This window comes from Haemaphysalis longicornis, unplaced genomic scaffold, assembly GCF_048455015.1.
Source record: "Haemaphysalis longicornis isolate Haplotype H1 unplaced genomic scaffold, Haemaphysalis longicornis Haplotype H1 scaffold_7, whole genome shotgun sequence".
In the NCBI taxonomy this organism is placed as follows: domain Eukaryota; kingdom Metazoa; phylum Arthropoda; class Arachnida; order Ixodida; family Ixodidae; genus Haemaphysalis; species Haemaphysalis longicornis.
Genome location: NW_027526422.1, coordinates 183610390 through 183682478, shown reverse-complemented (window position 1 = coordinate 183682478; position 72089 = coordinate 183610390). Strand labels below are relative to the sequence as shown.

The window sequence follows — 72089 nt, the reverse complement described above, 5'->3', positions numbered from 1 at the left end:
AAAGGAATGAAGAAAAAACTGCGGCAGTCCACCTTTCTAGAAGGGGGTGAGCGAATTCTATGCAACAGCCAAGAGGTGAGGGAGGGCAGCATAATCTCATCTTCGCGAATGAAAAAAAGTGCCACGGAACGGCGCTCTGGTCTTGCTTGCTCGGTGCTCCCGCGATAACCTTCAAATTGAGCCTGACTGTACAGGCGGTGAAACTGCCGTCAACAAAGTGACCTGTCCAGAAGAGTGTCGGCTACTCGAATGCCGCGGCGTCTGTTCTGCAGCATTTACCTTTTGGCGCGGGTATTGCTGGAACCGTGGAATTGCATACAGAACATTGTAGATCAAAGAAAGCAATTCTAGGCTAGTGACGTTAGGGTGAAACATTCTCCCTATCAATATTTATTTATTCAGCTTAGTACATTCGCCCAAAGGGCATTGTTGTAGGAGATACCTAAGGAGTGTCCAGTGCAGAAACGGAATCAGGAATCTCGTAATATACAAAAATAATATTCAACGAAGTCATTTTTTAAAAGCTTGCAGGAAAGATCATTGTACAACACCAAACGACAACAGAGCCGAAGACAAAAATAAAATAAAAGAGAAAAAAGGAAAACAAGACAAAAGGAGAACTAATAAAAAAGACATTCTATAAAACGAGTAACAGCTGTCTTCAAACATTGCAGTGGGCAGCAAAGCGCAGCACCAATAATGAATAAAAAACAAATAATTGCAGGAACAAGATGACGGCCGTTCAAGAAACACCGTTGTCAATGTCGCCATGGAGACAACACCTTAGAGCGGTGTCAAATCTAACGCCAGATGCGCAAACGACGTTTTCCGGAAGCTTATTCCAATCGCAAATTGTGCGTGACAAAAATTGTTTTAAAAAGGAAGGTGCGGCAATAAAATTTTCTGATGAAATAAGATCACCCGCGAAGCATAAGAGTGGAACACGCGCTTCTCTTGGGACGCAGATAACACAACTCGGTGCAGCCAGGCGTTAAAAATAAAATACAAATAAACATATCCAATTCATGGCTCGCCGCGGCATCGTTTGTCTACAACGCGTCGCAGAAACAATATTCAAACGTGACCGGTCATTGCATTGGCTCTGGTTAACGCACCTCATCGCTGGTTACTCTCTAGGACTCTCTGTGCACATGGCACCGCATTCAGCCATCGCGCATGAGATTTGTTGTTTTTGGTGTGGCATGGAAGAAAGAAAAGGTTAGGAGCCCTATTCTTGACTGTACAAGTTGCCGGCAATTCGCCATTTTTTCACGACGTAACAATCAGTGACGTCATACAACCATAGCTATCACGACATGCAGTGTAATTGGGCGATTCACTCATAAAGATCCAATCATGGTATTTGGGTCCCCACAGTGTCTGGTTCCGCACAGCACGGCGGTGTGCGCTACGTCTCAGCTGCGAACAATTTTGATTCTCTTGAAACGCACCGCAAGCAAAGCACCGACTGTGACTGTCGCCAGCCATAGAGATAATATACTGCCCCCAAAGCTGAGCGGGGAGACTTGCCGGCAGCAACCTCCGGCGGCGGCAGCTCGCTCCGCTGATCTTGAGGTGACGTCAGCGCCGCTGCAGCCGTGATACGAGTTGGGGCGCCTCAAACGCAAAGTTTTCAAACTGACCTAATCTAAAAGCCTTTGCTGCAGCGACTGCGCTGTGTGGCATGTGTAGCGAGACAGCTAGAGTCAAAGCGCCATAAAGAATTCTCCGTGGCGATTTGGCCAGATTTCCCCGCCGCAGCCGTAAAAAAACTAGGCAATGTTGTCTATGGGCCCAACACAGTATACGTCACTTGCACCACACTTTTAGCAATGCGTGGAGATGCTAGGGGCCTCTCATGAGTATTCTTTCCTCCATGGCTGTGGCATGAGGTCTGGGCGGGAGAAGTCTTTGTTCGCGCCGCGTTTGCGGTGTTTTCGTGGTATCTTTTGACCGTTCCCAGTTATCGGTCAATCGACAGATGGCGTGACAGCGGGTAAGCGTCATTTTCATTGCCTGCTTTGAAGTACTGCGTCGCGGGACGCATTGGTTGAACCTGGCTTTGATATCTCCTACTTCAGAGCCGTGTTTTGCCGCGCGGTGACTGACGCCTCGCCGCGAGAGACCCGTCGTGCTTTCCCAGAAGGTGAGCTCGCTTTTTTTTTTCTTGAAATGACTTTCCCCTTGAGGTGGTCATGGTGCAAGCGCGACATTTAAGAGCTTTGCACGCTAAGACGAGTTATCGGTGGCGTGGCCTGGCAGGACGAATGAAATATGAAATGACTTCCCAAGCTGTACTGTAAAACACGCTTATGGGGCTAAGTGCATATGGCACGGGAGAGCTAATCAAGTTGGTTGGCGGTTCTAAACAGCCGCAGGTTGTAATTGGTGTCCTTTCCAAACGTATGCTGGCCGTAACTGTCGCGTAGTTTCCTGTTGTATGTCCGCAGTCCAGTAAAACTGTCCGAGCACCGAATACATGTTCAGTTCTCATTACAGCGTAAATTTCGGTGCATCTCGCATGGGAGAGCCTATCATATTGGTTGGCGGTTCTAAACAGCCGTAGGTTTTAATTGGCGTCCGTTTCAAACCTGCACTGTCCATAACTGTCGCGTAGTTTTCTGGGGTATTTCCGTCGTATTTCCGTCGTCTAGTAAATCTGTCCGAGCGTCGCATTCATGTTCAGTTGTCATTACAGTGTAAAGTCTTTTGAGAAGCATGCTTACGGGCATGCGGCCAGTATTTCCTGTAACTTCTTCAATAAGTTTTACTCGCATATCTTTTGCGCCAGTCAACCTGCCAGTTCTGACTTTACCAATCTCATTCAATCGTCGAAGGCGTAGTTCGCTATCGGAATCAGAGCAAGGCATTTCTCTGTTGACAAAGGTACACATCATACGAGTACAGGCGCGCCAAATGTGTAACTATATACCCAGCTAAATGTCTCGCAGGTGTAGAAAAGGGCTGATGTAATGAACATTTACAGAATAATTATGGCTGCGGTGATTTTTAAATTTTAATGATAATGTCATTTGCAGACAGCAATGCAGAATGAAAAGCTGCAGCTGGTGTCGAGAAACCTGTCATGCGTGTCTCGCATGCTTTCAACATTTTGAGTTTCGCAGCAGTGTACTTAGCGTTATGCTTTGTCCCATTAGTCTACGCAGTGTGGTTTTCAGGAAATACAAATCCTTCACGAGCCATATTTACAGACACAAAAAAACAGGATGGGCCAACAAACAATGTTAACTTTTGTGTTTTCTGCCGTAACGTGGGAGCCAGTAGTCAAGACGTATGAAGCCCATTCCTTACATTGTGGACCACTTCAAGAATAGGACAGTCTGTTGTGCATCTTTTCACAGCCTGTGTCAGCGTGCTGAGGTCTGCTGGCTCATTTATGACCCACGGGTCTAGGTGCCACAAAGAAGCAAAGGATACATCAGTGCACTCTTACGACCTAAACAATAATAATGAAATGCAGCCAGTGACTGCCCCAGAGCAATAACAGGGCCCCTGACAATTTACGTTGGTTCACGAGGAGAGCCCATTGTTAGCCAGTGCAAAGATGTCCACCTTATTACAGCGAATTCTGCACTGTTTCACTCCAGCTGCCGAGCCAGCAACAAGTGCAGTAATGGCTGTCCATAGGTATTTTATTATTTTCACACAAGAAAAATACTGAGAACAAGAACAATAAAAATCGCAACCCATAGGTATATTTTGCTTGCACGGGATGGTGTTTACCTTGTTCTTTTCCTTCTTGGCAACCCTTGGCTCCCGTACTGCCGTTTCAGCTTAGGCTCTCCGTGACGGTAGATTATCAGATCTAATTTTTAAAGGAACTGTGTCATCAACGAATGTCAAAACCGAACCGTGTGAAGGGTCTCTGGGTGTTCAAATTTAATTCGAACCCCTGCGCAAAAGCACACCGCATAGCACAGGTGTAGCTTTATAATTTTTTACATTTCTAAGTTTTGTTTTGGAGACTTGCCTAAATAGTGAATTGCGTGCGTGTTTACCTTCAAGCCACGCAGAATACCTTGTTGACCTCCCAGTAGCTAAGAGACAAAGACATGCTGCTGCTGTGCACAAGGTCACAGGTTTGATATTTGGCTGTAACCTGTTTCTGATGGTGAAGTATTAAAAGGATTGCGTACGTGCTATGTGCACGTTAAAAAAACCTCCAGGTGGGCCATTCGAAGTCCAACTGCACTCAAACTTCGCATCGGGGAAATTTTTTTTGGATGCACAGTGCGTATCACAAAACCAACTAAGTCATTTCTGGTAGCCCTGTGAAAGGCCTTGATAATCACTTGGAATTGTCTAAAAAATAAAAAAGACTCCATCGCAGACAACGGGAGACCTGCCAGCGGATCTTGCAAAAAGCGATGAAGCGGAAGTGACATTGTAGCCAACCAAACCAGGTGATTGGCCCTCCAGCCAACCAGGGGAACCAGTCAAGCTCTTCTGGCTGCGCTTCCCCTGGACGTGCTGCTAATGTGACGCTGTTGTGCAGAGGTTGGCTCTGGCTTGATGGCTGCGACGTCACTTCAGCCTGGTTATATTGACCGCACGCTTCTCTATTTCGCTTTCAGCGTCGCCAATTTGTGATAGTCGTTTGTGTCATGCATACGCGTATGTCAGCTGTCATGTTTTGTATCTTGCTGTCTTTTTAGGCTTATAAATGGAAATCAGGTTTTTAAGAGGTCCCATTTCTAAGTGCAGTTGGCCATTAATCCGGAGTGTTGCACTAAAGCACATCTCATAGCAAGTTGTCGAGCATTGAGCCCGGAATTTATTCTTAATCAAATGCCACTACCCAGAAAACACTTGCAAGGCAAGGCTTGTCACAAGTTTTTTTTCAATTGCTTGTAGGCAGCATCTGTCAGTTGCGCTGCTGTTTTTTGCGAGCAACAGGCACTATACTCGGTATTCAATAGCCGGCCAGACCAGCCAGCGGATGATCTCCCGCAATGGGTGATGGGAACGACCACTTCCGGTCCGCCATTGCTTATGAGCAAAGCCTGACTGGGCTGCGTTGGCCTGCGTTGCGGCAGTTGTTGCTGCACGACTTGCACGCGCAAATATCTGTTTTGGTGACCACGGTTTATTGTGCAGTGTATGGCTGCAACAACACCACAAGCGAAAAGCAGGGAGCACGGGAAAACATACATCCTGTGAGTTTTTTCTCGGTCCCAAACGTTGTTCACGGGTAATGCGCTCGGACGAAGGATATCACGACGAAGCGCCGAGCGGAGTGGTTTCGTCGCCTCAACCGTGCTGACGTGAATAAAGAAGTGACACACTACAAAGTTCGTAGCGAGCACTTCGTCTCAGGTAAGTTCCTTTAGAGTTCGCGCGCATCGCACGTAGCCTGAGCGCAAACACGGCAGTGTAGAGCGAGTGTCGCAAGTGGTCTGAGCTTGACAGGCAATTTTGAAAGCTAATGATTGTTACATTAGGGCAGCGATTGTGGTACTACCATGCCGCGTGAATGAACGCCATTTCTGTCGTTTTACAATCGAAGAGGAGGCGATACTGTGGGCTTCGTTCGCACAGAAAAAGATTCGGGCTTCATCAATCGCTAACATTGTTATGATGACCGCTATGAAGATTTCACGGGTATCGAAGAATGTTGCTAGAAATTAATCGGCGCTAAAACAGGGACGAGAGGAACAGGGACGAGAGGAACAGGGACGAGAGGAAGAATGTTATTTAAATACAGAGGTGAATGCGAAGGCTTACTGTGATCCCACGACAAATTGGTGTGCATGTTGTTTCTTAAACAGAGTTTGTGTTGTGCAGGAAAACCATCGTATCTTATAGACGATACTAACCTAGACTGGGCCCCAAGCGTCCGCCTAGGCTACACTACCAATCAAACAAGTATTTCCGAGGAAAGGTACGTATTTTCTTGTGCTGAGCGCAGCTCATCACTGCCACAGTGTGTTCTGTTTGCAAAAGTACTGAGGTTACGACGCCAGTAGGCAACGGCTACGGGCACCTTAAAGTAGCTTCTGTAAATCTTTATGCATCGCATTAAACGGCGACTGATGTAACGCCTTGTAGGTTAGCTTGTTCAGGTTGCGTTCAGTGTATGCTCTTGTGATTGTTTCATAACTCATGCGCCTGTTCGATCTGCTCATTGCTAGTTTTGTACCTTGCAATGTGTGAGCATTTAGAAATGTTTTTTTTCTACTGGCACCACAATTTTTTCAGACATCATCGGCTGTCTAAAAGGGCAGAGAAAAAGATTCTGAGCAATGCTGCTTCAGGTCACCAAGTTCTGAGCCTTGCCAAAAACTTGGGTGCACAAAATAGGATGTGCACATCAACAGATTGCAGCGAAGCACGTACGTTTGCTGAAAGTAAACAGCACTGAGTAATCTTACGCCTGCTTTTTTTAATGTACATTTGCAGGCATGTCAACATCAGAAACTCAGCTCCAAGCAGAGTCCACTGTGGAAACTTGCTGCTCAGGTGTGTGTGTGTGTGCGTGTGCGTGTGCGTGTGTGTGTGTGTGTGTGTGTGTGTGTGTGTGTGTGTGTGTGTGTGTGTGTGTGTGTGTGTGTGTGTGTGTGTGTGTGTGTGTGTGTGTGTGTGTGTGTGTGTGTGTGTGTGTGTGTGTGTGTGTGTGTGTGTGTGTGTGTGTGTGTGTGTGTGTGTGTGTGTGTGTGTGTGTGTGTGTGTGTGTGTGTGTGTGTGTGTGTGTGTGTGTGTGTGTGTGTGTGTGTGTGTGTGTGTGTGTGTGTGTGTGTGTGTGTGTGTGTGTGTGTGTGTGTGTGTGTGTGTGTGTGTGTGTGTGTGTGTGTGTGTGTGTGTGTGTGTGTGTGTGTGTGTGTGTGTGTGTGTGTGTGTGTGTGTGTGTGTGTGTGTGTGTGTGTGTGTGTGTGTGTGTGTGTGTGTGTGTGTGTGTGTGTGTGTGTGTGTGTGTGTGTGTGTGTGTGTGTGTGTGTGTGTGTGTGTGTGTGTGTGTGTGTGTGTGTGTGTGTGTGTGTGTGTGTGTGTGTGTGTGTGTGTGTGTGTGTGTGTGTGTGTGTGTGTGTGTGTGTGTGTGTGTGTGTGTGTGTGTGTGTGTGTGTGTGTGTGTGTGTGTGTGTGTGTGTGTGTGTGTGTGTGTGTGTGTGTGTGTGTGTGTGTGTGTGTGTGTGTGTGTGTGTGTGTGTGTGTGTGTGTGTGTGTGTGTGTGTGTGTGTGTGTGTGTGTGTGTGTGTGTGTGTGTGTGTGTGTGTGTGTGTGTGTGTGTGTGTGTGTGTGTGTGTGTGTGTGTGTGTGTGTGTGTGTGTGTGTGTGTGTGTGTGTGTGTGTGTGTGTGTGTGTGTGTGTGTGTGTGTGTGTGTGTGTGTGTGTGTGTGTGTGTGTGTGTGTGTGTGTGTGTGTGTGTGTGTGTGTGTGTGTGTGTGTGTGTGTGTGTGTGTGTGTGTGTGTGTGTGTGTGTGTGTGTGTGTGTGTGTGTGTGTGTGTGTGTGTGTGTGTGTGTGTGTGTGTGTGTGTGTGTGTGTGTGTGTGTGTGTGTGTGTGTGTGTGTGTGTGTGTGTGTGTGTGTGTGTGTGTGTGTGTGTGTGTGTGTGTGTGTGTGTGTGTGTGTGTGTGTGTGTGTGTGTGTGTGTGTGTGTGTGTGTGTGTGTGTGTGTGTCTTTTTTGGGGGGTAGCGTGGGGGAGGTACCTTGAAATGAAACCTTTGTTTACAGGTCTGTCAACATCAGGGAGAATCCAAGTAGAGGCCGCCCCAGAAATTTGCCACTTAGGTGCGTGTCTGTTTTTTTTTGTGCACTTTGAAAGAATTATTTATTTGCAGGTGTGCCAATATCAGCAACCAGACTCCAGGCAGAGGCTTCTGCAGACACTTGCAGTTCAGGTGTGTCACATTATAGTGCTATGTAGTCCATGAATGGAATTAAAGTTGTCGTATTATTGGAAGGCCGCATGTACACAACCCTCTTTATTTATGTGCCATACAAAGAATTGACATGAACAAATTCAGGTGCTTTGAGAAGTGTAGCAAAACGGCAGAATGACGCAGAAGTCGCAGACTCTGGGCTGGCTGGACAGTTGCTAATGAGAGATGCCGCTGTTAACACGGTTCTGTGTAAGTATAACTATATACACTGCAATACTTATAGAACATAATTCTTGCCACATTGCACTGGGTAGGGGGGGGAAGAGAATTCCAAGTATTGCTTTTCATTGAACCTCAGCATGTAGTATTCCGTGTGGTGGATGCTGGAGTAAACACTATTTCATGTAAGTATTAAGGTTATTACACTGACATACAACCTTGTAGAAAATGAGCAGCAACAACATGGTTTTATTTTGGTTTCAGGTCAGCAGCACGCTGAAGCACAAACAGAGAGAACCAGCCATTATTTTTACTGCCTAGAAAACGACAACAAAGCCCTGCGCTCGCAACTGCGGGAAGCGAAACCGCGAGTGAAAGAGCTTGAAATCACCAGAGCAGCATTTGAGCATGACGACAAACGTGTGAAATTTTACACAGGTCTCCCCAGCTTCGCGATGCTGCTTGCAGTTTTTCAACTACTCGAGGGCAGTGTTCAGCACACTTCTAGGAATGTCCAAACCAAGTTTCAAGAACTACTGCTCACGCTTATAAGGCTCAGGCTTGGTGTGCCTTTGCAAGACCTGGCATACAGATTTAATGTAAGTATCGTATCCTGCAACATGGAAAAAATACAGCTTTTTGCAGGCACAAGGAAAGTAATTACATGGTTTTTATGTATCCTCTTCCTATACTTCTAGGTAAGCCAAGCTACAGCTACACGAGTTGTGGAGCGCTGGCTGGATGTGATGCACGTGCGGCTAAGCCGACTTGTCCAGTGGCCGGATCGTCAAGAGCTCAGAGAGTCGATGCCCATGGCCTTCAGACGAGCATTTGGGACCAGTGTTGCTGTGAACATTGATTTTTTTGAAGTTTTCGTTGAAAGGCCGTCATCTGCATTGGCAAGGGCGCAGACGTGGTCTCGATATAAACACCACAACACTGTGAAGTACTTGGTTGGCATTGCTCCCCAGGGAGCAATAACGTTTATGTCGACGGGCTGGGGTGGCAGGACAAGTGACAAGAACCTTACGGAATCTTGTGGAATATTGGAAAACCTTCTGCCTGGTGATACCGTTCTGGCAGACAGAGGATTTACAATTAGTGATGCCGTAGGAGTTCACTGTGCACGGCTCGTGTTGCCAGCTTTTACCAGGGGCAAGCGGCAGTTGTCAGCATGGGAAGTTGAAAAAACAAGAATTGCAAATGTACGCATTCATGTGGAGAGAGTTATTGGCCTTTTGAGGCGTAAATATCGAATTCTGTCATCGACTGTGCCCGTGGAATTGCTCATGATACAACATGGAGTGACAGCTCCACAGCTAGATAAGATTGTGGCAGTATGCGCAGCTCTCTGCAACTCGAGCAAATCAGTTGTTCCGTTCAAGTAACATTAAGATTTGAACCCTTCAAATAGAAAGCACATGCTCTTAAACACATTGCATCTTGTTTAAAAGAACTGCTTCACTATCAACAACAGCGTATTTAGGTCCACTGCAGGGCAAAGGCCTCTCCCATTGATTTCCAACCGCTTCTGTTCTGTGTCACCCAAGTTCATTCTTTGCCTCCGAATTCGTTTATTTCGTCTCTCCATCAAGTAACGGCTTTCCCCTTCTAGTCCCAGTTCTCGGTGTCCGTTCTGTTGCTCGTAATCCACCTGCTTTCAGTTCATCGTACTCCATAACCAGCCCAGGTCTATGAAACTTTAGGCTATGGTATCTTCTACTCTGCTCCCTAATCTAGGTTGCTTATTTCGTGTCCCCTAAGCATCACTCCTATCGTCATTTGCTCCATGGCACATTGGGCGTATTCAAGTTTGCTTTTCTAGTTGTTTAGTAAAGCACCAAGTTTCCACTGTGTATGTGACCACCGGCAAGATGCATTGGTTGAAAACCTCTCTTTTGAGGAAGAGAGGTAGCTTACTTTTTATTAGTTGCAAGTGTTTGCTGAATGCACCCCATCCCATTCCTACTGTGCACCGTGTTTATTTATCTTGGTTGGCAACAGCACTGACCGCCTGTCTAAGGAAGTTATAGTATTCAATTCTTTCGACTGTTTCATTGGTTTCTTTATCTTGGCAACAGCACTGAATGCCTGCCTAAGAAAGTTATAGTCTTCAATTTGTACCAGTGTTTCATTGTCTATGGTGAAAGAGACACAGTAAGCTTGTTTATTACTTTAAATTTACTCAGTTATCTTTAGCACCGCTGCAAAGCTATCTGATTGTTCACATTCATGTGAATCTGTACATGTGTTTGGCCTTTTCTGTAATGCGTAATATAGTTGTGTGCAAAACTATTACACATTGCTGCTATTACACTATTACACTATTTCTGCTGCTCTGTTATAACCAGTGAAAATAGTACTCACTAATGATTTCTGCTTGCTTCTATTTGTTAGTTCTTGCTGTATGCCAGCTGCATCCACGTTTCAGTGCTACATGTACTGAATGTATTGTATTGTAAATAGTGTCTGTAGAGGGCATTCTTTCGACATAAAACAACTTGGGCAGATGGCTCAAAAATTGTTCCGAAGCTTTTTGAAGAGCACTGCATGTGCATGATATACCACGGTAGTGATGTGGAGCACTAAAATGTGAAACTTTACAACTAAAAGCCATTTCGGGCACTTTTGAGCAGTGCCACGTGCATTCAATACTTTTTTTTCAGTTCTGAAATTTTATGATGCCGCCACAGTAGCTGACGCGTTGTGCTGTTAAACCCAAGTGCACAGGTGTAATCCCAGGCTAAGTGGTTGCTTCACAGGTGGAGGCAAAGAGTGGAAATGCCTGTGTCGAGATTTCGATTAACTTTACAGCTCTCCAAATTGTCAAAATTATTGCACAGCCCACTTCTATGCCAGGCCTCAAAGCCTAGGTGTAGATTCAGCACGTAAAACCCCCCCAAAATTTGGGGGGGAAATCAAACAGTATGACAGTTTAGATGTGCTCTAATCACAGCGATTAATAAGCACATCCAAAAAGCTTAACACTTGCGCATTCACAGGCTTCGTAACGACGATGTTTACCTCTGGGCCTTCTGTGGTTTGCAATTCTTGCAAAACCAGGCTCTAGCCTTTGGTGCTCGTTTGAGGTTAGCACACGCAAAGTGAAACCACTTTCCTTGGCAGTTTCTTCCACTACACTCAACCATATCTCCGAACTCGCCGTGACCACAATAGCAATACTGAGGTTCTAGCTCTCCGTCAACGTCGCTGCCACTCTCCTCTTGTGGACGTGACGTCCAGTGCCGAAATAACAATTCTGGGAGGAGGACACTTTCAAAAAACTTCTTACACTTTGTCTTGCTTGGTAACAGCGCAAATAACACAGGACACAAAAGGAAGAAGAAACGGACACAGCGCTGACTTACAACTGAAATTTTATTGCGGTTGCCAGCGGTTTTGTAGGAACACTGGCAATAACAAAAAAAAGGAAAAAGTAGAAAAGGAGAAGGAAAAGAGAAATTTTTATACATGATAACATGAAAGGAATAGATACATCACGTATTCCTTGGCGTATCACGATAAGAATTTTGGGAAGGCATAAAACTCACAGTGGTCATGACGAAACGAGATAAGTACAAATGACATAACAAAAATCATGGTCGCAATCAAACCTTGGGACAGGCCTAAGTAATCTTCATTTACCGGGAGGGGTGCGCTGCGCCAAGTACTGACACTCCTTTTCTGTTTTCTGAGAGGGAGATAGATGGAGTGCTTACGCATTGTTGTCCTAACTTTAAGATTTCGTTGGCTTTTAAAATTTCCCGCACGATTTGGTTGTCATGCTTCCCTATCACTATGCTCTGATCCAGCGCCGGCTGATATTTGGAAACACAATCGCGGCAATGTTTGGCGAGATGACCACTGAACGATTTGGAAACGTTATAGTGGTGCTCCCTTAATCTTTTATTGAGACATCGACCGGTTTGGCCTACATACTGCTTGCCACCTGACAGGGGGACAGAATAAACAACTTTTTCAGTGCAAGAAACAAAGTTGTTTTCATGGTTGGTAGTACACTTGCTTCGCGCCGATCCTGAATTAACCTTTCGGCACATTTGCGACAGTTTCAGTGGGGCTGAAAATACCACCTTTACATTTACGTTACTTCCTACTTTTTTCAGGCCATGGGCAACTCTGTGTATGTACGGAATAACCGCAAAGCGCTCTTTCTTGGTGGGGGCAGCCTCAGGCTGGTCCCCTTTCTTTCCTTCCTTCAACATGGACTCGGAAACAGCTGTCAGATCCCCCATCGGGTATCCTGCAGTCACAAGCCGCCTTGTTTGCACGTCAAAACTGCTCTGGATGGCATGAGGGCAAGATTTCCTCTTACAAGATTTCTTACACTTCTCCACAGTCTCTGAGCAAAAACTAGGATCTATGGAAATGCGCTCGAGATGAAAATCCGACAGCGTCCACAGCACAACGTCGCAGTAATTACGCTGGCATGCGAAAAGCTGAACTTGCACCTGACAAAAGTATGCATGCCTTCTTTTTAGTCTTAGAATGCCATCAGGGCACCGTTCTAGGCAGCTGTTCTTTCTCTGTGATGCCTCCTCTACCGACTGAGCCTTAAAGGGGCACTTCACCTCTACAATCCCGTTACTGCATTAAGCACACGACACCAGACCATCTGGGCTTCCTGCCAGAAAAGGATGGGTGGAAGAAATATGCAGCCCAGATTGTTCACACTGGAAGTCAACGTTCCTTTTGGAGGCTTCGGCAATATATGCCTCCCTTGCGATTTTATCCTTAGCACGACCCCATTCAGTTGCAGGACAAGAAAAAGAGAGTTCATCGGGGTAGCACATGCGCTTCACCAGGCTGAGTGATGTTCAAAGCAGTGGCGTGTGAGATGCTGCATGCGCTGTTGAGGCAGTAACCCTGCCTGCCCGAAAGGCAAACCACAACGGTGTCCCGGACTGCTGCTTTATGTTTCTCTCGATCTTCTCGCAAACCTGCATCAAAGAAGATATCGACAAACGTATTCAAGTTAGGTAAAATGCAGTTGCACTTGCGATCTTTCTCTCTTGAAATAGGCACTGTACTTTACCTTTTCCTCAGTCTTGAATGCCTTTGCAAACATTTCACGTTCTGCCATCACATGGCTTGGGGGTGCATTTCGCGTTAAGCTGGTGCGGAGAGCTGTTGAGTGCTTCACTTCTAATGGGATGAAGTCTTGCGAGTAGCCCTTTGGTATAGAAAGAGCGGCCCGCTCCACGTTCGTTTTCTTAATGTTTTTTAGAAAGCTGGCCCATTCCTGTTCTGTGGGCTTTGCAATCTGAGCCATCTTTTTCTTTTTTGCTGCTCGCTGCCCACGGTCGTCCAGTTTCCTTTTCTTGGCTTGGGCAGAGGAGAAGTCAATTTCAGAGATCTGGGCTGATGGGACATTCGTCACGTAAGGTCACATTCGTCACCACGCGTTCTCCCTGTCGGTGCACGTTTCACTGTCTCTGTGCTCCGCAGCTGCTTTAAAAAAAACAGCACTGGAGCTATGTGGGAGCAGGCTTCTCCTAGGCCTGCCATACACGTATAGTGGGCAGCCTTCACCATGCCGTCTTTTTTCACCAGCAGCCACGGCTCCAATGCCTGAGCTGACAGGGCTTGCGAGTGGTTCACCTGCAAAAAGCAAGCAAATGAACTGAGTTGTGACTGGCAGGGGTACAAGCAATCAAGCTTTCAATCTGCCGAGGTTTCCAGGAATATGCGCGGCGTCAGGAGGGCCGAGTTCAATTGGTCGAACGCTCTAAGTTTCGCTACAGTCACGCACAGTCCCGGCCACAAACTGTAGCCGACGATTAAAGCGGCACGTTTAACCCTGAGGTAACCACGCTGCAATCAACTGTCACTACCCGAACCTCGGCATCAGCGCAGTGGGGACAACCGTTCAGAATAAACACCCACAATCTCCAGCCAAGGCTCAGCGCAGTCGTCATAACATCAGATACTTAACAAACACTTAAAAAAGCGTACTGAAAACTCTGCAATCAATCTTCACGATCGCTAACGAAAGCCGGACGTTGGCACTGAGGTCCCAGAGTGCATTTTATCAACTGAACAGCTAACGTAAACGATTCCATAGCATGACTACACTGGCTGCGTTGAATTTAGCACATCTGGAATGCGAAGCCTTCATCATGAAACAAAAATCTTACCTTTCCGCGCACGATAACGTCGTCGCCGAATTCCTTAAACTGCGGTGTCTGCACAAAGGCGCTCGTCAGGTAATTGTGCACCTCCATGGACTTGTGTGCTTTCAACTGTTCGTGGGTGACGAAACTTGCCGCGTGCACCAGATAGTCCTTCACGTCACAGCCTTCTACCTTCAGGATCATACATTCTTCAAATTTTAGGTCGTCGTCCGCCAGTAGGTACGGGTCTACGCCACCGCACAGCGATACTTCGTGTTCGTAGCGTTTTTTCGCCGCTGCGTCCAGTTCTAGCGCATATGCGCTCAAGCAAGGAGCAGTCTCAACACTCGCAGTCAAAGAAATAGGGTACACACACGGACAAACACAGTATAAAAAACGCAAACTGAATATAGAAGAACACAGGGTGAACGGGAACAAGCATAAACAAGGCAAGCGCCGGCCGCAGTACTCCGCAGATATGGCGCCGGCAAGCCTTCGGTCGCGTGCCCATGGTTGCCAGCCCTGCTAAGCACTTTCTGGCTGAACTCTGACTTCATATGAATACCCCCTATACACCGAGCTGACGATCCTCGGGAGGGAACTTTCCTGCTGCTACTCACGCGCTGTGGACTCGACCTGGAGTAGGCTGAACCAGCAGCTTCCACACTTGAATTTCTCCAGAGGTTAGTTCCTTTTTCAGAAGGCCTAGCATTGTTTCCTGGTTTGCCGTATACTTAGGTGCTGAGTTCATTTGTTATCATGCCCTTAATTTTCTTGGTAAAGCTTGGACGTACAGGGTAGACGAATTTTTAAATTTTTTACAAATTTTCTTTGTGTCTGCCTTGCCATTCAGTCCAGCATAAGAGCGCAGGAATTTTTGTAGTTGTGATAAGTTTTGTATGGAAACTATGAGCCAGGTAAAAAAAACCCGCCCGCATCTTCCCACGGGGGAAACTCGAGTAAATGCGTCGCAGAGTGGTGGGGGTATCGCGTGAATGTTGCGTAATTGGGTATGGTTTGGGAATGCCTAATTGTTATTTCGTCTTTATTATTCTTATTTATTGAATGAAGGAGAAGCGAAGCCAAGGAGTGTAAAGTTAAAGTCTGTCTTTATTGCTTGGTGCCGTCAAGCAAAGCGTCAAGTCAAGCGAAAGCCAAGCAAAAGACGCCCTTGACTGAATTTCGAACGCGCTCTCTGCCGCTTATATACACACCGCCGGCGTTCGAGGGAGGTGAGTACGGGGGAGAGACGCGCATGCGCACACTTCCGTACACAAGCGCGCGAACTTTCCACGCACCCACCACGCCGTTATCACGTGTACACGCCCTGCCGCCGTTACTGTTGAGCGCGACGCAGCACACGGGTAGCTACGACGCATGCGCGCACAGACGCGCTCCCCCCGCACCGCCGCAGCTGTTGTTGATAGCGACGGAGCGCACGGGGTACACGCGCTCCTCCCGCACCGCCGCACCTGTTGTTGAGAGCGAGGAGGGTACGGGGGAGAGACGCGCACCTGTGCCTCGACGCGACGCGCATGCGCAGTGAGCGTGTGGACGGCGCCGACATCGACGAGTGACATCGTGAGCCTAAGAAAGGCTCCGCATTTAAAAAATAACCTAGAATAACCTGGGTTGTTTAATAGGACACCTTCTGTCCTACTGAGCAAAAAATATTGGTGTTCTCGGGTGGAGTGGGTGTATTTAAACAAGCTCATGTGTTCATATTCATCATCATCAGCCTATCTACGCCCACTGCAGGGCAAAGGCATCTCCCATAGATCTCCAATAACCCGGTCCTGTGCTAACTGCGACCAATTTATCTCCGAATACTTCTTGATCTGGTCTGCCCATCTAACTTTCTGCTGCCCCTGCTATGCTCGCCTGCTGTAGGGATCCACTCTGTTACACCTAATGACTGACAGTTATCTCACCTTTGGGCGTACAGTGTTCATATTATGCCGTTTAAAATGGGAACTGAAATAATTTGGAGACCACTGTGTGGCAAATGTCACAGGTTTGGTTCAAGGCATAAGAACTCAGGTTTTATAAAAACATAGGACCGAGTAGACTATAGGGTGTAGGCGCTGGCCCCTGAACAGCACGGCTGACTACCCTCGCAAGAGGGCTGACTTCATTTTTACAGTGAAACGCTGCCATGTGGACACCGCATTCTGCGACGCAAAACATGGTATGCGGCTTGGTGTTTGCAAAAAGCACTGGGTGGGTGTCGCTTTTTTGTGCGTGATTCGTCACTTTACAAATGCCTTGTAACGAATAGCAGGATTTTTTTTTTTGCTTCGGTACGCCAGACTGCATGTTCATGCTCTCTACAACCGCGTTACTGAAACAGGCCTCATTATGAAAACAAACGCCAGGTTTTCGACTGTTCCAAAGCGAAAAATAGGGTACTGTTCGAAAATGGTATGGCCGCATGCAACAAATTCGCAAAGAAGGCATTGATGATGAGGGAAAATCAATACGAAATCTGCGGCGCACATTTATTTGCAGGTCAGGACGATGCAATGTTGGTACTGTCATCTCATGCCACGTCACATGCTTGAAACCTTAATTAGTGCATAAAACTTTCATTATTTAGTTCACACACCGTACATAACGGATTATGTGCACCATTCGGCCACTCTGCATCACCCTGGGTTATTTGAGTATTTGGAAGTGAATGTGCTATACAAGACAACTGGTAATTGTGTGCTTCCAACCATTTGCTTTCTACTGTCCCTAATGACCAAACCTGTCTCATGAGCATGTTCTGTTTCTGCTTCGTGTGCAGCGATCGCCATATTGATGGTCACCTCAAGTGAGCGAATCGTCGCCGCCGCATTTATTTATAATGCATACACACCTCACAAGCACTTCAACGCAGACCATATGCGTAATTGTTCAACTTCGTTTGAAACCCAGTTTGAGGATGATCACGCGTTCAGTGCATCAGTATACTGTCACTAGAGCTCAACGTCTCTCACACTCCATAAGGAGCGCGCAGCAGGCCTTGGCGAGATGGTGATATGAGCAGCTCATTAAACGTGCCACTACCACATACAATATTCTCCCAAGCTTTGGTAGAAACATTTTTGTAACTCCAGTATGTTCGTTTGGAGCAATGCAAAAAATACGGAAACGGACGCTCGAGGATGATACTAAGGTAGCGCAAAACGACGGCACTGCTCGCGCACCTCTCCGGCCACACAAATAAAATCGGTTCCACCGTATAGGATATACCGTAAAGAATACAGTACAGCATGCGTTTAAGCAGCATGACGAAAATAAATCGTGCCTGCCCTCTTTTCCAGGTGGCTGTCCAACATCAACCCGCCACGGGCAGCAAGTAAACAGCCAGCGAAAGTATGGGCACAAGCGTGCACTCGAAGCTGATGGAGTGGGTGCTGGCCAGTGAATCAAGCTGACGGCAGGTATTTTACTTCTTTTTATGATGCTTGTCTGGGAGGCGTTCTTAAATTTGTACTTTTTCAGAGCTTATAAGATATTTGGCAGCCTAATATATCAATTTAAAAGAATTTTCAGTGTATAACTCTTGAAGGTTCGCACAAGTACTTAAAGAAGACAAGCATTCTGGGTGTTATTTATTGTTGTCCTTTGACATAGGTGAGTTTCTCATATTAACCCGTATTTTTATGGCATTATAAGACACTTTTAAGACGACAGGATAAGCATGTGTTTATCTGCGCCTAAAGGAGAGGTCTGCAATCGGTTTTGTAGAAAGACGTTATGCCTTAAGCGCTTTCAGACTTGGAAAAGGAACTGTCTGCACTGTTGGTGTTTACAAAGCTCAGCACTTCAGTAGCTGCGGACAAAAAAAAAACAGACAAATTACACCATCTTTCCGCGGGGAACCATGACGAGGATGCGAAGCATCATGGGGGCTCCGTGCAGGTTCAATTGTGTTGCCGTTGTGTTGTTTCATTTATCGGAGCATGAATGGGAACGTAGTGTGAACCACCATGTAGACACATAGAAGTGTAGAGAAACGTGGAGACAGCGAAGAGACTGACACCCGCGTTACCTGATCGAACGCCTTCTGGTTCTCGTCTTTCTTTATTGCGTGATCACGCTCCTACCCCGCTGCTCGCCCTCTTCGTCCTCTTGCCTGGTTGAGCTGCAAGGCGCGTGGCGCTTCCCGCCACAGCTTTCACATGGGAAATTCACATCCTTTTCAAAAGTTTTCAGTTCGTCGTTTCCGTTGACGTTCAGCTTCGCGTGCCTCCGTAGTATCTCTAGCTTCTTGACGTAGTTTGAATGTGTAAAGGTCATAAGGTGCGTTCGTAGCACATGCTCTCCTCTCGGTTTGTACCGCTCTGGGAAGAGCGCCACGTACCTCCCGTTGCGGCCAGAGAGTTGTGGGATCGAAACCGGGTGCCGCCTAAGTATTTCCTTTTACAGTGTACTGCGCTGACATCAGCCCAAACGCTCACGGGGCTGAAGAGACGCGCATGCGCAGTAGAATGCGGACGGCGGACAACAACGAGGGAGGAAGGGACACAGCCACGAGCATTAGATGATTCGCATCTAAAACAAGCAGAGCACGATTCAATGTTGGAGAAATAGTGATTTGCGGCTCTGTTCGGTAAGCATCTGGCCAAAACATTTATAACTAAGATAAATCAACTTTGAATAAATATAAACAAAATTTTTAATCAGGAAAATGAGCTTGACATAGTGGTTACAAAAAGGCAAATCACCCCCGTTCTTTAGCTAGCCTGTCATATTACCTATTTTTGTTGTATTTGGTGTTATAGCATTCTGCAGCAAGGAACCAACAGGTTCAAGCGGTGAGTTTACCAAAACTGAGAAGCATCTTACCTAAACATATGATCTTGCCGTATGACTAAACATTTTGCAGTTATCTTTAATTCGTCAAACAACATTTCGCATCATAGTCATGCCAGTGTTGCTTAAAGGTCATACCACGCAAGAAAAGCCATGTTGGGTGCTAGCTACAACTGTTTATAGTACCCTTTAGGCACATTAGGAACATTCAACCACCTCAACAGCTGTGCACCAGTGCTGGCTGCCTTATCTACTTATTTCATTGCGTTTTATTCTCGTCGCATTGAGATGTCTAGCCTTAATATTGTAGCCTTACTAAGATTACAAGCTTTCTTTTGCACATGGTAGGCATAAAAAACAAGTGTCACACAAATTTGTGGCCATTGTTGACTTTTCAAGTTGAGGACCCTTTGATTTTAGAACAAAGTACAGTTAGCACAATTTACAGAGCATCAATGTAAAGCCCAGCTTCAGAGGAGGTCGGGCCAAATAGTATCACCGCACCCCACTTCCAGCGCCACGCACACCATGACCATGGGTGTTGTGTTTATATTGTCTTCTAGCTAGACCGAACAAACCTTAAGATACACAGACAACCTTTTCACTCTGGCTCTGCAGCCAGGCAGGCTGCTAGCAACTGGTTACACACAGTCGAGTAATCAAATAAAATGAGCTTGCCAAAAACAAGCATATAGTTGAGGTATTGGGCATGATGGTATATGCTGCACCATTGTAGGCACAGTATGCTTATAAGACAGGGACGGCTGCCTTGGATGGTTATTTACCAAGCAGCAGTTGATTATGCAACCTCTGGCTGAAGTATTTTCTAGCGCTGGCTTTTTCAAGTGAATCAACTATAAAACAATCCAAGACCTCCAGCTTTTGTAATACATTGGTGCAGTAAGAAAAAGTGTCGCTTGCAGTATTTGTTAGAATATGTACTGCCTCAAGCTTCTGAAACTGCTACTGTATAATTCTGTTTGGTATTCCAATTTAAATTATTAACTTATTTGGGGTACTTCAAAGTTATCCTCTCTAGATTAGGTTTATTTACTTCAAAATTTAGATTTTACAGGGGCCATGAAGAGAAAATGTGTTTTATTCTTAGGATTGGTGTTTTATAGTGACAAAGCGCTTTCCTGACACTGAGCAATACTTTATTCACTGAGAATATAAATAATTTAAATGGCTCAGAAAGAGATTTAGAAAAATTACGCCATTTTCCCGTGGGGAACCTTGAGGAGGATGCGAAGCATCATGGGGTTCCGTGTAGGTTCCATTGTGTTGCTGTTATGTTGTTTAATTTATCGGAGCATGCATGGGAACGTAGTGTGAACCCCACGTAGAGACAAAGAATTATAGAAAAATGAAGAGACAGCGAAGAGACCGACACCCGCGTTACCTTATCGAACATCTCCTGGTTCTCGTCTTTCTTTATTGCGTGCTCACGCTGCTACCCCGCTGCCCGCCCTCTTCATCCTCTTCTCTGGTTGAGCTGGAAGGCGCGTGGCGCTTCCCGCCACAACTTTCCCGTATAAAATTTAACATCCTCCTCTAAAGTTTTCAGTTCGTCGTTTCCGTTGACGTTCAGCTTCATGTGCTTTCGTTGTACCAGTAGCTTCTTCACCTAGTGTTAGTGAGTGAAGGACATAAGGAGCGTTCGTAGAACATGCTCCCGTCTCAGTTTGTAGCGCAGTGGGAAGAGCGCCATGTACCTCCGATTGCGGCCGGAGAGTCGTGGGATCGAAATTGGGCGCCGCCTAAGTATTTTCTTTTATAATGTACTGCGCTGAAGTCAGCCCAAACGCTGACGGGGCTGAAGAGACGTGCATAAGCATTACAGTGCGGACGGCGTAGAACAACGAGGGGGGGAGGGACACAGCCTCGAGCATGAGATGCTTCGCATCTAAAATTCTGTTGTGTTGGTACTTATACATGTGGAACCATGATAAACAAATATTTCATACCCGTTTCATTGCCCATTTGAAGTAAATAGGAGAGAAATCACAGTTACACTTTTACCGCGGTTTTACTCCTTAACTCATGAAGTGACATCTTGGTAAGGAACCAATCACTGTTCCCCCTCGTCTGCACAACATGTCGGCGTAGAGCGGGATTGCAAAGGGTCTGCGACAATATCGGCGCCATGATGAAACTCACCCTACAACTGAACGGGAGATCTCTACTCTCTTATACGACTGATCAACACGGTCGAAATTTTAGTTAACAACGCGGCGACAGGCGCTGGCAAAAGTAGCCACGTTTAAAGTAATATCGTTCTTTGTAAACTCCTTACGCTGTTTCACACCAATCCAAACTGCCGATGTCCATCTCACGTACGTTGTAATGTGAGTTGAGTGAACATGAAACCTCTGACCTGAGAAGATAACTGACCAAAAACTAAAATGAGTATTTACTAGTTAAACACATTTATCGAAGGAACTTCGAGTAGTCTGAACTTAAGCTGACCTTTCATTTACTTGTCAATCACAAAAATAACCAGTGACAATCCGAAACGCCGAATGCTCAATCATGCCGAGTCGCCGAGTCCCGCCATCACGAAGTTCCATTGCTTTCCGGTTTCCTCCAATAAAAAATACTGTTAAGATTGTTTCGTGGATTTGACATGGTACCTTTTCGCTTAGTGCAGAAATGTTCAGCGGTAAGTCGGCAGTTAAACCTCTGAGTTGATATGAATTCATGAAAACACACCAGACTGCTCGGTTAGAAACGCAAATCAGCTTTTGTGCCGCAATTTTCTGCCATGCGCGCTTTTCGGATAGGTAGTGTAGTAATAAGTAAAGCGTCTGACTCCAATGCAGGCTGGGCCCGCGGCCGCAAATTCAAATCGCACGTGGGACACTTGTTTTTGCTTGAACGGTTTTGTACCATCTTACACAAAAAAGGTATGCTTCCAAAGAAAATTCAGCAAAACATAAACTATAGCAGAGAAACTCGCTACAAATCGTTCAAGCAGCCAGTATATCCGAGTTATGTTACAATAATCGCCAGACAACTAAAGCGGTCACGACACTGGTCATGTCGATAGAAAACTGTTCATGGTAACTAATAGAGGATCCAATATTTTTAAAATGATGGGTTTGTGCTTGTAAAGAACAATATATACAAAGATTGTTTAATTTCTTACTCTGACGACACTGCTGGTTGCGCTGCAGACGGACGATCTGCGCATGGTTGCTTGCGATGGGCCTCAAAACGAGAATTTCAAAGATGTCTCCTAAATTCTAGAAGCTATGAAATGTGAAAATATTTGGAATTTGTTTAATGGGTCGTTCAAGTAGACATTAGGCAAAGACAAATGCAGTTTCTCTTCACGGCCCCTTTAAAACCAAATTTTGATCCTCCTGCTGAATCGTGTTTTTTGTGACATCTGAGAATATGTATCCCGGGCAAGCCTTTAAACGAACATTAGTAGGTTGACTAAGGCTGCAGTGTATTGTAGAAAGCCTTGTGACTCGTACGTTGCACCGCAATAACACTCGGGACCACTGTCCATACTCGCAAGGTTTCTGACCAAATGTGCAACTTGTTTATTTTTCTTACAGCTAACAGTAATTGTTTCGTGAAGCATTGAATAGGGAAAACACTTTGTTGTGCAGCTATAACCAGCATAGTACATGCAGTACAGACTGGTGCTTTTATGTTTACTTGTACTAGAAGCACAAGTTCGTAGTGCGTGCATTGTGCTTGTTGCAGCTGGAAAGCACAGTCCAGCGCTTTGGGGTTGTCTCACATGACACCAACCAATTGGCATAACCTACATTGTGTTACGTGACCCTGTTTATCGAGCATAGCCAATGTTTCACGAAATAATTCTGTCTACTGCAACAAAAATAAACCAGGTACAAATCCTCTAAAAACAGAGCGAGTGTGGACAGCTTAGTTTTGTAGCTTTCGTTGTTGAGCCCCACCATTCTTACTGCTATAAAAATAATATGCATTTAATTTAGGTGTATTAAGCTCATTCTGAAAGTTTTTAATGCTGACCTAACTTGTGTTTGGTTTTGGCGGTCTCAGCCAATCGCACAGCTGCCCATTAATAGGTTATAGGTTCTAGTGAAGGAAATGACCTAGTGGGTCGCATAACCATTTTTTTCCTACTTACGTAGCTTATGTGAGTGATGTTTTTGGTAAAAGTCAGTTTTAATCTAACGAGGCATTGAAATGAATCAGAACATGCATTCTACCTTCATCCGCCATTTTAGGTAGAAGCACTATTTAAACCATATGCATAATTCGGCTCAGTTTCGACAAAAGTAATTACCTTTTAAGGAATAAAGAACCTTGGGTGGCCTCTACGGCTCGTGTGAATACTGGAAAAGAGGGGTTACGGAATACTGTGGCTTATCATTAAATAAGTTTGAGTGTGCTTATTTTATATGTGTGCACATGCCCGAAGCATCAACTACGTGCCATGTGTATCAAAATGTGGGGTTAGCTTTTTTTCTGTCTTTTTCTCGCTTTCTTGTTTGCGTAGTTGTGTGCATCCATTGAAGATAACACGAATTACATGTGATGCAAAGAAATGTATTACTGGAAGCTCTTCATTTTTTTGTGGTTGTCTTTGTTATAACTGCGTTCGCTTTCCCACGACACTTCTGTTGAGTAAAAAAAGGGCTGCGGCGTTGCCAAGCTGTCTACTACACTGCAGCTTTTTTCTGTCACTCCTTTTTTTCTATTTATAGTGGATGGAAAGTTGTAACAAATAAATTGTTTTAAATGTAAATTTGTGTGGAGTGGCTAATTGCTCTTGTATTTTTTCGTTTCTGTTTTTAGGTGATGCAAGGGTGCAAGGTAGAGGGGTAAGTTTGAAAATAATAAATTGTATGTATTTCGGTTCAACGAAAACGTGTCAAACACTTTTGCAGAGAGCGCTACAGGCTTTGCCTACGTGCATACATATGGTGAACGTGCATGATCAAATATTCTGGGCTCGTCTGGAATGCCTGTATGTTTTCGACTCCTGGTCACTCAAGCTGCTGCACAACTACGATTTATACATACCAGTTACGGGATCCTTACCCGAGAACGGACACCTTACATTTGAGTAACGGCATCATTGTTTGGACAGAATTGTTAATTTTTGTAAAATTTCAGTTTCCAGAGTTTCGTTAGTAGAAATCAGACACCTTAAATTTTAGCTTGCACGGAAGTTCTATAATAGGGTCAAAGAGTCCGTGTTACAGACTGCCCGTTTTCTAAATGACGCAAAGATGCCGGCAATACATTACCCCGGGTTGTTCCGTAGACCAGGGAATTTTGTTAGGGTGTTAGGAAGCGACCACAAGCGGCTAACCTTGCACTTTGGAGGCAGCCACCCAGACAAATATAGAAATATGGGCAATCGGAGTAACTAGTTTGAATAATGAGCAGTTAAAGATCATCGCTGATAGAATGGAAGATGAAATCTATAAATACATAGGCAAAAATTGGGATTATGACGAAATGATTGCGTTCATAAATGGTACGACGAATGAAGCAAAGCAACGAAAGCGATGGAAAACGAAGAGAAAGCAAGAAGCTGGCGGAGTAAGGAAATAAAAAGGCTTTTGACCAGTGAAGAGAGGCGTTGAGAGAGCATAGAGAAGCAAAAAAAAAACGGAACCATAGGTAGTGAAGGAAAAATGGGATATCTACCGGGGAAAAACTAGAAGTGCAGAACATGGTGCAAGCAAAGATCAAGCAGAAAAGCGAACAATGGATGGCGAAAATATGGAAGAAGGACAAAAGCGCATCCAAGAAGCTTTGCAACCATGCTCAGCTCAAAAAACGATATACATCAAACATTTTTCATTGATCAGGAGGGGAAGCATTTAGAAGGAGAGCACGCGTTGGCGCATATTCATCCAGTGATTAGTGAGACGTTTACGGCAATAGTGGTAGAGAAGCCTGCACTGATAACATCAGCGGCACAGAAGACTGTGAAAAGGGAAACAAGTGTGAGCAACCTTGATTGGAAAAAAGCAGAGCAAAACAGTTCCCTTCATACAGCTTTGGGCCCTGACGGAACACATATGCAACTGATAAACCTTCGTGGACTCTAATGTAAGGGATCGTTTATGAGGGCAATAGATAGGGTGATAAAACCACAAAAATACCAGTGGACTGGCTAGAAAATAGGATGAAATTAATATATAAAGGCAAAGGAGGCAAAGCCAGTATTGATTCATACAGACCAATTAACGTCCTTGGTGTTAAATTCGTATTGCAGGCGATAAAATAAGACATTCAAGCATGGATGGAAGAAAAAGACATACTTGGGAACAGCAGAATGGTTTTAGACAAGACAGGCGATTGGATGATTCTTTTTTCGTGATAACGCAATGCATTGAAATCGCGAAAGCGCAGAATAGGCCATTATGGATTATGTTATAGGGCATTAAAGGGGAATATGACAACGTAAACAAAGAACTGCTGTGGAGAATTCTGAAACTCCAGGGAATATATTACGAGTTAATACAGTTGCTTATAGCAATCTATAAAGACAATAGAGTGCACCTTACTTGGGAAGGACAGAAATGCGCCCAGCAGGTCAACACCCATAGGGGACTAAAACAGGGATGCCCTTTGAGCCCAATACTGTCTATGGTTTACATGGCACGGTTAGAAAAAAACTGGAAAAAACTCAATTAGGTTTCAGTCTAACCCATTAGCTGCAAGGGGACGTGGTACAATAGCGTATGCCGGGACTGTTATACGCATACGACGTTGTTCTTTTAGCGGACAACCAGACAGATATGCAGCGGCTAATAAATATTAGCGGCCAGGAAGCCACCGACCACGGTTTAAATTTTAGCGCGGAAAAATCGGGAATAATGATTTTCAATGACGCTATCACTGACGGAGCGGCTATCGAGCAAGGCGAATTACCCAGCGTGAAGGAATATAAATATTTGGGAGTGTGGATAAACGACGGGGATGACTGCTTAAGACCTCACGAGGAGAAACTTAAGGGTAAGGGAAAGCGAAACGCAGCTATAATGAAGCATAGAGCTCTGTGGGGGTGTAACAAATATGAAGTAGCGAGAGGAATGTGGAAAGAAGTAGTGGTTCTGGGTCTCACATTTGCGAATGCTGTACTCTGCTTAAAATCAGACGTTCTGTCACGCCTTGAAGTAAACCAGAGAACGGTAGGACGTCTGGCCTTAGGCGCGCATAGAAAAAAAACTAACGAAGCAGTACAGGGAGATATGGGCTGGCAGTCGTTTGAAGTTCGAGAAGCACTAAGTAAAATATGTTTTGAGATGAGGTTGAGAGAAATGAATCAACGAAGGGGGGCAGCTAAGGTTTTTAGGTACCTATCCTTGAAAAGCGTGGACACGCAATGGTTAAGGAAGACTAGAAGGCTAACGGTTAAATACGGCAAGAACAGTGGAGAATCCAAAACAGCCAAGGTAACCAAAAAAGAGGCAAGGCAGATTGAAACAAATAAATGGAGAGGAAAAATGGAAGCTCAAACATCCTTAGAGATGTATAGGGCTGAGAAATTCAAGATAAGAAAGGAAAATTTCTACGATAATTCACAGGGCAGTGCTTTGCTATTTGAGGCTAGAGCAGGTTGCCTGCGAACTAGGAGTTTTGTGGGGAAGTATTCACAAAATGATGGGGTATGCGTGGTCTGGGGAAAGAAACAAACTATGCGGCACATAGTGTTAGAATGTGAAGGTATACATCCAAATCTACATGAGAGAAATATTGGGCTTCCAGAAGCCTTAGGATACAAGGGTAGCACAAAGGGAATGAACTTCAAGGCTGTTGAGGCGACGAAAAGAAGATTAGAATGCTGGAGGACGAAAAGCAGAGTCGGGAATATTGCCTAGGACAGAAAAAAAAACTAATTTGTGCCTAATAAGCTTTTTGTGCCTGCCCTAAGAAGCACTAGCATTAAACCAAGAGTATCAATTATAGGTATGTTAGCCCTTTTTTGTAAGATGCCATGTCATCACCACCCAACGAAGGAAAAACCAATAGCAATAATCATCATCATCACCATCCTTATCTCCCCAAGGCGCGCCATCGAAACTTGCTGGGCCCTATTCTCGACTGCACAAATCCCAAGAAACTGGGGAGTTTGCCGGAAGTCTTTTCTCATTGTCTTTCAATTTTGATCATGTGCTTCCGGTGACAAAGCGGTTGTGTGTGGTTTCGTCATTTTGACGTTTCATGACGTTTACTGTCAACACTTCTAAAGTTTGCCTTATGAATATTTACTGAAAGCGCATAATTCTTGGCCGGGAATAAAAAACTAGACTAACAGCACCGGACATGACAGTGTAGGCCTCTCTTTGCTATTCAACAACAATACTACTTGTAATACACGCCTCTGTGATTGGCTGAGACGGCGTGACATAGTTTAAACAGTTGGCGAGAATGACACGTCACACTTTGGTAAATTTAGCCTTTGTAAAAGTGACGAATGTTAAAAATTGCGCCTACTTTTGCCGCGAAATAGGCCAAAAAATTTCGCCGACCTTCGGCGCCGCGAAATGTCCGGTAATTTGTAGCAGGTGCAGTTTCGCATGAAGCGCGGTTTAAAGCATGATTCTACCGAAAGAAATAATAGTTTGACTGTTTCCAGGTCAGCGATTTGGGAGCGTACAAATGACATGCAGTATTTTGCTTTTATGTTTGACAATAAAATAAAAATTATTTGTTTTGGGTAACCGCTACAAAATAGCGCACTACAAGCCTCTTCATGACGTAGAGTACCCATTGCATGACATTTGTCTGCACTCCTCCTAGTAAGCTGCTGGGTCACATGGTCGAACTCAAAAGAAAAACGATAAAGAAACGGGACTCTTTTGTTTATTACAGCGCGGATTAAGCCGAGTGTGACGAATGAGTGAATGGCGACATTGGTGCGCTCCACGGTAATCAGGCGTAGCGCTTCGTTGCTCTTATGTGTCATTAAAGCGATGGTCGCGGCCGCCTTTTTCTGTAATCACGCCATAAGCTTGTACCATAGCAGCAGACGATAGCGTGGCGGCAGTGGCAGTTGGGAAGGTGATAACGCAACAATGCTACAAAAAGCGATTGAAAGAAATAAATAGATACGGTAAAAAAAGTTTGATATTTTTAGCTAAACAACCTCCTTTCGGTCGCTTTTGGATCAACGTTACTCGATCCCCTTGTGGTGCTGACGGTGCACAAAGGTGCGTCTCTTGCCAGCTTCAGCTACGGTCTTAATTTTCATAGTACGTGCCAAGTGTTTTTATATCTTTTGTGTCCAATATTTGATAGCTTGGATGCGATTTTACGAGTGAAGCGGAAAGTTAAACTGTATGTGGTCGTAGCTATATGTGCATTACGTCGCTGTTGGCTTACGTCGGTCTTACGCAAAAAAGGCAAGGCGAATTGCCAGGGAATTTGTGTAGTCGAGAACAGTGCCTGCTGTTGCTAATCCTTCCTTGCATGCCAATATCAAGGTGATGCGCTGTTTTTTTGGACGCGTGACGGGCAAAGCAGCTGCTTTCAATCAGCTTATTTGACGGCGCTGATTTATGATGCATGCTGGAGCGCTGTTACATGGAATGTTTCATATTTCGCGGAGCGTCTTTACCAGTTAAAATAATTGAGTACGCACTTATTCGCCGCTGAAAATACCGCAGTTAAACTTTTTCTCGTGGGCACCTACAGGTGTGTCATTGACACTTCAATAATTAAGTGAGTACTTCTTGAGTTAGATAATCAATTGTAATGAATAAATGACATCTCATTAACTAAGAAATGACTGGACGCTAGCTATTTATTTATTTATTTATTTATTTATTTATTTATTTATTTATTTATTTATTTATTCATTTATTACATACTGCGGACACTAGGTGCAAGCAGGGTGGGCGATAGAAGTGAACCCATTTCAACAGTAATACAGCACTTTTTGACACCACATTTGTGGTGGCTAGGTCATTCCATTCAGTGTGGTGTGTGGAAAAAAAAAAACTTGAAGAGATTAGTTTGTGCAAAGTAAGGAGTAAGCGCCTGGCGTTGGCGGTGCTGAGTAACTCTCGTTGTTAAGGGCGATACAAACAGTGACGGGTACTAGGGAACACTAGGGAAGACGAGCCACCTTTATAGAGCAAATGTACAAGGCAGTGCGCTGAGGGGTCGGACGGTCGGTAGGTGGCACCGGCACTTCCTTTTAACGTGTAACATTCTTTGCCAAGTACCCCCATAGCCAGGACAGTGTAGCGCCTTCCATTTCCACAAAAATGCAAATATCGCGGAAGTTCCACCTTTCTTTTCAATAATGACGTATACGGAGATAACTTGTCGCACGAAATTTTGAAAAACGAAAAACTAAGGAAGTAAAAAAATACGGGAAAGAGCGAAACGTGTAACGCCCGGCATTTACACAATAATGCAGACTTCACGAAAGTTCCACCTGTATTGGTTATAGCAGCGTAAATGGAGATATTGTTTCAATTAAATTTTGAAAGAATAGAAGGAAAACTATAAAATAATTACGGGAAATGGCGAACAGTGTAATGCCCTCCATTTTTATAATAATGCAGCTTGCACGAAAGTACACTTGTAATCCTTACAGTAACGTAAATGGAGATATTGGGTCGGGCGAACTTTTGAAACACTAAAACATAAAAAATATAAAAAAATTACGGAAAATGTCACCATCATCATCATCATCATCATTTATTTACCCTTAAGGGCCCTTTCTTGGGCATTACATAAAGGGGGGGGGGCAGAAACGAGAGCTTCCGATGGTCATGATAAAACAAGGGGAAAACACAGGGGCAATATCAAATTCCCGTAAACACGACAACAGCAAGAACAATAAGACTACATAAACATGACAACAGCAATAACAGGAGGATTGCACAAATGGGAATAAGCGAAAAACATGAAAGCGTATAAATGTTCGGAGAAACAAAAGAAAAAACAAGACAGGAGGAAAAACAAATGGAACACCGAAGAGAAAGATCGGGCAACATGTAAAGCAGGGAAGCCGTTTGGGGGGAGAAACAAGAAGGGACTCATCCCAGCAGCCGTTTGACTGCATGGCGTAACAATGGCTTAAGAAAAATAAAACGAGGTAACAATGGGGTAAAAATGGTTTAAGAAAAATAAACGAGGGAGAAAATACAACAGATTTAACATCATTCATGAAAAGGTGAGCCAGAACTATGGAGGGCACACAAGCAAAGTTGGCACACAACAGGCTTGTAATGATCCCTTCAGTAGTTTGAGCACATGTAGTCACAAGAGGAAATAAGGAGGACACGACACATGGGGCGCCAATAGGAGGAGGATGTGTCAACAAGTACCAGATTAGCGCATGAGGTAACAGAGGTAAAAAAAGAACAAGGAGAACACCATACATGGAAACTATACACTAACATCTGGGTGTGGTCGTACTACATGCTGTTCGGACATGGGGTCTAGTTGTATACGTCTACTGTTAATGACATCGTGAATTTGTTAGGGCCGCGTTTAGTTGCTATAGGTTCAGGCAGGTTATTCCACTCCTCTATGGCGATAGGAAGAAAAGATTCGTTGAACGCAGTTGTGGAGCCATACAGGCGCTGCTTGCTCATTTAGTTATGTTGGCAGCGTGAGGTGCGCAGTGGGGGTAGCAATAATGAAGTGTGCATGTCGGGAAATGTATAATATAATATATGAAAAAGACAGAGCCTTGCTATTTTCCGCCTAGAAACAAGTGTGGGGAGACCGAGGGAAAACTTTATAGCTGAGATGCTCGAAGGAAAGCCGTGCGTAGAAGAAATAAAACGGGCTTGACCATTTTGACTAGACTCAAGAGAATTTATCAAATAAGTTTGATGGTGGTTGCAAATTGCTGAAGCACAATCAAGCTTTGCGCGTACAAAGGTAGTGTATGCGAATTGGCGGACTCGAGCAGGTGAGCATGATAGCGATCTCCGGATGTACCCGAGGATCTTAGAGGCATCGGCTGCAAGTTTTTGGATGTGGTCAGACCAGGTCAGTTTGCTGTTTAAAATGACACCGAGCTACCGGTAGGTCTCCACCCGTGATAGTCAGTTGAGGTAACCGAGTATGTAAAGCGATCGGGAGAGTGTTTGCGGGTGCCGTGCATGAATTTACACTTCGAAACGTTTAGTTGCATCATCCATAGCGAGCACCAGTTTTCTAAGTGGATTAGGTCGTTTCGGAAAAGGAGCTGATCATTTTTACTAAACATTTTCCTGTACAGAACACAGTCGTCTGCGAAAAGCCGGATGGAGGAGGAGATGCCTGACGGTAAATCATTAATGTAGATTAAAAATAAAAGGGGGCCGAGGACTGAGCCTTGCGGTACCCCAGACGTTACCGTGGTTGTGCGCGACTGACGTCCGGCGACAGTGGTGAACTGGGAGCGATCTGTTAAAGAGCATCTAATCCACAATAATATCAGCGGGTGCAGGCAAAGGCAAAAGAGTTTACTAATGAGTCTTTGGTGAGGGACACGGTCGAAATCTTTGGAAAAGTCAATAAAGATGACATCTGTTTGAAAAGAAGAATCTAGATTGAGGTTGAGGTCTGTAGTGAGCTGGAAAAGCTGGGTTTCACATGAAAAACCCCGGCGGAACCCGTGCTGGTTATGAAAGAAGAAATTGTTATTGTCCAGGTGAGCAGCGGTATGGGAATAAATTATGTGCTCTAGTAGCTTGAATGTGATGCAGGTTAGCGCGATGGGGCGATAGTTGGATGGGTTGGATTTATGGCCGGATTTGAAGACTGGTGTAACTTTGCTCAGTTTCCAATCGTCCGGAATGGTGCCTTCAGAAATGGACTGGGTGAAAATAATTTGGAGAAAGCGGCTCGATGCTGTGTTGGTAGCCTTTAATATCTTTGCTGGAATATTGTCCGGACCGGGAGCACTAGAGGACTGCAGGTTGTTGATGAGTTTTATGATACCTTCTGTAGTTATTTCAATGGGAAGCATCTCGCTATAGTCCGAGCGTCGTAAAGTGGGGGTATTGTGGCTAGGTTCATAAGTGAATACAGATGTGAAATAGGAGTTAAGGACATTAGGACACTGATCCTCCGGGGTTGGCGAGCCGTCCGAGTCAACGAGAGGGATGCTGTTGGAGTGGGCGTTTTTCGTGCCAAGTAATCTCGAAAACCTCTTCGGTTTTGTGCGTACACACTAAACTTTTTTACACCCTTTTTGGCCGAAAAGGGTGTAAAAACCTTGTCCCATGGCTAACACCTTTAAAAGGTGTTTTCGCAAAAAAAGGGTGTATGGACGAAAAAAGGGTGTAAGAACAAAAAAAGGGTGTTGAGCTCAACACCTTGAAAAAAGGGTGTTGAGGATGCTCAACACCCTAAAAAAGGGTGTTGAGGACGCTCAACACCCTAAATAAAGGGTGTTGAGCATCCTCACACCGTTTTTTAAAGGTGATGGCATGCGCAGTACCATGGTGCTGCGCGTGTCATCACCAGGGCCTTGGAGGCTTGCGACCTGTCACCATGGTGTCCTAATGCAATTCATGGCGACAGGTGTATGTCTGGAGGCTCTGTAAGTAAATGAAATGCAACAACTTATGACTAATTGCACAATTTTAAGTTATATATACAGTGATCCCTCGTGGCGTCAAACTCGGATATCTTGAAATATCGGTTAACTTGACATGACACACACAAAAAAAAAACGTAGTAGTCTGAACCAAAAAAGAAGAAATAATAGAACTTCACAATTTCATGCACGGGACGATCACAACGTTGGTGCACTAGAGGGACCACTGAAAACCGTTATCAGTGTGCTCACTACACATTAGCACTGAAGTGATACAACTAGACAGAACTGGAGCCCCACTACAATTGCAATCATGTTTTCTGGTGGTAGCTTCCAAAAACAATATCCCATGTGATGTGCACCCGTAGAGAACTTGTATTGGTATTTGTCGTCACAACTTTTTTCAAAAGGCAGACAACCACATTTATAAGTTCAATTGACCATAAATTGCACAATTCTTTTTGTGTCAGAAATCTTGAGACTCAAGCCGAACGAAACCACGTTTTCCGAACAAACTGTTGCAATCGACAGTAAATGTCGCAACATAAAAAAAAAGAAACAAGAATGTTTGCAAAATTCTGTGCATGAATCCTGAGACTAAAACTAATTCACAACCATAAACTATGATTGAGGTGTCTATTAATAAACATTTTGGCAACTTCCCTTAAAACTTTACAGCCAAGCACATACCAAATATGAAGATACAAGCAAATATGAACTTCCTTCTCTCCGAATGCAATGAGGTGGACAGAGCAGTCTGAACTATAAAGAACATTTATCTTTGACCCATCCTATAGCCGGTATTCATTGAAAAGTTTAGCTGTCAATTTCTTCGTTTGGCAATACTGAAATAGCCACGAACATGGCTGATCGCACCACGGACATGGCGCGGCTCGTGCCACTGCGGCCGCACGCCGAAGAAAAATATAACACCGACGTGTGTCGCCTGCTCCGTTTCAACCGATTCTCAACAGTGGTGTCATCAAAGTTGTTATTAAAAGCACTCGCATTGGAGTCAAGGCATTACTTTGCGTTCGGCGGGCTAGAGCTTGGAATGTCCAAACCATATCATGCGCTCAGCACGGACAAGTCTTGCGGAGCTCGATCTAACCTCACACTAAACATTTTTATTCCCAAAAGGGTGCGTTCAGCTTGTCGCCGCAGGAGCACCCTTTTCTGCCCAAAATATCATAGTGTGCTTACTTAGCCCCCCAATCTGAGGAGCTTTTCCTGCAAAAGCACCCACCTAAAGGGGTACAAAAAGGGCGCATCATCCTCGGTTCACAAATGGCGCTGCAGGTGTGCAGCCACATATGGCACAGTATGACACACAATTACGGTATGAAACATTCGTGCTTTCCAAGCTCCGTTCTACGAGACATTCCATTGAAGCTCAATGTCAGCTGATAATTTACTTGAACTTTTTGACCCACCGATTTTTGAAACAACCATTTATAAAGTCTAATATTACAGCCAAATCGGAGTACAGAAGTTGTATCATTAGAGGTTGCTGATTATTCGAAACGGTGTTAAAAATTCAATTTTATGTTCATTTTGCCGAACTGCAGCGCACATCCTTCGAGCTTCACTGCACAGCGTAAACGTGTTATGCAGTGAAAGCAAGTAGGCGTGCAACATATCAACTGCACAAAAGTTCTTTGAACCTTAAAACCCTTGGCTTCTCAGCACTGCATCAAACTTCCAATCACGGTAGCTACCCGCAATGTTTAGTGCCTTATTATTGAGCTGAGCAGAAAAACTCAATATTAAGGCAGACCAAATGCAATATGTATACTTCCCTCCGTACTGTGGCTTTATTCTACCCATAAAAGATGGGTCCCTATGCCACTTATTTTATTTTACATTATTCTTTTTGCTTCATGAAAAATGACCCCACGTAGCAATACCAAGAACTGTAAACATCACAGAACAATGCATACGAGTTCCCTGGTGAAGCCCATGGTTGAAATGTGATGACATTGTTGCTATAGCAGTATTTTATCATGAGTCTAGCTTGTGCATGGTACCTTGCAATATGTCACTGCTGGTAGATGTGGGGTCATTGTTCAATGTTGCAAATGAAAAGCCAACAGCCAGTGCCCATTAGTTTCGTCTAGTATTACGAGGTGCTTCATGGGAAGCATAAAACCCGTCTATAGCCCTTTTTAGTGTTGACTAGAAGTAAAATCAGCAAAATAGTATCGATAAAACGTTCAGCATCTTTTTTATTAGCAGCTTTAGTGTTGCTACTTTCCATATTTAGGTTTTTTCTGCTTTTCTTAATGACATTTTTGTTTCGCTGAGAAGGTGCATAACCAATGAAAGCTTTTCTGTAAACCTTTCGTAGCTATGCAATTGTTAGAAAATATTTTACTAAATAAGGCAGCTTAAACTGAGGATACTTGCATTTAGAAACATTAAAATCAATTTAAATTGATCATACATTTCTGGCTGTTTTTACACAAAGCTGCACATGGGATATTAAGTGCACCGAAGAGGAGGGCTCTGGATTAGCATTGGCAATTTTGGGATATTTATTGTAGACCTAAATCTCCACACATGGGCATTTTCACTTTCTGCCTCCACCAGGAAAATGGTCACCAATTTAGAGAGCTATTCTTACTAGTATTTGACGTACATTTTAAGAATCTCAAATATTATAGCCACAATATTATTCTCTACAACAAGCACCCAGCGGGTGCTGTTATAGAGAGATTGTGCACTACACCAGACACTGTACTACACTGTCGAGAGCTTTGCCATCTACAATGACCTCTACAAAGCAAGCTAATACTGGTAAAATGTTTCATACCGTAAGTACTGCGTGTTCAAAGCTCACGTGTGAAGTACAGATACTGGTGCTTCAGCAAGAACCGATAATGAGCACCATTCCTGGTTCTGAAAAAAAAAATAAACATGGAAAAATGCCTTAAGCAGGATTAAGAAACAGGGTTGAAAGAAAGTGAGCAAGCAATTCTTTCAAAATATGTAAAACAATGCAAACAAATATTTATTTCAACTTCATGTCTACAAAAGACAATCTCATTAAGGCTGGTAATGGGGTCTTGGGTAAAAAAGAGCAGGGAGCACTTATATAAATGCTACAGGGAACCTTCAAGCCAAAAATTGCTTGAGCACCTAAACTAATTACTGTTCAACAAATTCATGAAAATTGAATGGATAAAAAACCAGCGGTAAACACAGGACACAGTTAAAAGAGAACAACGGGACAAGCTTATCTCGTCGTTCTCTTCCGTACCCTGTGTTTTCCGCTGGTTTTTCCTCCATTCAATCATGTACCAACTAGCACAGTCCGACGCCTTGGTATCATAAAAATACGAATTGTCACTCCTTACAGACAGTTGGAAAAAAAGAAAGTATAAAGCAGGTGACAAAATTAAAATGACAGCAGATTGGTTAACTTTTAATTTTAAGTGATAATATAAAAAATAATGGCATGAATGAAAGTGAGCAGCAACCAAAGGACCATGATGCTAGGCCGACATTCCACTTTGAAGCAAAATATCTGCTTTGAACGCTACATAGGCGAAACACGCCATGAGGCAACCCTTTAGGCCCACAAAAACACCATAATCTTTAAAAAAGCTACAATTTAGTTGAGAAAAACTGACCACAACAAATTGGAATTGACAACTAGATACAGTTGTCAGACCCAAGCAAGCCGGCGAAAGATGAACAGATATCTAGCTGTCCTACCCCCTATTTGTGCCCTAGCCTCTGATCCACTGCAGCAAACAAAAAAATTGTTTATATGTAGAACTATTGCTCTTGGTCAAACAGACAGTTCTAATGAAGGAGCCAAGTAGGTTCCGAAACGTTGGGACCGCTTCGGATAAAGTCCTTGGTTAGAGTATTATATTTGTTTCCATCAAACACAAAAAAATGAATGGTAAAGCGCTGACATTAACATTGTCTACTGCGGTTCCTTCATGGTGACATCACTACAGGAACCAAAAATACAATACAGTGCATTAAAGGGGCCATTTGGACAACATAGAAGTTCGTTTCGTTCGAAATATTTCCTGTTTTATAGTGCCCCCACCACTTGACCGGCAGCAAATAATGCTGCATTAACTGAGAAATTAATTTAGGTTAAAAGTCTGATTCTCCCACCATATCGTGTGTTTTTGGGATGTCAGCAATGAAGCCATAAGTGCGTATAATCAAACAAACTACTTCGTCACTCGGGTCTGCAGCCTTGCTAGCCATCAGTCCTCCCAGGTGGAGCTACCATACTCATCCACGAACTGTTGTTTGCCATTGCTTTGTTTTTGACCGCGTCTGCACCTGGCTTGTTTTCGTTACTGTAGAAAGTAATGGTTTTGTGAAACATGAGGTATCCTCGACAAACAGGGTCACGTAAGACAACATCGCTTATGCCAATCGGCCAGGGCCATGCAAGCCAACTCCAAAGCGGTGGAGTGCTGTCCAGCTAAAACAAGCATAGTGCACGCCGTCCAATCAGCAGTGCGCATCGGTACTTGTATGTTTACGCGTATTTTCGAACTTTCATTGTTTAATGCCCCATTTTTACTGCTCTAAAATGAATATGCATTACATTTAGGTGCAAATAGCTCGTTTGGCATGCTTATAAGGCCTGCCCTATTTGCGTTTGCTTTTGCCGGCCTCAGCCAATCGCACAGCTGGGGACATATGACATCATAGGTACTGCTGTGAGAAATGAGCTAGTGGGTCGCATGGCCATTCCCTTTTTCCTAATTATATAGCTTATTCGAGTGAAGTGCGCGTTAAAAATGGTGTCAGTATGATTCTAACGAGGCAATCTGTCCAATGAACCAAACTTGTGTGTTGTCTGCATGGCCCCTCTAAGCAAAGGCAAGGCAGCCAATTTTTTTTATTTAGGCTGCCTTCATACACACAGTAGTGCTCTATTGCTGCCAGAAACTCATTACGGGACTCCTGACATATTTACAGTTGCAACAAAAATCAGAAATACAACGAAAAATCATTAGACACTCCACAATGTCCAAAAAACAATGGAATAATGTGCGAGTGAGCTACCGAAAACACTGCGACAGAAGATCATATTCATCAAAGCAACTAATAAAAACCATGGCTAGTGCATAGCCACTACGCAGCTCATTTGTTAAGAGCTTATCTGCGTCCCCACAAGTTGGCTGTGTAAACCCACTGACACCTAACAGAGTCCAAGGTTCGACGAAAACTCGTCAGGGGAGGGTTATTCATTGATGAAATACAAGCAGGCAGGCACTCGCCTTTTCGAAAACAAATAAAGACGCCTTGGGGCCCCACGGGCCCCTTGTTCACAATGAAGAGGGGGTGAAAGATCGCGACTATCTATAGGTTCGGTGGCGCAGAGTGCGCATGTATATCTCGGGGAGATTACCCCGCGACCAATTAATCGTGTTTTTAGTTGGTTGAATATGCACTGATTCTAAAAGTAGTCGTGTCGACAGGCGCTTCTTTGATGCGATTATGCTTGCGGAATCCTAATCGATGACGTGGTCAGTAGCCAAGTGATGATCTGTCAAGGCATTTCAGCTTGCATTGCCTTTTTTGACATCGTTCTGGTGCTATTGAATTCTTTTGAAAATTTCCAGTTTCACCTATGTAGGATTAGGAACGAAAAAGAGACGCCGACCAGTCCAAAGAAAACGTACTGACGTTGCGGCTTCCAGCACGAAGCCTTGTTCACAATAAATGCATCACCAGAAGTGGGTCGTTTAAGTGGGCTTGAATAATCGCTGAAAAGAGCGTGCGTAGATCGGGTTTAGATTTCCGTCATTACGATTGACTGTGTTAGATTTGGTCTGAATGATTAGTGATTCCAGATGTAGCCGTGATGCTGTCACTTTTTCTGTAGTGACGATTCTTGCATTGTCGCAATCAATCTTGTGGTCATTCACGACGGCGTGTTCGGCTTTTATTGTTTACGTCACGTGCGTGCTGCTGCAAACGATTCTTATAATTTCCTGATTCCCCGAGATACACGCCGCTGCAGTCTGCACAAGGTATCTCGTATACCACACTGGGGAAGCGCTCCTTGGGAAAGCGGTCCTTGACTCTCACGAGCTCATAGCGCATCTTTTTGGCTGGACCGTGGGCCACCTGCATGTCATATTCCCGTAGGATACGTGCCAAACATTCACTTGTTCCTGGAAGGTAGGGCACAGGAGCTCGCTTCATCGGGGCAGGAGGCACGTCCAGTTGTCCCCGTAGGGTCAGTTGGCGTTCCGTTGCGTTTATAAAGTGCCTCGGGTAACCGCAGCTAGACAGGTCGTCCCGCACCTTTGCCGTGTCCACCGCCACATCCTCGGGCTTCGAGCACAATCTTTTCGCACGCTGCAGTAGCGTGCTAACAACAGCCCTCTTGTGGGAAGCGGGGTGCACGGAGCTGAAGTTCAGGTAGCGGCCTATGTGCGTTTCCTTGCGGTACACGCTGAAACGTGGCCTCTGGACCTGCCGAGACACGAGGACGTCCAGGAAGGGAAGTTTGCCATCGGCCTCCTCTTCTGACGTGAACTGAATGGCACGGTCCATACTGTTGAGGTGGGCCAGCAAGCTGTTCGCCGCGTCTTTCTGAATGACGCAGAAACAATCATCGACATACCGCAAGAACACTTGGTTGAGGGGCAAAGGAGGCTAGCGTGCGTGCTTCCAGCGCTTCTATGGGCAGGTTCGCCGCCGTGACCGAAATAGCGGCACCCATTGGAGTCCCCTGCCTTTGCTTGTAAAAATGGCCCATAAAGACGAAGTACGTATTGTTCAGGCAAAAATCTAGAAGCCTGCGTAGTTCTGGCACATCCATCGGTGATCTCTCGGGCAACGTCTCATCAGCCTCGAGAGCAGCGGTGCATACGGTGACAGCCAGGTCATTCGGAATGCTCGTGAAAAGGGACTTCACGTCGAAGGACACCATCAGGTCGTCTTTCTCGATCACGATGTTGCGAGTCTGCTCGACAAAATCGAAAGAATTACGAACGTGAGTGGTCCCTTTACAGACGAACGGAGCCAGAACTTGGAGCAGGAACTTCGACAGGTGGCCCACATTCCAGCCAAAAAGATGCGCCATGAGCTCATGAGAGTCAAGGACCGCTTGCCCAAGGAGCGCTTCCCCGGTGTGGTATACGAGATACCTTGTGCAGACTGCAGCGGCGTGTATATCGAGGAATCAGGAAATTATAAGAATCGTTCGCAGCAGCACGCACGTGACGTAAAGAATAAAAGCGTCCGCAACAATGCTGTAGCCGAACATGCCATCGTGAATGACCGCAAGATTGATTGGGACAATGCAAGAATCGTCGCTACAGAAAACGTGACAGCATCACGGCTACATCTGGAATCACTAATCATCCAGACCACATCTAACACAGTCAATCGTAACGACGGAAATCTAAACCCGATCTACGCACGCTCTTTGCAGCGATTATGCAAGCCCACTTAAACTACCCACTTCCGGTGATGCATTTATTGTGAACAAGGCTTCCGTGCTGGAAGCCGAAACGTCAGTACGTTTTGTTTGGACTGGTCGGCGTCTCTTTTTCGTTTCTAATGTACCCTCCCGGCCAGACGGGATTCCGTCATGCTCTCGATTTCACCTATGTAGGATGCGTCGCAATCATTGCATGGAATTTCGTAGGCAACTCCGGGAATCTTGATTTTTCTAAAGGGTCCTTCACGCGTACCAGCTTCTGATTAACCTGGTACGCGTTTAACACCGTATTTTAATTTTAACACCATACACACTAAAAATTTTTACGCCCAAAAGGGTGCTTCAGCTTGTCGCCGCAGGAGCACCCTAAAAACTGAATATTTTACGCCCTTTAGGGTGCTTGGATTTTGTCGCCACAGGAGCACCCTCTGTGAAGCACCCCAGAAGACAGGTGCCTTATAACACCCTTTTCCGCCTAAAAGTATCCTAGGGTGCTACTTAGCACCCCAATCTGTAGGAGCATCTTCTGCAAAAGCACCCACCTAAAGGGGTACAAAACGGGTGCGTCATCCTCGGTTCACAGGTGCAGCAGGTGTGAGACCACATATTGCACAATATCACACACGATTATGGTATGAAACATTCGTGCTTTCCAAGCTCGGTTCTGTGAGACATTCCATTGAAGCTCAACATCAGCTGATAATTTCCTTGAACTTGTGTCACTGATTGTTAAAACATCAATTTAAAAAGTCAGGAGCCACATCTCAGTACAGTTATAACTTTAGAGGTAGTTGATTACCCAAAACTTCGTAAAAAACCAATTATATGTTCACTTTGCCGAACTGCAGTACACATCCTTTGGGCTTCACTGCAGAGCCTAACCATGCTGTGCAGTGAAAGCAATTAGGTGTGCAACACTTCAACCACACAAAACTTCCTTGAACCTTAAAACCCTTGGCTTCTTAGTATTGCATCAAACTTCCAATCAAGGTAGCTACCTGCAATGTTTAGTGCCTTATTCTTGAGCTGAGCAGGAAGGTTCAATATCAAGGAAGACCAAATGGAAAATGTATAGTTTCCTCCGTAATGCGGCTCATAATATAGTTCCCTCCGTACTGCGGCTCATAATCTACTTATAAAAGTTGGGTACCCAAGCCATTTATTTTCGTTTGCATTATTCTTTTTGCTTTACGGAAAAATATTCATATGGTACAGCACTTGCAAGGTTTGGTGGTATTTGGAGTTTTATAAACATACCTTTAGACTAAATGACCCCACATAGCAATAACAAGAACTGCAAACATCACAGAACAATGCATACAAGTTCCCTGGTGAAGCCCATGGTGGAAATGTAATGCCATTGTTCAGAAAACATTATTTTATCATGAGGCTAGCTTGTACATGGTGCCTTGCATTATGTCCCTGCCGGTGGATGTGGGGTCATTTGTCACTGTTGCAAATGAAAAGCCAACAGCCAGGGCCCATTAGTTTTGGCTAGTATTACGAGGTGCCTCACGGTAAGCATTCTACGTCGATAGACTTTTTTAGAGTTGACTAGAACTGAAATCAGCAAAAGATTCTCTACAAAACATTCATTCTATCCGCAGCTTTAGGGTTTGCTAATTTCCATAGTTGGGTTTCTTCTGCCTTTCTTAACAACATTTTTCTTTTGATAAGAAGGTGCACAACCAAAAGCAAAAAGCTTTTCTGTAAACCTTTGGTAGCTATATAATTGTTACAAAATATTTTACTCTAAATATGGCAGCTTAAACTGAGAATATTTGCATTTAAAAACATTAAAATAAGTTTAAATTGATCATAAATTTTTAGCTGTTTTTACGCAAAACTGTACATGGGATATGAAGTGCACCACAAGGAGGGCTTTGGATTAGCTTTAGCAAATTTGGGACATTTAAGGTGCACTGAAATCTCTACACATGCGCTTTTTCACTTTCTGTATCCACCAGGAAAATGGCTGCCAATTTAGACAGCGATTCTAAATAGTAGTTGACGTGCATTTTAAAATAATCACAAACATTATAGCCACAAAATTAATTTTTACAAGTTGTAGACATTGCCCGTTACACCAGACATTGGACTACGCTGTCAAGAGTTTTGACATCTACAATGACGTCTACAAAGCAGGCTTATACTGGTAGAATGTTTCATACCATAATTACTGTGTGTTCAGAGCTCACGTGTGAAGTATGGATACTGCTGCTTCAGCAAGAACCGAGGATGAGCACCCTTCCTGGTTCTGAAAAAAATAACAGAGGAAATGCCTTAAGCAGGATTCTGAAACGGGGTTGAATGAAACAAGAATGAACAAGAAATTCTTTCAAAACATGTAAAGCAATGCAAACAAATATTTATTTCAACTTATTTCTACAAAAGACCACCTCATGAAGACTGGTGGTGGGGTATTGGCTCAAAAGAAAAGCAGAGAGCACTTATACAAATGCTACAGGGAGCCTTCGCAGCCAACAATTGTTTGAACACACCTAAACTAATCACTGTTCAACAAACCCATAAAAAATGTTTGAATGCATAAAAAACCAGTGGTAAACACAGGAAACAGTTAAAACAGAATGACGGCACAAGTTTGTCCCGTCGTTCTCTTCTGTGTCCTGGGTTTTCCTATGGTTTTTCATCCATTCAAACATGTACCAGCTAGCCCAGTCCAACGCCTTGGTATCATAAAAATATGGATAGTCAATCCTTACACAAAGTTGAAAAAAAAAGAAAGTATAAACTAGGTGACAAAATTAAAACGACAGCAAATTGGTTGGCTTTTCATTTTAAATAATATAAAAAATAATGGCATGAATGAAAGTGAGCAGCACGCGAAGTACCTTGTTGCTATCCCGACATTCCACTTTGAAGCAAAATGTCCGCTTTCAACACTACATAAGCTAAACATGCAATGAGGCATTCCTTTAGGCACACAAAATATACCATAATTGTTAAAAAAGCTACGAATTAGTTGAAAAAACCTGACCACGACAAATTGGAATTAGTGACTAGATACAGTTTCAGAAATACACAGCGACATCATATAAAAATATATGGTTCCCATACAAAGATTGATCATAACAAAAATTCAGGACATTTATCAGACTGGCATCAATGTGCAAAGCAGCTTAATGAAGGAAGACGGTCTTCACTAAAAACATGTTAATATTGGGAGCTCATGTGCTTCCCTGCAAGTTGGGTGTGTAAACCCACTGACATCTTAACTGACCCGCCTGAATCATCACTTGATAGACATTGAGGAATTTTACGAATTGGTTTATTGTAGCCAGCTGTCTAGTTTATTTCCCTATTTTTCTTGGCATTTCGTGTCTAATTCTAAATTTGGTGACTAGATAGCTTTTACTATGGTCATGCACTGGTGACAACGAATATTTGATTTTACTTTTAAAAAATTTCAGTTTTGTTTTATTGCTCACCAGCCAACGATCTGAAATATCAGAGGCGCTTAAAACGTATGTTGGCATTTCCTTCCTGCAGTGTAGTACAACTAATCATGACTTTTACCATAATTTGTTCACAAATCATAATATGTGGAAAGTATTCAGCTTAATGAAAATGTCATTTCAGAAGCATGCACAATCAACAAGGCCTCAATGACTCATGACGTGGTCCACTTGTTTCTGTCACAAATAACCTGAGTGCAGACACATTCCACCGAAAACGAAGGTAACATGCCCTCTTGGGTGATGAATATTTAAAAAGCCTTACGAGTAAATTTGCTGCTGAGCACGTGAAATTGTGGCATTAAAACAAAAGATCCCTCTGCGGCATCTTTCACTTGGAGGAGCGCTTGACCACAAACTTTGAGAAGCTGGAAAATGCACCATGAACCACTCCAGCCAGCAGAAACGATGCAGGACACAAGTTGGTAGGCGGACCGTTGGCATCCTGCGATTGTGAAGATATTTCTGTTTAGTAGATGCTCTTCTTTTTGTACCACTGTTTATTTCACCTTTAACAAGCAGCTGAACTCCTTAACGTTCGCATAATAAAATGCTGCAATGCGGAACAGTTAGCAGGGTTACCTCAATTTTGCTTTTCTACGAATTAACACAATGTAGGTAATCTGCACACAACTACAATCAAACTACAATTTTCACCTACTTCACTGCTAACATCAGTGTTTGACTGCTCAAGCACAAGTACAGGTTAGACATGTGAGCAATCTGCTAAACGTATCCCCACAAACTGAACAATCAGGCATCAGAAATCGGCAAGGAAGAAGGTGTCACGTTTAAATGGCACTTTTTTTGTTCAAAACATAAACAACACCTGGAAGCTTGAAGCGTGAGAGGGGGTCTTTCACGCTGACAATGTCAGAACATAGCTTGCTAGTGGGCACCTGCACGATGTGCACAATGTGTTTCTTGAAAATGCGTGCGAAAGTTTGATTGATGTGTAGGACGCGAATTGCAGCACGTTTTGACACAGGCCTTGTGGACGCTTCTGCATGCTAATGTCAATGTGGATTCTTGCTAGTCGCCCTCTTCGCTTCTTTCTGAATATAATGCTTTAGGCATTATATTCAGGACAACGACTGCATCAAAACGTGCAGCAATTACCTACGTCCCACACATCGGTGAAACTCTCGCACACATTTTCAAGACACGCAGTGCATACATTGTGCATGTGCCCACTAGCAAGCTGCGTTCTGACAATGTCAGCGTGAGAGACCCCCTCTCACGCTCCAAGCTTCCGGGTATTGTTTATTAGATTCCATGCGCTGAATGCAAATCAGTGTACATTGGCGAAACGGGCAATCTGCACAGAAGATTAATGCAGCACTGGAACGAAGTGAACAAGGGCCATGCAAAAACAAGTCCACTGGCAGAGCACCGTGAGAGGACGGGACACGTGGTCGACTGGAACAAGACAAAATTACTGACAACTGAGTGCAATCTATCTTCTCGATTACTGCTCGAGTCCCTCATTGTTCAGACGACGCCCAACATTATCAACATAATGGATGGCAATCTGCACCATATCTATGCAAACTCATTGCGCCGCGTAATGCCCAATATATAGCTTCGTTTTCCACGACAAATGCTCACCGTGAACAAGCAACAAACCGTTAAATGGCTTTCTTGACTTGGTCAGTGACCTACGTTTCATCACTGCAATAATGCTTTTACCTGCCTACACGGCATTCCGTCAAACACTGGACTACACCACATGAGCCATTGGCGTTCTTAACCTGCACCAGAGTATATAACCTTTCACTACTGCTATGAGATAGACCCATAAACGCACTTCAATATGGCCTTTATATTTAGCTCTTGGAAACATTATGTATAATTTTACCTTTAAGTTGCACCTGTTACAGCAGCTGGTACTATACCAAAAACATGAAAAAAAAAAACGGTGGTTTAACACGCCAAAGCTACACTCGGGATATGGGGAGCACTGTAGGGGAAGGCTTCGCATTAATTTTGACCATCTGGGTATTTTTGTGCGCATCGAAATCTCCAAACACGGGCGTCTTTACGTGTTGCCTCCATCTGAAAAGCGGCTACACCAAGCGGTATCTAACCGACATTCGCCTCCACAGCACACCACCCTAGCCACGGCAGTGGGTTAAACATATGAAATAAAGCGAGTTTTGGAGTGCAAATGAAAATATTAATCACACGTCTTATTTTCCCAATCGATGTACCTTTTGAAATCCACCATGCAATCCCCCCTCCCCTACCGGCCTACCAAAACACCTTTGTCTCAAGAGGTAATCAGGCTGTTGTTAATGAAGTAAGTATTTACAATCCGAGACTTGCCACCGTTAAAGTCATGCACTTTGTTTTAGAGATAAGCGACATTAGCCATTTGCAGCACCAGGAGTTAATTGTGTTAAGATCAGATTGAAAGCATTGACGGTATAGTTGAAAGAAATTGTGTGATAAATTACAACGTCATCTGCAAATAGACCTACATGGGAGGATATGCAACATGGAAGACAGACCAAGCAACCTGCCTGGGGGGACAACAAAGTGGCACGAGCAAAAGAAGTATATAGTTATTAGAAGTAAACTGCATTTGAGAAGAATGAAAATCTTTTGCTCAAGTGAGGACATTAGGGTGAAGTTTGAGAAGTAGTCTGTGGTGTGCAATGCGATTGAATGCTTTAGAAAAATCGAGAAAAACTACCGCAGTTTGTAAGCCTGTGTCAATGTAGATCGTGAACAAATCCTGAAAGTTGTGTTTCTCAAGTAACCCTTGTGAAAACCGTGGTGATACTCGAATGTGATATTGTGATTTTATAAATAATTAGCGACCTGAGAGTGGATGAAATGTTTCCTGACCTTGCATATGGTGCTTGTTAGGGAAATGTAATGGTGAAGTACCGTCTCCTGATTTAAATACTGGTGCTACCTCGACTATCTTACAACCATTGAGATTAGTGCCTGTCATGAGAGACTGCGAAAAAAGCGCTGTCAGAATTCTACAGACTGCGGGATGTACTTTTCGGTATAGTATGATTATTACCAGTATGATCTGAAGTAGACCACTTTGTATTGCAAGTTTAAAACCATATCGAAAGATCCTAAATGTTTGCTTGGCTTGATTACATACGAATACTTGCTTCAAAGTCAGTTCAATTTCTCTTCTTGCCTTTTAGTCGTCAGCCCCAGATTCTCTTCAATATCTTTGCTAAGCAATGACACGCTCCATACGCACAGCACTGCTTCATGAAAATGTTTCAAATAATCAGAGGCCACAGCACTGCTAACAGGTATACATCATGGCAAGTTCCACAACATGCAATAACTAACCTGAAAATACATAATCGGTGGGTGCACCGATATGGCAGCAGTGCCTGGACCGATGTGTCGAGCAAATGCGCTGACTTCTGAACGGGTGGTCCAAGCGGCCAGATGATGGATGAATGACCATTCCTGGCGGCAAAGCGTACGGAGCACCAACGAAAGGCCAGGCAGTACTTGGGTACAGCAGGTGCAGTGTCGGTTGGCCAAGGGAGGCCCTGGCAAAGCCTTTGAAACTGGACTGGAAGGCAGCTGACCCAGGACAGCCAGCAGCAGCACCTGCAGGTGCATAATCTGTGAGTGTGCTGACACTTGTTGAAATACAAGAAGAGCACACACAAAGCACGAATGCTTACATCAAGTAGATTTTTAATCGTTTAAAGACAGTAACTTCCAAGGCACTAATAAGAACATTCCCGGAACACCCCAAGTGAAATTTAGGTCACAGTAAGAATGTATTTATTAGACCCGCAGGTACTGTGAGTGAGGTATGCATGATATATGCAAAGCTAGCTACTGAGCTAATTTGCATGGAACGCATGCTAGCAGCTCATCTGTATCCCTTGCTTTCAATCGGAACTGGTGTGTGATAGTTGAGGCTCCTCCATTTCAATGTCTGACTTGTATCTGCACGTTCAATTCTCCAATATAAATCGAGTTGAGTGAGTGCCTACAGCTTTCTTGTTAGTCTCTGTATGGCCTGCGGTTTTGCGAAAATGAGAACTTGCGAATTGGCCCAATTTTCTGCACTAATTTAAACAATACATATGCCTCTGATATCAAGCCCCAGACTTCCCGAGAGCTACTCTGACAGAATCGGCAGGCGCCTCGTAGGCGTTGTGAAATCTCCCCCACTACCCCGAGACTATGCTAACTCCCTGCGAGGCCACATGCGCGCATTTCACCTTCAATTTGCACGTATGTGAATTCTATACCTCTATGAACTCTCAGACGGGCGTCGTCATATTCGTGCCGGACTCGTGAAACTCGGCAACGTAAATTACCGCACTCGCTCGCTGGCGCGCGGCCCGAACTCTCTCACCGTTTCCGGCCCTTGCATACTATTTTCTCCACCTTGCACTTTGTAAATTCTCATGTTTAACTACACCTCGTGCGCCCTCATCTCTTGCCTGCTTTTCTTCCAGCACAACTCCGTCAGCACCCGGTCGACGCGTACGCTGTCGGGGGCGCGTTGGCGAGCGAGTACGGCAATTTCGCTGTTGTCGAGCTTCACGAGAACAGCACACATATCGCGGCCCGAAGACCGCGAGGCGTACGGTCGCCGGTCTCGCGAGCGCAATAGCTGCGAAGCGCACTGCACGGAATTCGTGGGGGGGGGGGGGGGGGGAGATTTCACAACACCTACGAGACGCCAGCCATGGAATCACGTGTACGCGTTTTCACATGCACTTCCAGGGAACCTCCTGTTCATGTTATTTCTTGGTACACCGCGGGTATTCACGAGGGAGGCCTAATCACAGCGTTGTGCCACTCACGCGAAATTGCGACTGCGATCTGCAACCGCAAAGGCACTGTTTGAGAGACACATAAACAAACGCCCCGGTGTTAAAGAGCCTTGCGTGATGTGAAATTATTAGCAGCCGTGTACCATAGCGCGAGCATCGTAGCCAAGGTCTAGCTTCAGCGTAAATTGATGCTGACTTCTGCGGAAACGGTGGACTGGGCGCCAAACAAGTATACTAACTCACGTAGGCTCTCAGAGCAAACGAGATGGGGGTCTAGCGAATTACTGACCCATAAATACCAGAACTCGTTCCAACCAAATACAGAATAATAAAAAATGCGTACTTACCCGAGCAAAAACGATGTTTCCAACGTAAAATTCTCCTTCACTGTCGTCTTCATCTCGCGGACACACGAACACGCTTTGTTCTGATGCAATGTCATCCACTTTTGACGCGCAGTATTTTATCCGGCGATGATCGTTCTTCCGGGGTCCCCATGTTCAACACACGCGTAGGTTAGAAGGGTAGACATCACCCATAAAGCTTCTATAACTATGATTTAAGCTTGAAATAGATAAAACAGATTAAATCACGCCACCAACCACTCGGCACAAAACGCCATGAAAAAACACACACAAAAGTGAGAGATAGTTGCCAGACTTCAAATGCAGCACCTCTATGTTTGACGAAAATTGTGTTACTACTGTAATGTTGGTAATTATCTTTCTGCTTTCAAAGTCTGAAATGTGTTTATAACTTAAATTTAAGGTTTTTAAACACAAAAAGTGAATACACATAAAGTAATTGACATATATACTGATATTGTAAAGAGGTTTGACGTTTGTTTTGGTTTTGTTTTCACGGCGGGCTTCTCAAGGGAGAACGTGCGAGAAAACGAGCTACTTTGGGTTTAGGAAGAGGGCTTTAAATGTCGGCGTGATAGAAAGCAAGGAACAGGTGCTTACCCTGGTCGTTAAAAAAGGAGCTAATGAAACCCTCACGTAAAAAAAAAACAAAAACACGTTCGACGAGGAATCGAACCATTGACCTACAAAACAGTAAACGGACGCGTTAACAAACAGCTATGTCGGCGGGCGGTGTTCGAGGCGCCAAAAACAACTCTATACTTACGTAAGTTGTCAACGAATATTGTTGCTTGTGTCTAGTCATCGCCTCCTTTAACGATGGTCTAGTTTATGCTGCATTTTTGAAATTCTGGCTGTCCTAACGCTTGTTTCTCACGCACCGGTCTTGCAGACGAGGCCGCATTGCTAGCGCTGCAAGCGATTGAGCCAAATTAAGCTCCATTATGTGACTCAAGAAAAGCTATCGCAGTCAACCCGACCTTTTCTGCGCAAGCCACGGCAGCCACGAAATAAATGGAATGTGCCGTTAGAATTATGGCGTTGATAACGCTTGTTTGACCGGCACCGTCTTGCAGACAAGCAACGTCGCTCTAATACTACAAGCGATGTCACTCCTGGCATGTCAGGCGCATCAAACCCATCGTGTAAAACGACTGCTAACAGTGCGAAAACATCTGAGTTTGTAACAAGTGGGGATTTGCGGTGGCGGCGACGTAATAGGTACAGCAAGCAGGTAGGCAGAACAGCAGCGTAGGGTTACAACACCTTTCCCCGAAAAAAAACACGGGCCTTCCGGGGGGGGGGGGGGGGGGAGGGGGGATTGTGTTGAAAAAAGACGCCATGTTTTTTAACATGCAGTGCCATTTATTGTAGTGTTTTCTTAGAGAGAAATCAACATAACGTTTGTACTGAAAGTGATTGAGAGCTTGGTTAATCGCTCTGCATGTGCTTCACTGAAAAGTAACCGCAATTGCTGACCGCGGCGGTAGAATTTCGTTATTTTGTTCTTCCCTTAGGTCCCCCTCCATCTGAGGCAGCGCGCTCGCCCGCGTATTTTCTCTGCTCGCGTGTCTCTGCGCAGCTTGTCGACACGTATTTATCGTCTTAGTTGTTGAATTGACGCTTATAAAACGCCAAAACGGGCATAATCACGGCACAAAAGCCAAAAAACCGGCTGATGACGGCTGGTTTTAGATATGGACCGGCAACCGGCCCGCTGTTTAAAAAACCGGTCGGGCCGGTCCAAAACCAGGAAGGTGGCAACCCTACGGCAGCGACGAGCGAAAATGATTTTACACGACCGCCCCCGTCGGCCTGCGCAAAAAAGGAAGATAGAACCCCTGCATACACGCCCTCGAAGAAAGCTGTACAGCCGATTCAGTTTGTTGTGGACGAAGAGCAACCGAGGCTGCAGCCACAAACGATTGCGCTTGCCGTGGTATGAGCCAAAGCATATCTTCACATACTTATGTTATCGTCCGTCTGACTGTTACTTACTGAAGGGAAAATTCAGAACACAAACGTTGACGTCTAGCGTCTATGCCAGACATAGACGCTGCTGTTTAGGCCCTAAAAACCACCTTCAGGGCGTCTGTCGGTTCTGTCTGATGGCGCGCTCGCGCCGCTGATTACGAACGAGGCGTCTGTTGGCGTTGACTTATCGTGTTGGCGAGCCGGTAAACGCCATCACGGTTAAACTCCCTGTTGGAAGACTACGCTGTTGGGACGATAGAGTGCCGACAGAGCTTCTTATTGGCCCCACAAACGCCATCAAGGTTAAACTCCCTGTTGGAAGACTAGGCTATTGGAACGATAGAGTGCCGACAGAACTTCGTATTGTCCCCACAGGCGTGCTGTGAGCCCAACAAGAGAGTCTTGTTGGAATTTTTGCCCGGGGCATAATAATACGGGAACAAATTCTTAGGTAAATTCGATTTCGTTGAGGACACCGATGCCTCGCGTAAAAGTTTTATTTATAGGACTACAAGAGGCATTTTGTAGCCTTTCCTTTCCGTGCACCCAGCCATTGAAACGAACCTTGTGATACAATCGAAGCAGTAGATTAGTGCAGAGTGGAATTTAAACATTCAGCACGTTTTGTTCAATTTACGAACAGCAATTTTAGAGCCTTTCCCCTGGTCTATGTGGAGAGTTCATATTTATTCTCTCAACGGGCGGTGAAATAGTGCAATGTGCGGTTTAAACATTCAGCCTGTTTTTGTGCAATTTTGCATGCTTGCATTCACACACCGTTCTTTTAGGCACCCTAACGATAAGGTGCCGTGGTAACACCCCAATCGAGAAGAAATACTTTTTAGCACCCCTTTAACGGTCGTAGCACCCTATGAAACTGTTGATTACACCCCTGAATTTTGGCACCCTCGAGGTGGGGTGCCCGAGCAATATTTGGGTGCTTGAAAGGTGCAGAAAGGGTGCAAAATGTTCAGTACACCCTCCTTGCACCTTAAAGGGTGTAAAAATGTTAAGATTTACACCCCTTAATATGTGGCACCCTCATGATTGGGTGCCGGAGCAATGTTTTAGTCCTTAAAAGGTGCAAAAAGGGTGCAAAATGTTGAGTGCACCCTTTTAGCACCTTTAAGGGTGTTAAAAAGTTTAGTGTGTATGTGCCAAACACCCTTGCAAGAGCTTCACTGATGCGTTGCGTGTAGGGGACGGCAGCGTGGTTTTGCCTGTATTCTTCAGGATCCCTTTCGGGGGAGGCAACTGAAGCCCGCAATTGTTGCGTCCTGACACGCTTTGAAGGGTAGCCGTTGCTGCGAAGGTCCTTCTTTACCACGGCTAGCTCTTGCTTGCACAGACCAGGATCAGAGCAGATTCGTGATGCGCGTGAGAAGAGTGCAGCGGCGACGAAGCGTTTTTGGCCTGTAGGATGCGCAGAGTCGAACCCCAGGAATCTACCCGTGTGGGTTGGCTTTCGATACACACTGGTTGTAAATCTTTTCGCCGACCGTCTCATAAGTACGTCGAGGAAGGCGATCTGTCCATTATTTTCTTGTTCCATGGTGAACTGGATGCTTGGAACACAAGAGTTTAGATGCTCAAATAAAGGCATTACGTTTCGGCGGTGGATCACACAAAAACAGTCGTCTACATAGCAGACAAAGATCTTGGGGCCGTCTTGTACGAGCATAGCGCAGAATTTTCTAAAGCCTCTAGGGCAATATTCGCACAGACTACTGAAACGGAAGCTCCCATCGCTGTTCGAAACCACTGGTCCGTTGAAAACAAAATATGTGTTCTGCAGGCCAAATTCCAGGAGACGATATAAGTCTTGCATCTCAATTGGCGAACGTGAAGGCAGACATGAATCGTTCTCGAGTAGATCCTTGCAACTCCGGACCGCGTAATTTTGCCTGGAATTTGGCCTGCAGAACACGTTTTGTTTTCAACGTACAATGTTACAAGCAGCGGTTTGGAACAGCGATGTGAGCTTCCGTTTCAGCAGTCTGTGCAAATATTGCCTCAGAGGCTCTAGAAAATTCTGCGCTATGCTCGTACAAGACGGCCCCAAGATTTTTGTCAGCTACGTAGACTGTTTTTGTGTGATCCACCGCCGAGACGTAATGCCTTTAATTGAGCATCTAAACTCTTGTGTTACAAGCATCCAGTTCACCATGGAACAGGAAAATAATGGACAGATCGCCTTCCTCGACGTACTTCTGAAGCGGTCGGGCAAAGGATTTATAACCAGTGTGTATCGAAAGCCGACCCACACGGGTAGATACCTGGGGTTTGACTCTGCGCATCCTATAGGCCAAAAACGCTCCGTCGCCGCTGCACTCTTCTCACACGCATCACCAATCTGCTCTGAGCCTGGTCTGTGCAAGCAAGAGCTAGCCGTGGTAAGGAAGGACCTTCGCAGCAAGGGCTACCCTTCAATGCTTGTGAGGACGCAACAATTGTGGGATTCAGTTGCCTCCTCCGAAAGGGTTCCTGAAGACGGGCAAAAACGCGCTGCCGTCCCCTACACGCAAGGCATCAGTGAAGCTCTTGCAAGGGTGTTTGGCACATATGGCATTAAAATTGCACACGTTCCAACGAACAGGCTTAAGCAGAAGCTGGTACGCGTGAAGGACCCTTTAGAAAAATAAAGATTCCCCGGAGTTGCCTACAAAATTCCATGCAAGGATTGCGACGCATCCTACATAGGTGAAACTGGAAATTTTTAAAATAAGAATTCAATAGCACCAGAACGATGTCAAAAAAGGCAATGCAAGCTGAAATGCCTTGGCGGATCATCACCTGGCTACTGACCACGTCGTCGATTGGGATTCCGCAAGCATAATCGCATCAGAGAAGTGCATGTCGACACTACTACTTTTAGAATCAGTGCATATTCAACCAACTAAAAACACGATTAACCGGTCGCGGGGTAATCTCTCCGAGATATACATGCGCACTCTGCACCACCGAACCTATAAATAATCGCGACCTTTCACCCCCCTTTCATTGTGATCAAAGGCCAGTAGGGGCCCCAAAATGTCTTTATTTGTTTATTTGTTTTTGACCAGGCGAGGGCCTGCTTGTATTTCATCAACACCGAACTAACCCGCCTGAATCACCACTTTATAGACATTGAGCCATTATTTGAATTGGTTTATTGTAGCAAGCTGTCTTGTTTATTTAATTATTTTTTTGGCATTTCCTGTCTCATTTCAAATTGGGATACCAGATAGCTTTTACTACGGGCCATGCACTGGTGACAACAATATTTGATTTGACTTTAAACAATTTTCAGTTATGTTTTATTGCTCACCAGCCAATGACCTGAAATATAAGAGGCTCCTAAAACATGTGCTGGCATTTCTTTCCTGCACTGTAGTACAACTAATCATGACTTTTATCATATTTTGTTCACAAATTGTAATATTTAGAAAGTATTCAGCTGAATGAAAATGTTATTTGAGTAGCATGCGCAATCAACAGGGCCTCAATGACTCTCACCACGTGGTTCGCTTGTTTCTGTCACAAATAACCTTATTGCAGCCACATTCCACCCAAGACGAAGGTAACATACCCTCTGGGATGATGAATATTTAAAATGCCTTACGAGTAAGTGCTAACCACATGAAATTGTGGCATTAAAACCGAAGATCCCTCTGCGGCATACTTCACTTGGGGTATGCTTGATCACAAACTTCAAGAAGTTGAAAAATGCTCCATGCGCCGCTCCAGCCAGCAGAAACAATGCAGGACGAAAGTTGGTAGGTGGACCGTTGGCATCCTGTGATTGTGAAGATTTTTTTTAGTAGCACTTCTTTTTGTACCACTGTTCATTTTTCCTTTAACAAGCAGCTGAACTCCTGCAGGTTCTACGAATCATACAAGCATAAAAAAATGCAGAAATGCAGAACCATTGCCAGGGTTACCTCAATTTTTCTTTTCTAGGAATGAAAAAAATGTAGGTAATCTATACACAACTACAATCAAACCTTTCAATTTTTACCTACTTCACTCCTAACAAGCACACGTACAGGTTAGACATGTGAGAAAGCTGCTAAATTTATGCCCACAAACTTAATCAGGCATCAGAAATCGGTAGGGAACGACGTGTCACCTTTAAATGGCACCTTTTTCGTTCAAAACACATAAATGGGCGAGCAAGACCCATAAGTATGATTTGGTACCCTTATCTGGTATGTTTTTCAGGCAATGCTTACATCTCACTTCAGTACCTTCAGGTGGTGGAGATCTTTGAAAACTCATTGTGGGCAAGTGGGTTGTGTTCAAGCTCTCGTATCTTGCCAGCATATGCTGGATTCCAGCATTCCCAAATCAACGTGACGACGACGCGAATGTGGTGGAAGCAAGAAAGAATCAGCACACGCCAAGGGCGTAGCCGGAGAGGGGGGGGGGGAGGGGGGTCCTGGTGCCCCCCCCCCCCTTCATAATGTTTATGCCAAAGCTGGAGTTATCTTTGTGGGTGTTCTTTTCCCCGGGGCTTCTCCTCCAAGCTACTGCAGCGCTGAGGATCTCACCCCGGGTATCTCCAACCGACAAACTCAGCCTGCGATCAAAACTGTACATTTATTTACAGCCCAGTGGGCGGCTAAAAAACAGTGCTCAGGCGGAGCTCGAAGACGACGGGCCGAGCTCTCCTGCGCCCGGACCGCGTCTCTCTCGTCTCCTTGTCTTCATATTCCCTCCACCCTGACGCTGTGGGCCAGGGAAGAGGGAAAAGCGAGTCCTTCGTGGGGGTCCAACCCCATGTGGTGGCCATTAGCGCATCCAGTGCGAGCAGGCGCGACCCTCCTCGGAATGCGCGGAGTTTCAAGGCGCCGTGTGACACGTGCGTTCAATTTCTGTGCTGCTCGTCCCAGGGCCCGCGCCATTTCGTGCGTCGAAGCGCCAAACACCTCCACCGCCACTGTGAAACATAACTTCAGGAATGTTTCGCACACGAAAAACACACCACACACACTTTGCGAGCGTGCTCCATCGTTCCTTCAATTGGCGACACAACAATGAGCACGGCCAGTGCCCCTTGACCCTGGCTGCAGGTCACCATGACAAATTAGGCACAATCCTCACATAGCTTATTCGGAGCGAGCGGCCTTTAGAAAGCGGTACGCACCGGCCGTCGTCGTCCGAAAACGCCCTTGCCATGCGCCACACACCCTCACACAACTGTATCGGGGGCCCCTCTCCTCCTCGCTTCTTTGCTCGGGAAGGGACCACTGCTGGCTCGTCACCATGCGTTGAAGCCACTCTGCACTGAGGTGAAGCTGACTGACGCTTTCGCCTCTTTCTAGGCGAACCCTCGGGTTCGGCCGCTTCTGCGCTCGGAGCGCCGTGCTCCACTGCGCACCGTTGGTCAGCGTAAGCAGGAGAGGACTGCTTAGCGGCTACTTCACCGCTGACATGAAATGCTGTAGGGGCTATCTCTTCAGCCAGTCCTACAGACCTATCTGCAACTGCCCTGGGCTGCATTACATGAGCGGCCGTACCCTGATGTACACTTTCCTCGCTCAATTCGCTGGAGCTCCCTATGGCAATCACATTGTCGGTACTCGACATTTGGGTATCTCGAGAAACACAAGATGCAGTGTGCGTGATACCAACTGCATCCGATTCCTCGCGCGATTCCCGTGCTGCTGCATCCTGCAAAGCAACTGGCCGCTCGCCCACGCTCCCCGAACGTTCTCCCTTTCCGAACGCGGTGACAACAGGCTCACGCTCGACTGAAACCAGCCCCTTCACAACGGCTGATTTAAGAACTTCATAGTTCTTCCCCTCCTTCCTGTGCGAACCCTCGTGTTCTGCACCCCTGTGCGCGCACAAAGCGCCGTTCTCTACCACACAACGTTGTGTGACGCAAGGAGTAGCGAGGGGCTCATCGGCAACATGACCAATAACATGCGACGCTGCGGAGCCTTTCTCTCTTGCCATCAGCTTCATCACGGGCATGCGCACACTCTCATTCAACTTTGACTGCCTGTCATTTACCAACGCAGCCTCGCGCGTAACACTTTCCTTCCCCTCCATCTTTATTTTGGTGAAATTCTCTACGCGGGATGCTTCACTATTCTGCTCCCCGGTTGCAGAAAATCTCAACGCCCACGAAGGAACATGCGCCACTATCCTATCTTCGCCTTTCCCACGTGACTCTGATCGTGGCGGATCCCGCGAAACAGGAGGTCTACGCGCGCCCAGTGAATGGGTTCCACCCAGCGCATCTTTCGGCGTACCGGAGCACCCCAGTTCACTCTCTCCCTGAGTGCTGAACATTACTGTTTGAGCAATCGGTGAGGTAGGAACATTGTTAGCTCTCTTGAAACGTTCACTCTTCGAACGTTCCGCTGCTAACTCTGCCTCAGCGATTCTCAATTTCGCCAGCAATAGCGCCTTCTGCTCAGTGAACGACATTGCAATGCTTGCTGTCCCTGCAACGTTCATGCACGCTTCCTAATCCTCATCATTATCTCGCGGCTACACCTAGATAGCCGCTAGATGTCATGGTGAACCGCAGACCCAGCATCAAACGAGGCACTGACCTGCATAGCTCGGCGCCTGTAGAGATGCCGCACCTGTGCAGATGGGTTATCCATTTATGCACCGCTCCTTCCACCGAGGTGTCCACCAAACAATCGCCCGCTGACTTCTCGCCTGCCGCTTCTCCTTCAGTGGGCTGTTGATGCCTCCACTGACCGTTCGCCAAGCTGCTTCTCCGCTGCTCAGCAGGCCGCAGAGATTGCCTCGGTCTCCGTTGAGACGTCCGTTGAGCGCCGCTCGAGCCGCTTCTCCACCTCGGTGGCGAGCTGGCTGCTCCTGCCGATCTCATTCAGCAGGCTGCCGCTCTCCGTTAAGAAGTCCGCTGAGCGCCGGTCGAGCCGCTTCTCCAGCAGGCTGACGAGCTCGCTGCTCCCGCCGATCACGTTCAGCAGGCCGCGACTTCTCCGCCTGCTCCGTCTAGCCCGCCGGCTGGCCGAGTCGTCGCTGTTGAAGATCCTGTCGACAGCGCCAGTTATCTTCTTGGATGCTCTTTTCCCCAGGGCTTCTCCTCCAAGCCGCAGTAGCGCTGGGGATCTGACCCCGGGTATCGTCAACCGACAAACTCAGCCTCCGATACAAAACTGTACATTTATTTACAGCCCGGCGGGCGACTAAAACACAGTGCTCAGGCGGAGCTCGAAGACGACGGGCCGAGCTCTCCTGCGCCCGGACCGCGTCTCCCGATGTCGTCTCCTTGTCTTCATCTTCCCTCCACCCTGACGCTGGGGGCTAGGGAAGAGGGAAAAGCGAGTCCTTCGTGGAGGTCCAACCCCATGTGGCGGCCATTAGCGCATCCGGTGCGAGCAGGCGCGACCTTCCTCGGGATGCGCGGAGTTTCAAGGCGCCGAGCGACACGTGCGTTCAATTTCTGTGCCGCTCGTCCCGGGGCCCGCGCCAGTTCGTGCGTCGAAGGAGTGTGGGCATGCCCGTGAAAAAGCTGATAGCCAGAGACACAGCCTCAGCTGCGTCGCATGTTCGCATTCACGTGACCGATGAGCCCCTCTCTACTCCTTGCGTCACACAACGGTGTGTGGTAGAGAACGGCGCTTCGTGCGCGAATGGTGGTTCAGTAGCGGCTGAACGCGAGGGTTCGCACATTAAGGAGCGGAAGAACTATGAGGTTCTTAAATCAGCTGTTCTGAAGGGGTGGAGACTGGCTTCAGTTGAGCGTGAGCCTGTCGTCGCACCGTGCGGAGACAGAGAACATCCCGGGACCGTGGCCGTGCGGCCAGTAGCTTTGCAGGATGCGGCAGCACGGGAATCGCGCGAGGAATCGGATGCAGTTGGTATCACGCACACTGCATCGTGTGTTTCTGGAGGTCCCCGAATGTCGAGTCCCGAAAATATGCTTGCCATGGGAAGCTCCAGCGAATTGAGAGAGGGAAGTGCAAATCAGGGTACGGCGGCTCATGTAAAGCAGCCCCAGGCACTTGCAGGTAGAACTGCAGTGACTCAAGATATAGCCTCTCCGGCATTGCATGACCGCGTTAACGTGCCCACGAAGCAGCCCTCTGCTGCTTACCCTGACCAAAGGTGTGTCGTAGAGAATGACACCTCGTGCGCGTACGGTGGGTCAGAAGCGGCCGAACCCGAGGGTTTGCCTGGAAAGAGGCGCAAGTGTCAGTCAGCTTCACCTCAGTGCAGAGTGGCTCCAACGCATGCTGACGACCCAGCAGTGGTCCCTTCCCGAGCGAGGAGCGTTTTCGGACGACGACGGCCGGTGCGTATCGCATTCTAAAGGCCGCTCGCTCTGAATGAGCTATGTGAGGATTGTGCCTAATTTGTCATGGTGACCTGCAGCCAGGGTCAAGAGGCACTGGCCGTGCTGATTGTTGTGTCGTCAACTGAAGAAACGATGGTGCACGGGCCAAATGTGTGTGTGGTGTGTGTCTCGTGTGTGAAACATTCCTGAAGTTATGTTTCACAGTGGCGGTGGAGGTGTCGGGCGCTTCGACGCACGAACTGGCGCGGGCCCCGGGACGAGCGGCACAGAAATTGAACGCACGTGTCGCTCGGCGCCTTGAAACTCCGCGCATCCCGAGGAAGGTCGCGCCTGCTCGCACCGGATGCGCTAATGGCCACCACATTTGGTTGGACCCCCACGAAGGACTCGCTTTTCCCTCTTGCCTAGCCCCCAGGGTCAGGGTGGAGGGAAGATGAAGACAAGGAGACGACATCGGGAGACGTGGTCGGGCGCAGGAGAGCTCGGCCCGTCGTCTTTGAGCTCCGCCTGAGCACTGTTTTTAAGTGTGAATACAAGCGACCCCAAACCATCCACCGCCGGCGTCGGCGGCGGCGGCGGCGGCGTCCGCAGTGCTCCTCTATAAAGAAAAACAGCATCCGGCGCCAGGTTTCGATCCGCGGACTTTGCGGCCGCAGCGCGACGCTCTACCGATCAAGCCACGGACGCGACGGTGATATCAGTGTTGACGCGCCTTATATCTTTAACGCATTCAAACTACGTCGTCAGCGGCGTGCGTTGGCGACTCAGCGGCGTTATAGCGGCTTGATAACTGCGTGGTGTACACGTGATACTACAAACCCGATGGAAGAGATGGAAGAGAAGGCGGTGGGCTGCGGGGGCCGAGCGCAAGCGCCGCAAGCGGGCCGACAACCGTGTATTCGCACTTTCACATTCTCCCCCTCGGGGAAATGTGGGGGAATTTTATTTAGTCACCCGCCGGGCTGTAAATAAATGTACAGTTTTGTATCGGAGGCTGAGTTTGTCGGTTGAGGATGCCCGGGGTGCGATCCTCAGCGCTACTGCGGCTTGGAGGAGAAGCCCCGGGGAAAAGAACATCCAAGAAGATAACTGCTGGGGTGCGGTTTAAGCAGCCTGAAAAACCGCCTGAAGTCACCTGCAGGCGCGGAACCTGCAGTTTTAAGGACATTCTTGCTCATATAAAGCTGAAAACAAGGGCTATGTCAACGTCTGATCCCTGCGCCCGCTCCAGATGCTGTACCTGTCACTATATACAGCCCGGCTGCATTTCGCGCCGGATACACCGACAACCGCTGGGAACCTGCCGCGAGCCGATCGAAACAGCCCCACTGTTTCAATGGCGGAACAGCGCGGCCGGGGAATGGCAGAACAGCAGGAAAAGCCTCATATAGGCTTACATGTTGTCGGGAGCGTGTCATTCCTTGTCTTTACACTGGTACAAAGTATAATCACATGACAGAGCACGTCGCTGTATTTTGTTTAGTCAACTATAAATCCTTGATATGTTTATTTTTCTACCGACATCGCATTTCATTGACTATTGCAGATCCATAATTTCTGCTGCATAAAAAGCATTGCTCCGCCCATCTTGTATTTCCTCCACATCAACAAAACTACACAATTCTCCTTAATGCGGAGCTTTGTTTTTTGGCACTATTGTACTGTTTCCTTGACCTCCCTCTTGGTTAGAATCAGCATTCTGTATTTGCTTAATCGGAATTTTACTGAAGCCATGCCTGTTTCGATTTAACAGATAGAAATATAATGAAATTTAAGAAACGTGCAACAAGCTCTACATTCAACAGCAGTGCAATAAGGTGTTCCGCTTAGCGCAAGTTTACTACTCACGTTACTAGCACAAAAAATAACAAAAGGCGATTACTGTACGACGAAGACGCACATTAGCTTCACCGCCATAATATACGAATGCGCCGCATGTACAGTCCACTGCGATTCGGAGGTTGTCGCGGGAAAGCTACTCTTTCAAGCGAAGCAGAAAGAACACCAGCTTTAGCAAATATTCTATGCAAGTTTTGTTATCATTGGTGTAGATAAAGGGCAACCAAGTCCAAGTCTGTGCTTGATAACAACATATGTACAGGGCCGTCCACGCTAGGTGCGAACACGGAGCAGCGTGGCCTCGCTCCGCGGAGTGCCAGCGCACAATCCGCGGCCGCGCATCGAAGCTAAGCGGCGCCGGCGCACAGGGGCTTGGAGGCGGGGCTTCGTGTAGTCTGCTAGAGCGGGAGAGCGCCGTGCCTGCTTTGCTGTGAAGCACGCCTAACTGTATGCATGCTTGTAGCGTCTAAGCGCGGCGCGACCGCGTTGTGGGAAAGCGCACTTTCCTTACTGCGGCGCGTTGTGTAGATTATGCGTACGAGAACTCACAGCTTCCGCTTTTCAGTTCCGCGGTGCCGGTTAAATGCAAGTATTGTTGAAGGTTGAAGGCATTTCAGAACTGGTTTGGCTCGGGTTATAGGGGTTAGCGCTACAAAACTACACTTGCTACGAAAACGCTGCAGAGAAGTGCTCCAAATAACCACCCAAGGAACTTTACCGTGCATTGATACCACGCAGCAAATGCGCGTTCTTGCATTTCGCCTCTTTTGAAAGTGGCACCTGCTACTGGGATCGGACATGGGTCTCCCGGCTCAGTGTAGCCAACCATCCCAACCTGTGAGCAACCGCGGCGGGCCAGGCGATGTCCTGGCGGGTTTTTCGGGATTTAACCGCACCCTATAATTAAAAAGGGTAAGAAGCAAAGCTGTATTTTCTGCGTGTGCTCTCTAAAGCAGATGGCCTTATGCCCGAATGTGCCATCCGGCCGGCTTTTTAAACAACGGAGGTGTTACTGGCCGTAAGACCACCGTTGTAGCAAAAAAAGAGAGAAAATTTTGAAGGTTCGTTGGGGCATGCTTGCGGCGACCTCGGAGTGTCCCCGGCACGCGCAGTGGATATAGCGCGAATAAAAAACTGGCAAAAACCTCTAGAAGCGAGAACATGCCGAGCACTCGGGAGCGTGTACCTTGTAGAAAACGCCGATTCCTCGGCTCGTGCAGTGGCTATAGCAAAAAAACAAAAAAAAAAGACAACCAGCGCGGTCGTCAATCTCTGCCGCGCATGCAACAAAACTTCAGCGTTAATGCTAAAGCCCAATGCTAAAATTAAAAAAAAACATGCTGCTTGGTAGAGGTCACCGCGACCGACACATTCTCTGGAAGCCATTGTGGATAATTGGAGACATGGCTACGAGTGTGGCAATACTTCCCGAGACGACTGGCAGATCCTGCAACCGCGTCTCGAGTTGATGACGCAGGGCTGGTTGAAGACTACAATGCAGAGGACGACTTTCAATCCACCACTCGCTTCGAGAAAGACGACGACCGGTTTGATGCATATGACGACAATTACTAGCACCGCAACTATGAAAATAAACAATGATATTAAAGCTTAGCTGCGTCCAGCAAAGCTCACCAACAACAGCTTCAACATTGAAGTCTTGCGCGTGACTGCTAGCTTCCCGAATTGTTTTTTGATCAGAGTATTCACATACTCAGTCTTGCTCGAAGAAGCTCCCGGATTGCTCGATGTGACTTCGAATATGATCAACGAGCTCATGGAAATCGCCAAGAAATATCGTACATGTGAAAAGAAATCAGAATATGCCGAGTCCACAATGCAAGTGTTTGTTTAATGTAAGGGATTGAATGCATTGTTAAGCATTTTGAAAATGCATTGAACATATTGGTGATTTTTCTGTTCGTGGCGTTTGGCTAGGCCATGTGTGTGGGGATAGTAAAGAGAAGAATGCAGAAGTTGTGGACCTAAAGAACAGAGAACCTGTTCCAAAATTGTGTAGCATGGAACTGGTGACCACAGCTTCATTGCTCACGCAGGCCTATTGCGAGGAAGTACGGGTCTTACCAGAAAGGAGGATGCGTACAAGTGGCAACAAAGAAAGGGCCGCTGTCTCTTAATAACTACCCATGTAGGGAGCGCAACCAATGACGTATGCATTACAATTTAGCACACTAGAGTGGGACCAGTCCAGGACTCGACCGTAGAGTAGACAATTGTGCTGGGGGCGTGACTTCCTGGCTGGGCGACTGCTTGAACCATCTCGACGATGCGCGATATTCATATGTGTGAAAAAAGCCGACACACATCTGGAAGAAATTCGGCAGATCGAAACCCAGCCGCTGTGACCGAAATTCCACGGAGGCGAAATGCACAGACAATTATGTTCTGCGTAATGCCAGTGAGCATTAAATAAATCCTAGTGGCCGAAATTATATGATGCCGTTCTATACAACGTCTCTCATTGAGCCAAACCAAGCCAGTCCTGAAATGTTTGCAACAATACTTGCATTTACCCTGCACCGCGGTACTGAAAAGCGGAAGCTGTGGGTTCTCGTACGCAGAAACTACACAACGCGCCGCAGTAAGGAAAGTGCGCTTTCCTGCAACGCCGTCGCTACAGGCAAGCCTACAGTTAGGCGTGCTTCACAGCAAAGCAGGCACAGCGCTCTCCCGCGGTAGCAGACGACACGAAGCCCCAGCTCCAAGCCCTTGTGCGCCTGCGCCGCTTAGCTTCGATGCGCGGCCGCGGATTGTCCGCTGGCGCTCCGCGGAGCAAGGTCACGCTGCGCCGTGTTCGCACCTAGCGTGGACGGCCCTGTACAGCTTGAAACCCAAAGGGTGGCAAGTCAGTCGTGCGGGCCATTGTTGTATCATGGAACAGCCAACAAGGGAGCGAAGAGTGTGAAATCTCAATTTTCATGGTTCCGAAACCAAACCGTGGGCTGGTGGCACACGCTTGGCCGCTCGATGCTGGCGCGATAACCTTCAAATCGTGCTCGACTGTACTTCATAGCTGACAAGAAAATTTAATAGTCCTTTTCTAAAACACGAGAATCTTGATAGTAAACATTCAGTGTTGGCCTCCACTTCCGCCCGACGAACTTCGGGGACCGCGCGCCACTCACGAGCGCACTCATGATCACACTCACAAGCGCGGGTCCGCTTAACCACCTGCTCTGCGGACGAATGAATCGCCCGTGGTCTGCCCATAGACCAGCGAACGGCAATTTAGCTGATCATCACTATCTAAGCTCCTTAAAGGAGCCATGAAGAGAAAATACAACTTCGTTTAATTTGAAAGAACTAGGATTCAGTATGTCACTCAGCTCCATTAGAGCCGCGAAATATGTTTTTTAACGAAAAAAAGCAAGAAGTATTTAAAAACTTTCAGATTTTTCGCCACAGTGACGTGTTATAAGCAAGAATGAATTCATATGGGCCCACAATAAAACATAATTTTCAGTGCCTTAACTGCACGTTAACGTCAAGTGATGCGGTCGAATGGAAGTAGAGGCCGGATTACAGACGTCCAGTCATGTGCCGTCGCGACAGGTCAGTTAGGCAGCAGCCAATCGCAGAAACAAGGTTCCGTGACGTCATAGAAAAGTTGCGGGAAATTGGCTAGGGGGCCGCGACTGCTTCATACGTTTTCCTTAATATCTCCGTTATTTTTTCGAAGATTGCGATGATATTGGGATCATTGTTATCAGGACTAAGCAGTCTTTCTAATAAACCCAACTTGTATTTTGTCTTCATGGCTCCTTTAAGGTGGGCTTTACAGTTAGTGTTGAGCATACACAAATCACATGTTAAAGTCAGTTATTTCAAGCTTCGTTTGCAAAACTACGCGCAAGATGCCTTGCCTACATATTTCCCCGTCCCATTTTTTGGTCGACAACCCCCCCCCCCCCCATCCCCCGGAAAAAAATTCCTGGCTACGCGCCTGGCACACGCCCAATCAGGAGTACGTGCAGCATGCACGTCGGTTGTTTAAAAAAAGGGTGTAATGTATTGCTCAGATGACTCAATGCTTGCACCCATCTTGGAGCAGCAACGGCCTTGGCAGATGTGTTTGAGTGGTTTTCCTCTGTCATAACATCCACAGTGCTTTCAGGAAAAGCCCCAGGACTAGCAATTAGCATGTTCCAGTTAAGAATAATGCTGCTGATACTTTACACTTTCAAATCTTTTTCTTTGTGGAAGGATGTTTCTTTATTGGCGGGACAGCACTAGCGTGCGTAAATCGCAGCCTTCAGAACCCCAATCAGGCCTCTTTAAATGGTACAGGCAGTTACATAACTATTTGAAAAAGTGGACTGCAAGGACTGTCAATTCACATGATAAACATCCAAAAAATAGCTGAAAACAGAACTGGTAAGGCTTTATCGAAGACTAAACTACAAAGGTAATAACATTTTGGGGTCACCACCTAAGAAATATGGCTTCACCGTAAGCATGACTAACACCAGGAAGTTCGTATACATGGTGATTAACTGTTACGCCCGCATTATGATTTTGGGTGAAACTGAGTTTTCCGAAATTAACAAGAAAGGTTGCCATTTAGCGGCTACATGTTAGGTTATGCATGAAACACCAATAATTGTTACGGGGGCGAGAACTTCTACATTCAAGTGATCGAACATTATTCTAGTATGGTAGCCCACTGTGCTACCAAAACTATGTTTGAAAACTTACGTTCTGGCGGCCAAACACTGTTGACAATGCTTGTGGCTCTTGTCCGGTTGAATGGAGGGACGTGATGTGCTCAGACCGTCCAGAGGTCTAAAACCGGATGACACATGATTACCACACAGGCAAGAATGGAAATTATTGGGTGCACGAATGTTACAACTCGGGCAACACAATATTCAGCCAAAATCAATGCCCGCGTACAGCGGCACCGTACACATGGTGAGGTGGCTCGCCGCAAACGCAACGAAGCTTGCGAGGCGCGCACATTCGCTCGCAAACGATTCTCCCTCGCCATTCCCAACACGGCACAAATGACAGCGGTGATTAACGAAGCCGTAAACGCTGCGCAGCACAGTTTAGAGGATTAGCCGCCCGTGTTCTGATAAACTACGCGTAAGACGTGGTTCGCAGTGGTGAACTCTGAAGCTGTTCAATATAGTGCTGCAGAATGGGAAACGTTAGCTTGGGAGGCGCGCACATTCGCTCGCAAACGATTCTCCCTCGTCATTCCCAACACGGCACAAATGACAGCGGTGATTAACGAAGCCGTAAACGCTGCGCAGCACAGTTTAGAGGAGTAGCCGCCCGTGTTCTGATAAACTACGCGTAAGACGTGGTTCGCAGTGGTGAACTCTGAAGCTGTTCAATATAGTGCTGCAGAATGGGAAACGTTACTGAGTTACTGAGCGCCACTGCGTTACTGAGCGCCAGTGCGTTCAGCGCTCAATGCAAGCACCACAATGTACTTTCGCACATCGCCTTTCTAAAGACGAGCCCTCAAGGTTCAACCTAGCTAGTTCAGCTAAACAATTCACACACGCGGGCTCCTGTTAACGAATCCTTAAAGCGGCGATGACAGCTACAAACGGCATCCAGTGAAAAGAAAGGCGGCAAATGTGTCGAGACAGCTTACCTGCAGGAAACGAAGCAGAAGAGCGAGCGACGTTCAGGTGCAAGCGCCACACGAAATTAGCCGTCTTCAGGTGGCAAAGTTGTTCTCAAATACTTCATCGCGAAGTAGAACACGACAGACATAACCGAAGACGACGAGGTGTCCAATTAATCATAATAACTGCGCTTGTGTAACTGCACACCACAGTAAACAATCCATGAAAGACGGGTCACGGCATGGAGGGTCACGGGGTATCTGTTCCGGAATCCGGCCACGCCGCCGCGCGCCGTACTCAGGGTTTCGGCCGTTGGCCGGGAGTTGAGTAAACAAATTAAAACGACAACAATAAATAATTGCCTCTTTTACTGACTACAACAGTAACTTATTATTTTTTGTGTGTAATATAATAAAGAAGCTTAGATTTTTAAAGTTTACAAACACCAAACGCGGACTGAGTTTTTTGGCGCTCCATTTGAACGTTAAAACAGCAGCAGATAGTAAGATAACACTGCGCAATGAAATTTGGCAGTGTTCTAGTGTAAGTAATCGTATTATTATTTGGCGTCTGTTTATTTAGCGCCCAATTTCATGCCCCCTCCATTCCCAACTTTTGTTTTCTTTTGATATCTGCCTTGTTCTCCAATGTTGTTTCTGTAGGAGAAACTAGGTGGTCTGTTTATTGCATTTGTACACAATATTTACGGTCGCTAATAATAAGAATGGAATAAAATTGTGATTGCTAGTACGTTATAACTCCACTTAGTGACGAGAATGACTGTTGTCCGAGGGGGCTATGATTGTGCTGGTGGGGCAGGAGAGGAACAGGGAACGACGGAATGATGATACAGATGTCACAGTTCAAGGTTGTGCTGTGCTCCGTGCAAGGCTGTAGAAAAGAAAAAGTGGGAGGGGGAGTGTTATTCTGTCGATGTCGAAATAAGCAAGGGCTGATATTTTTTCCTGTTTGAACATCGGTGCTGCCGCTGCTTTTTATTGAATTCAGCAGCTTTTTTTTTTTTGCTTTTGAGCATTTTTGACGAGGTTGGGAGGATGGTGCAATGGGATGTCTTTTTGAAATTATATTGCATGCATGGCTTCAATAAATGAAGACCTGAACCCCTTTTCCTCACCCTTGCAACACCCTTCCAAAAAATAGGGTGTTGAGGTTGGTCAACACCCTTTTTTTCACGCAAAAAGGGCGTAAAGCTACGAAAAAGGGTGTTGAGATTCAAGAAAAAGGGTGTACGGGCCTCCCAACACCCTTTTTTCAATTATCATACACCCTTTTTGGCCAAAAGGATGTAAAAAAAGGGTGTAAAAAAGTTTAGTGTGTAGGATATCCCAGAGGTCATTGTGGAAGTATTTCGTTTTAGAGCACCTCAGCATTGCAGTGTATTCGTGTAAGCTGTGAAGATATTTTTCCCATTTAGAGGGAGAGGCAGATTTGTTTGCCGCCCGGAAGAGGCGTTTTTTCTTACGTGATAATTTTCTTATGGTATTGGAGTAGCAGGGCCTATCCGCATCACCGCGAATGCAGACGAGGGGGACGTGGCGGTCAACTAGGGTTAAGATTTTATTTTTAAACAACAGCCAGTTTTCATTCACCGATCTGGTAAACGCAATCTGGTAAAACGTATACCGCATGTCATTTCCACAATAATGGTAATTTCGCGAAAGTTTCACCTGCAATCCTTGTAGTAGCGTAATTGGAGATAATTGGTTGCACAAAATTTTGAAAAGCTAAAAAATAGGAATATTATACAATCATTACAGAAAATAGAGAACCGTGTAACGCCCTGCATTTTCGCAATATTGCCGATTTGGCGGATGTTCCGAATGTAATCATTGTGATAACCTAAATGGAGATAATTGGGCGGCCGAAATTTTGAAAAACTAAAAAATAAAAAAATTATTAAAAAATTACAAAAACTGTCAATGAAATTTTCACAATGTAGCAGGTTTCGCGGAACTTCCACCTGCAATCGTTATAATAGCGTAAATGGACATAACTACAGTCGAACACGGATATATCGAACTCCAAGGGGATCGCGAAAAAATTCAATATATGGATAATTCGATATATAAAATACACCTATCTGAAGATTATCTGACAAATCTGCACATCATTGAGAGTTTTCTGAAGTCGTGAAAAACGGTAGTTTACCGTTTTAACCCTCAAATCACGAAAACTCCGAACCGCAGCATGATGACCACCGCACTTTATTTATCATTGAAATGTCTTCGAGCTTCGCTCGTTTTTTCTTCTGCGTTGTAAAGGTTGCCAAATTGTCTTCAAGATTACAAACATGCACAAATGAGAAAATCAACGCTGTACACTGTGCCACAACAGAGGGGAATAACACTGACGGAACCTCGGCTGCAGTAGGCGGTTGAGAACGTTGTCAGGCACTGAGTGCCGTTGTCATCAGTATCCGAACCGAACACCTCCCCATCTGGAGGCGTGCAACGAAGTCGCTTTGCACCCGACACGCTCCGGAATAGCCGGGGCAGGTTGTGATGCATTCGCCTTTACGTCAACGTTGATGCGTGCATCGCCCTCAAAACTACTGCGAGGAATTCCGAACGCCTTTTTAACCAACATCTTTTCAGCAGCCTGCGCCCGACGAATTCCCGACTTCGTTGCTCCGAAATGAATGCCTTGGACAAAGCAAACATACAACGACGCATCGGTCCCCCTGCACGAGCCACCAAACAGCTCAACCACAGACAAAGAGTGCCTCCGGTCAATTTCTTTTGCTCCTTTATGTCCCTTCGCCCCAACCCCTATCCGCGTTCTAGCTATCATGGAGCTGCCACTCGTGGTAGCGTGAAAACAGCTGTTGAAGGCCATCGAAGCGACATAATGCCGCGGACGCCGCCTCTGTCTCACCAAGCCAGGCAGCTCCTGCAATGAGTCAACATTATCATCAACTCCACCCCATCATGAGGGAGGAAACTTTCAGGGGCACCTTCGGCGTGGAATTCGATATATGGAATTTGCCCGGGATCAGGAGTTCGATACACGCGCACAACAGCCCTATACTTTTGCATGGGATTTTCACGGGGATGTTTGCACTGTTCGATATAGACAATAATTCGATATATCCGTGTTCGATATATCTGTGTTCAACTGTAGTCGAACGAAATGCGGAAAAGCTAAAAACAATCGAAAGATAGAGCATAAACTGAAAATGGCAAACACTTTTACGCCTTGAATTTCCACAATAATGAAGATTTCGGAAAAGTTCCAAATGGAATCGTTGTATTAACCTAAATGGGGATATATTGTGGGACGAAATTTAAAAAAAACTGAAAATTTTAAAAATATAAAATATTACGGAAAATATCAAAACGTATACCGCATCGCTATTCCACACTAATGGAGATGTGGTAAAAGGGCCACCTGTAATTGTTTTAATAGCGTAAATGTACATAATTGGTCAAAGAAATCCTGAAAAACTTAAAAAATGGCCCGTATCTGCTCCTTTCGTGGGAAATGTCGAAAAAGACGATAGTCTTTATTGTCTTTCGCCATGTAAATGCCTTCCTTCGCTTTCCTGCGCACCTCTCATGTCGTTCCTCTTTCGGCGCGCTCCTCCCAAGATAAACACGCCATAGGTTTGCTTAAATAACTTTATATTTATCACGTTCCACTGCTCTAGGCTGGGTGTTTCGATGCCAACGCTGCCGTTCGGCGCAGATGCGCGTGAATTGAGGTTCTCCAATTCAACGTTGATAGTACCACGTGCGTTCCAAGGACAACGTGGAATCTATCTAGTGGAACATTTCGTAACTGTTGCCGGTAGGTTTGTTAAAATGCCGCCGGAAGCTATAGTGGCGCGGGCAACATAGCGACGCGGGCAACACTTGATGAAATATTTATTTCGCAAAACTCAAGCATGTATGATATTTTTAAAAGAAACACTGCAAAAATCGCTTCTGTAATAATTTGTTATCTTATATTTGCACAGTGCCTTGTTTTTCTTCAATAATGTTGACAAGTATGAACATTACACCGGACTTAGACGTGTAGATTAAACTTTGACTATATAAAACTATTGGGCAGGCCTTGTTTTACTTTGGCCGGGTGAACGAATCGAGTCACAGACAGACATACAGGCAAACAACCAGACATACACACAGACCAAAATTTGTGGACTTAAGTATGCCAAGAAAGACTATCGCATTTGATTGGTGGATTCCGCCTCCTGGAGACCCAAGTGAAACTGCTGCCTTATGCGCTTACATTGCTGTGTTCTGTGAAAATGAGGTGTGTATATTCTCGACTGCACAAATTGCCGGCAATTCGCCATGTTTTTTTGCGCAAGCACGACGTAAGCAATCAGTGACGTGCTGCACCAATGGCTATGACAGCATGCAGTGTAATTTGACGATTCACTCATAAAGATCGCAACCAAGGTATCAAATACTCTGCAAGAAAGATATAAAAACACTTGGTATGTACTATAAAATTTATTACTGTAGCTCAGGCTGAGAAGAAAAAACATTTCTAGATGTCAAAAATGGCGTGAAAAACACAAGGCGATCGAGTAACGTTGATCCAAAAGCGAGCGAAACGTGGATGTCGAGAGAAAGAACATGACACAATTTTTTACAGTATCTATTTATTTCTTTCAATCGCTTTTAGTTACATAGCTGGGCTCTCTGCTTCAATGCAAGCTTTGTTGCGTTATCACCTTCCCTGCCGCCACCGCCGACACGCCATCGTCCGCTGCTATGTTACAAGTTTATGGCGTGATCACAGAAAAAGACGGCCGCGACCATCGCTTCTATGACACATAAGAGCAGCGAAGCGCTATGCCTGATAAGCGCGGAGCTCACCGACGTCGCCGATTCACTCATTCGTCAATCTCGACTTCAATCAGCGGTGTAATAAACCAAAGAGTCACTTTTCTTTGTTATTTTTCTCTTGAGTTCGTTCGTGTGACCCAACAGCTCACTAGGACGAGTGTGAACAAATGCCATGCATTGGGTTTTCTTTGTCATGGAGAGGCTTTTACCGCCCTCTGATGTTGCGATTACGCCAAATAATTTTTATTTTATTGCCAATCATAAAAGCGAACTACTACGCGTTATTTGTATGCTCCATGATCGCTGATTTGGAAGCAGTGTAAACTATAATTTGTTTCGGTTGGAAACATGCGTTAAACAGCGTGCATGCGATAGTGCGCCTGCTGCGAATTGGTAGAGATTTCGTGGCGCCGAAAGCTGGGGCAATTTTTTGCCCTATTTTGCTTGTATTTTGTGGCAAAACAGCCGCCATTTTCAAGCTGTTACGTAGCACTACGTCACTTTTACGCAAGCTGAAGTTCCAATGCATCATGTAATCGTTTCCGCCAACTGTATAAATTACGTCATGCCTTTCAGCCAATCATAGAGAGGGCGTGTATTACAGGCATTATTGTTGTTGGATAGCAAAGACAGACCTACTTTGTCATGTCTAGTTCTTTTAGTCTGGCTTTTCATTTCCGGCCAAGAATGATGCGCTTTCAGTAACGAGAAATGAGGTAAACTTTACAACTGGTGCCCGTGAACGTCAATAAACGTCAAAATGACGACAGTACACACAACCGCTTTGCCAACCGGAAGCACGTGACCAAAACTGAAAGACAACCAGAAAAACCTTCCGGCCAATTGCCGGCAAACATGGCGAATGGCCGGCATTTTGTGCAGTCTAGAATAGGGCCCCAGGTAACAAAACGGTTCAATATACCACAACCGGAAGCCTAGTAAAATGGGAAACGTCTGGGTTTCTGGAAAGGCGAATGGCAGTCCACCCCCAGCGCTTTGGCCAACGTAGGCTGGACAACAACCCCAGTTAGGT

At 45.7% G+C, this 72089-nt stretch overlaps 2 long non-coding RNA genes across 2 annotated transcripts; both read right to left on the bottom strand.

The window, feature by feature from the left end:
• Positions 1 to 42318: 42318 nt before the first annotated feature.
• On the bottom strand, positions 42319 to 49057 carry LOC144147324 (uncharacterized). Its single transcript, XR_013317887.1, has 3 exons — positions 48543 to 49057; positions 46739 to 47008; positions 42319 to 43862 (listed from the first exon to the last, which is right to left on the bottom strand). It is a non-coding gene; the product is annotated as an uncharacterized LOC144147324 (long non-coding RNA).
• A 10842-nt stretch (positions 49058 to 59899) lies between these two features.
• LOC144145622 (uncharacterized) lies at positions 59900 to 66313 on the bottom strand. The gene is made up of 3 exons (XR_013317539.1): positions 66266 to 66313; positions 65356 to 65442; positions 59900 to 59950 (listed from the first exon to the last, which is right to left on the bottom strand). It is a non-coding gene; the product is annotated as an uncharacterized LOC144145622 (long non-coding RNA).
• Positions 66314 to 72089: the final 5776 nt, after the last annotated feature.